The 69,998-nt window shown below is 39.3% G+C and overlaps 7 protein-coding genes across 7 annotated transcripts in view; 3 read left to right on the forward strand and 4 right to left on the reverse strand.

The window, feature by feature from the left end:
- Nucleotides 1–17,769: 17,769 nt before the first annotated feature.
- zc3h15 (zinc finger CCCH-type containing 15) lies at nt 17,770–26,675 on the forward strand. The gene is made up of 11 exons (XM_022748167.1): nt 17,770–17,969; nt 20,048–20,149; nt 20,511–20,613; nt 20,753–20,905; nt 21,377–21,468; nt 21,919–22,101; nt 22,907–22,987; nt 23,201–23,266; nt 23,442–23,549; nt 24,882–25,017; nt 25,546–26,675. The coding sequence occupies exons 1-11, from the start codon at nt 17,895–17,897 to the stop codon at nt 25,746–25,748; spliced, it is 1,302 nt and encodes a 433-aa protein (XP_022603888.1). The 5' UTR covers nt 17,770–17,894; the 3' UTR covers nt 25,749–26,675.
- A 1,255-nt stretch (nt 26,676–27,930) lies between these two features.
- Nucleotides 27,931–35,443, reverse strand: rbm45 (RNA binding motif protein 45). Its single transcript, XM_022748186.1, has 11 exons — nt 35,120–35,443; nt 34,303–34,425; nt 34,018–34,144; nt 33,682–33,807; nt 32,463–32,633; nt 31,929–32,058; nt 31,070–31,163; nt 30,273–30,430; nt 29,871–29,946; nt 29,458–29,582; nt 27,931–28,589 (listed from the first exon to the last, which is right to left on the reverse strand). Exons 1-10 carry the CDS (start codon nt 35,393–35,395, stop codon nt 29,466–29,468), a joined length of 1,398 nt encoding a protein of 465 aa, XP_022603907.1. The 5' UTR covers nt 35,396–35,443; the 3' UTR covers nt 27,931–28,589; nt 29,458–29,465.
- Nucleotides 35,444–38,295: 2,852 nt separating this feature from the next.
- On the forward strand, nt 38,296–42,457 carry LOC111223891 (cytochrome c). Its single transcript, XM_022748189.1, has 3 exons — nt 38,296–38,403; nt 40,071–40,245; nt 41,047–42,457. Exons 2-3 carry the CDS (start codon nt 40,077–40,079, stop codon nt 41,190–41,192), a joined length of 315 nt encoding a protein of 104 aa, XP_022603910.1. The 5' UTR covers nt 38,296–38,403; nt 40,071–40,076; the 3' UTR covers nt 41,193–42,457.
- A 4,759-nt stretch (nt 42,458–47,216) lies between these two features.
- LOC111223868 (gap junction alpha-5 protein-like) lies at nt 47,217–54,936 on the reverse strand. Its single transcript, XM_022748163.1, has 7 exons — nt 54,587–54,936; nt 51,302–51,441; nt 50,701–50,865; nt 49,772–50,071; nt 49,436–49,501; nt 49,195–49,343; nt 47,217–49,005 (listed from the first exon to the last, which is right to left on the reverse strand). The coding sequence occupies exons 2-7, from the start codon at nt 51,368–51,370 to the stop codon at nt 48,510–48,512; spliced, it is 1,245 nt and encodes a 414-aa protein (XP_022603884.1). The 5' UTR covers nt 51,371–51,441; nt 54,587–54,936; the 3' UTR covers nt 47,217–48,509.
- A 3,937-nt stretch (nt 54,937–58,873) lies between these two features.
- Nucleotides 58,874–62,144, reverse strand: LOC111223901 (runt-related transcription factor 3-like). The gene is made up of 6 exons (XM_022748199.1): nt 62,081–62,144; nt 60,408–60,598; nt 60,061–60,220; nt 59,677–59,781; nt 59,504–59,569; nt 58,874–59,232 (listed from the first exon to the last, which is right to left on the reverse strand). Exons 1-6 carry the CDS (start codon nt 62,142–62,144, stop codon nt 58,874–58,876), a joined length of 945 nt encoding a protein of 314 aa, XP_022603920.1.
- On the forward strand, nt 60,993–67,670 carry supt3h (SPT3 homolog, SAGA and STAGA complex component). Its single transcript, XM_022748198.1, has 12 exons — nt 60,993–61,048; nt 61,930–62,034; nt 63,990–64,074; nt 64,611–64,697; nt 64,820–64,916; nt 65,009–65,178; nt 65,274–65,349; nt 65,962–66,074; nt 66,175–66,279; nt 66,392–66,520; nt 66,940–67,029; nt 67,538–67,670. The coding sequence occupies exons 2-12, from the start codon at nt 61,943–61,945 to the stop codon at nt 67,577–67,579; spliced, it is 1,086 nt and encodes a 361-aa protein (XP_022603919.1). The 5' UTR covers nt 60,993–61,048; nt 61,930–61,942; the 3' UTR covers nt 67,580–67,670.
- A 25-nt stretch (nt 67,671–67,695) lies between these two features.
- cdc5l (cell division cycle 5 like) overlaps nt 67,696–69,998 on the reverse strand; it is a 7,797-nt gene continuing 5,494 nt past the window's right edge. Inside the window, exons 15-19 of the mRNA XM_022748197.1 lie at nt 69,817–69,924; nt 69,155–69,244; nt 68,929–69,060; nt 68,571–68,651; nt 67,696–68,133 (exon numbers count right to left, since the gene is read on the reverse strand). Of these exons, the coding sequence (XP_022603918.1) occupies nt 68,020–68,133; nt 68,571–68,651; nt 68,929–69,060; nt 69,155–69,244; nt 69,817–69,924 (525 nt within the window). The 3' untranslated portion in view covers nt 67,696–68,019. The remainder of the gene's footprint in view (nt 68,134–68,570; nt 68,652–68,928; nt 69,061–69,154; nt 69,245–69,816; nt 69,925–69,998) is intronic.

Consider the following 69,998-nt stretch of genomic DNA (forward strand, 5'->3'; position numbering starts at 1 on the left):
CGCCAAGATACGAATCACAACTTCTCGTCAGGACTTTCAGAATAAAACCAGAGCGGAAACAGGATGCAGATCGTGATTCCGATCTTGGATTGTGATTCTACCCAGATTCCCCACTGCTAATACAACCCAGGCTGAAAAGAAGTGATATATACCCTGCAGAGTACTCATTTTAAAAATCACAAGAAAACAACATCACACAACCAAAGTGGAAGCAGATTCTGGCTGATGTGTCACACACATTCAGTACATGTTTAACTATCCTGGACACATTGAGAAGAAAGAACACAGACCACCAGCTGTGGACTGAAGGATTTAAAATGTATTTGTGTATATGTCTCACTGCCTTACAAAAATGTCAAACATTATCTTATATAATGTGAGAGGTTATGTTCTCCTGCCCCCTCCTTTGTACCTTACTTCATTTAACTACATATCAGTCTGGCTGGACTCAGCGTCCTCTCTGAAAGCCCCTTTACACCACAAGAGCAAATGACATTACTTTTATTATCCTCGATATAAACCAGACATGTTAATTACACTCGTGGTTACAGACGAGGTCCAAAATTACAGCTCGTCGAGAGAATGGCAGTAAAGTTTGTCTTTGGCAGATAAATCAATCAGGGTCAGTGCAACACTGGCAGACTGTAAAAGATGTTTGTGTCTGAAAGCCTCTGTTATTATCAGTTTTTGGTCTTTATCAAACTTTGCTGATCACTGTGCAGTTTCTGTTCATAAACAAATTAATGTTGATACTCATCGTCTGTAAAATTTTATTTCACAAATCTGTCTCAGCAGCCTTCACAATCTGTACAAACAGCCAAACAAGTCCTATACCGTATCAGCAGAACGACATCCAGAACCACTTCAGATGTGACAAGGTTTAGACACAAAAACAACTTGGTTGGGTTTAAAGAAAGAGCATAGTTTAGGTTAAAATACACTGCATACTTAATTAAAGTTAGGGGAACAAGGTTAGTTAGGTTTTAAGCACTGAAATAAATGTGAATTGGAGCGAAACAGAAACTCAAACATCTCATGACAATCTTAAGAATCGTGTCACTCGTTAGATAAATGTATAGCACCTCTGCTGAAGCTTTGTTTTTCCCAAAACTGAAACCTCCAATACAATAATACACTGCAGAAAACCCTCACTAGGAAGATTAAATGCAGGTTTCAAGCAGCAGCAGCTCAGAGAAATAAATTGTTCACTGGTATAATGTAGATGCAAAGCAGCTGTTCTTAACCCAGAGTGCTCTGTTTGTACTGCCCAGCGAACACAGAAACTACAAGCTACTGTGTGTTTTGTGTAATTCTGCAGTTTACTTTACAGAGTACAATTAAGCGTTTTTTGACAGCTGTGGTACCTGGAGCGCAATGGGTTACAGCAACTGAAAATGGATTTGGCAGGCTTTACTTAGGCAATAGCAATCATTAAAAAAAATGCAGTGATTGGTCCAGTTATCGATCCTGCAGATCAGCTGTGGATATAAAGCACTGAGAGCCTGCCCAGTGCAACCCCTGTAGCTGACGGAGCTCCGCAGCTCTGACGGAGCAGCTAGAGGTGAAATACCTCAGTCAAGGGCAGTGTGATTATAGCTGTTGAGGGAGGTTTCAAAAGCGCAATCCAAAACAACTGGTTTTATGAAAGAAACATAAGCAAGAGGAGATAAAAAAACAACATAATGGATTTAATGTTCTGTCTGGCTTTGGCAGGACATTTTAACGTTTCTCTGCAGGAGTGGAGGAATAATCAGCTGCTCCAGGGACCCACAGTCACTTACATTTACTTTAAAAACATTGAAAAAAGAACACTTCTAGGATATAGTGTATACAAACGCAGTAGACACATGTAATATTATTTCACTCTGTGTCCAGGGTCATTCTTTCTAAGAGGAATGTTCCCCTGTCTGCACATATCGATACTGAAAGCTACAGAAAAAGCCACTGAACGCCAACCTTGAGATTCTGTAGAAAAAAACAAAAGCTGAGAACAGGATGAAACAGATTGAGAAAATTGATTTTATGTACTATTGCCCCCTCACTGAGAAATGTATGTCACTGTCAGAAACTCATCTGGTGAATGTGAATGACGCTCTGAAACTACAAAGCAACAGTCAATGGTCAATTAGTTAAGTGCAGTGTAGCAGCTCAGGAGCTGGGTGCCTTAACTAATATATTCAATGACTCTATAGGTGATTAATTATAATCAATAAAGACAATAAAAGGCATTTTATATCCAGTGATTTGTCATAGCTTTAATTTTGCTCTTAAAACAAATGAGAAATAACATAAAGATCCTATTTATCAACCACTAGGCCTATAAACACTACAATGCAACAGCAGACATGTCATACGAAGGTTTATTATTTAAACGATTATCTAGTTTCTTTAAATGTTTCTTTAAATTAGTGTTCAAACAATTAGTCAATTAATTGATTAGTTGATTCGTTTATTAGTTTATTAGTAATCCATTAACTTTAATTATACAGAGAAAAAATACTTAATATTCACTGATATATTTCCTACATTTCAAATTGTGAGGATTGACCGCTTTTCTTTATTTTTTATCACTGTAGATTCAAATTTAAATTCGGTTAATTAAAAAAAAAGAAAAGGTAATTTTATTTTTAAATAAATATTTTTTTAATTTAATTTAATTTTTTTAACATTTTTTTATATTACATAACATTTTTTTCATTAAAATTATCATTAGTTGCAACTTTTACTTATAGTATTACCATTTGTAAAAAAACTCATCACTCTTTTTACACATATCATTATACATTAATGTCTGAGGATGAGCCAGTTTTATTTTATAAACTGCTAGATGGTGTAATCTATGATCATACATAATTTATTTGTTCATCATACTGTATATTGTATTAATAATCTAAATATGCAAAGTAGCTACAACTAAAGCTAAAGTAAGTTCGTAAAGTAGGCTATGTAAGGTACTAAAAAAAAACATTTTTTAAAAAAGAACATGCCAACAATCATTTAATTTATGATTGGCTGACACATGTCCAATAAAATCACATAGCAAGACAAATCTCATCATAAGTTAAAAGGAAAAAATTGATTATGATTTCAACATAACCTTTTCCTCACATGTCCTGATATAGACAGTAGAAAAAACATTGTTATGTAAAATGTCTTATTGAAAATGTGTTCATCTCCTGGCTCCATGTTGTGCCGGATTAACCAAACTTCTGACAGTAATGTCTTTATTAGTTATTGATAAACTATCATCATAACATGATATTCACAAAATTCTGAGGCACATGTGACGTGTGGGTCCCCTCATGGCTCTTTGTGAACATAAACATCAGTGCCTGCACTGACTGAGGTTTGTTTAAAAGTGGATCCAGTGGAGTGAAGTCTTTTTTTCTTTTTTCTTTTTTCAATCAGTACAAGAAATTATAAAAAAAACATCTAACAGTAGATGTCCTGTGTCAACAATACAAAACGGGGAATACGGCTCTTTTGTTTTGTCCTTGTGGAGTTCCACTGAAGAAAAGCATTTCCAGTGTCTTCAGATATCAGCATCAAATTTTGACAATCTCTTTCTCTTGTATTGCACCTCTGATTACCCCTGACAAGCGTGGCTGTCACACTGAGGTACTCAGTGACTGTGATCACTCAGCAGTCATTAGCAGCTGCAGCAGTCACATGTTGGGCACTCATGGAAGTGACTGCTTCTCTCCTTGTGGCTGTTCAATTAGCAGCATTTGCATTTTGCTCACACCTGAAACATGCATTACGACATTTCAAAAATGCTTCTGTATTTACGTTGGTCTGTATATTCTTATTCCTGTAGAAACACATGCATTATGTCACGTCTTAGCAATTTACATACGTACCTTTACTAATGCAGTAAGTGTAAGAGCTATGCTTTTAGAGAGGGCTTTTAATTTAAAGCAATATTTCACAATAACAATTTATCGAATGGCAAGATGGCAATGGAAAGGTGAGGAACCTGCAGAGAATTATCACCTGAGTCTGCAGCTCCACTTGGCTTTACAGAGCTGAACTGACTTTTAGCTCATTGTTTAAATGCAACTGTTTTGGTTCACTCTCACTGCTCTCATACCGATGTTTTCGGTTGCAGCAGGCAACTGTTGTCATTGAAAACACTACCTGCTCAGCACCAACCAGCACACAGACACAGTCAAAGACTAGCAGATGAACATAGTGAAGCATTTAGCAGCTAAACAGCCAGAGATTTCCCTAAGGAGCTAAAAGAGGTTGAATATCGATCTTACATTCATCAGGTGGCCAGAAACTGACTCTGAAATTTACAATGATGTTGACCAATGATGCTACAACTGCAGGATGTGTAAAGAAGCAGCTGTTTGTGCTTAAGTTTACCATATCAACTTAAAAGGTGATATTATGTCAATGCTTTGTTCACAACTTATTTTGCCTCTGCCCCCAAGTGGCCAAAAAAACAAAACAAAAAAAGTTACTGCAGGCTTAATAATTCTTAGCCACAATAAATGTAAAATGTAAAATGTAAAATACAGCCTTTCACCTTGATTTTCTTCTTTTAGCCATCATACGTACTGTGAAGTGTTCTTAACTACTGAATATGTCACATAAATAGTTCTAAAAGAGTTATACAATTTTTCTGCATTGTTCAGAAAATAATAGGTTATTAAGAGGTCCAGTGTCAGAACAGAGAATTTTGTGCACAAATGTATTTAATAATATTAATGTTTATTAATGAGGTAAAAGCAATAACTAATTGTGCTATTGATTTCAGGTTAAATCACCCAGCTTATAGGTACAGATCAGTACTAATAGTAACTTTTAATAACGGTTTGAAATATATGACTTACACACTCCTCTGGTCCACTGCATACAAATAACAGCCAAACAGACTAAGAATATCAAACACAAAAGAGAATGAAAACAATTCTCACAACCAACCACAAGGGCTCACATTTACCAGACTTCTGAGAATGACACTACAGAAGTGTTTGAAAACACATTTATCAAGTGATTGATCACATGGTCATATGAAGGAATAGCCAATCAGACATAAGGATTGACGTTTGCATCTGTCATATTGTATATGCTAAAAAATCCTTACAGTTTATTCAGTGGTATGTTATTCTGCAAGAACATACAGAATGATCACTGTCTTGAATTTATGTGAAATCTCTGAGATATTAACACAGGACATGAATGACAACCTAATATATTTCTGATATATTAATATCTGAGGATGAAATAATGGGAAATTGGCTGAAATGGAAACAAAATTCTGCTGATGGGAGACAAGATATGTCAAAGAAAGTATATAATTAAGACAACTTAGTACCTCATACACACACGTGTGGACAGCGAAAAAGCTTTGGCTGTGATTATAAATGCCAAAAATTGGTATAACATCCTAACAAATGCTCAAATGCAAATAGTAAAATTACTCTATATCTCTATTATTATTGTTTTGTAATTATTATAACTATACAAATACATAGAAATATGCTTGATTCTGTTTCTGAAGCCCATTCCAGTCATCTTGATCAAGTCTTCACCTCTTTACCAAAAGAGGTTTGAGAGATAGTTTTTAAGAATAGGAGTAAAAGTGAAGGGCTTTTCTTTTTAACTTTCACCTAAGTTCCAACATTTTTTAATTCAACAGTTTGATAAATATGGACCCTGACCTTCAGCACACCACTCTCCAATTATTCACAAACCACTCAGAGTCAACAGGTGTCTGAAGAACCAGTAAATGCAAAATCCAAAGTTCATCCAAAGCCATGCAGGCTGTGTCCCTGTTCATTTTGTCAGCAATAACATGTCACAGTAGACTTGCATAAGCTCTGCAACATCAACAGCTACACAAAAAGCAGTTAAATACACAACACACATCCACGGCGGGACGTTTAATTATCAGTAACGACACGAGAGAAACAAACAGAGATAGACTCACTTTATCTGAAGCTGAAGCTCGTCTTGTTTTCCGGTTAATATCCATGTTGTCAATTAATGTCCGACTTGTTGACAAACTTGTTGACAAAAGTCTTCATCTCCACCTTCCATTGATGCTAGCTAACTACGCACGCTAACAGATACTAGCAACACTGGGAAACTAGCTAACCGTCCCGTTTTCTTCTTCCTCCTGTCTTCCGGTTCCGACTGTTTGATACAGTTTGTAATCCATTTCTATCAACTTCACCTGATTGTCTGTTTGTTTTTTGGCAGCGCAATATCACTTTTCACCACACGCACTGATTAACACGTACCTGACGTCACAATCCAGATGGGCGCTGTTTCCCAACAAACAACGTCTTCTAACCGTCGGTTGTCATAACATTATGAACACGCGACTGTACCGACAGCGGCGTATCTTCGTCGCCCTGGTTACTACGGTCAGGGCCTGGCTAGGTTTGGGCACTAACACTACTTGGTTAGGTTTAAGGAATAGATAATGATTTGGGTTAAAATAAGTATTTCCTCAACATTGGACGATATTTGTTGTCATGGTTACAATAATAACAAAGAGGGTTTACTTTGTTGAATGCTCATGGGTAATAGAAACAACATAAACTGCACCTTTCCCTTTGCTCCTATCATAATTACTAAGCCTAACGACGAAACGCAACTGTGGGTCATAATAACCTGCTACACAAACGACCGGCTCGTTTTTCACAGGAGGACAGTCTCATGCTGAGTAGAAATTTGGAATTTGAAAATTTGGTAACGCTGAAATTATTCTATTTTGTAATCATAAGAAAATAAAACATGAAAATTAATACAAGCCTCTATGGCAGCGGTCCACTAGATTTTTAGTATTTTATATTCAATTTAATGGGTTCTTGTTGTATTGCTGTTGGCATCAGGTGTACAGTGGTGGAGTGTAACAAGTTCATTTACTCAAGTATTGTACTTAAGTACATTTTTGAGGTACTTGTACTAGCTACTTTCTAATTCTACTTTACTACATTTCACAGGAAAATATTCTCCACTAATGTTTATTTGAAACCTATAACTACTAGTTACTTTGGACATTTATAACAAAATATGTGAAATAAAAATATATTGTATTATTAAACTGTCAAACAGTATAATAAGTAGTTAGAATTTGCTCTACCTTGATCAGTTACACCAATGCTGTTTATACCGCATCACCAGTAACAAACCAGTATACTGTACACAAAAAATAACAAACAATATTTATTAAAACAAAAGTATTAAGTTGTATAACATGGAAATGTTAAAATGAAAGTAAACAAAATAGTACTTAAGTAGAATACTTATGTAAATTTACATAAAAGGTCATTAAGCATTAAAGTCAAAGTTGAGTGACAAGTTTTTTTTAGTGTTGTCATGTCATGTTCTGCTCATAGGCTGTGCCAAATAAAATATTGAACTAAACTGATTTATTATTATTTATGTTTTTATATGTATTTATACATAAATTCATTTGCAAGAGATGAGTTTTGGAAGTCAGTGAGATGATGTATGAGGATGCAGGAGTCCTCTCTGAGAGGACAGTGGTAGCAACTTAAATAGCGGCTGTAAGCATTGTCTCATAGTATTATAAATTGCTGTGAAGTGTTGTGGCCTCTGATAAGCCTTCAAATCCACGGATCTGTTGCTCACAGTGAACTTTCTAGACTGTGCATCAACTGAACGACATGCCTCTACGTGTTGTTTTTAAAAACATGACTGTTCAGTTTGAACGCCAGCTACTAAGCCAACATTGTTTTGGCCTTGTGAACATGATATCTCAGTAACACCTTGACGGAACTTCTTCAAATTAGGCACAAATGTCCATTTGGACTCACGGATGAAATGTTTAGATTTTGGGGAACAAAGATCAAAGGTCACAGACATAGTGACCTCACAAAACGCAGTTTAGGCCTTGTGAACGCGATATGTCCTCAGTGCCTTGAGGGAATTTCTTTAAATTTGGTACAAACGTTCACTTGGACTCAAGGGCAAACTGATTAGATTTTGGTGGTCAAAGGTCAAAGGTCAAGGTCATGGTGACCTCAGAAAACACTTTTTAACCATTACTCAAGGCTTCACACTAATGGTTAATATTTTATATGATTCTGGATGAACAGGAATGTAACCTGAAAGTAGACTGAGTGGCGGAAGAATATAATCACAAGGCAATAATTCCAGTTTTGAATTTTTTTTAATGCATGTTTGGTTTGGATTGGTTTTCCGCAGATCCATTTTGATATATCTGATTACACGCATATCGGTGTGCTGCAATTACAGTAGATGGATGTTCAGCAGGTTTATCAGTCAGCCTTTAATTTTCATCCCAGCAGGGAACCTGGACAGAAAACATCTTTTATCACCTGTTTTAATGCAACATGTGACCTTACACTAAAAAACAAGCTTGTCATCCAATAGAATAAAAGTGGCCTGGACACACACACACACACACACACACACACACACACACACACACATGAATGCTCATACAGATGCAAACAGTGAACATGAACACACAGAAAGAAATTGATACATGCGCCCCACATCCATTATACACACACAATCAATGAAGAAATAAGAAATACACATTCTCACACACACACAAGACGGACACACACACACACACACACACACACACACGCACACACAGCATTTTATTGGGGGTTTGATCGCCTCTCGATGTCAAATCAGTGCATTCGTTATTAACAGCCTTTTTCTTCTCTTCAGTCCTGTTTTCTCTCTCCTCTTTTTCCTCTTTTTTTCCTCCCTTCTTCACCTCCACTCTCTCTCCCTCTCTCTCCTCTCTTTTCCTCTCCTCTCCTCCCTCCCTCCCACTCCTCTGTCAGAGAGCAGATCTGCCTGAATAATTTCTTCCCCCTGGACCAGCTCTGCTCTTTAATTCATGAGCCAGAGTGCGAGAGTGTGTGTATGTGTGTGTGTGTGTGTGTGAGTGTGTTTCTGTGTGTGTGTGAGTGTGTGTGTTTCTGTGTGTGTGTGAGTGTGTGTGTGTGTGTATGTGTATGTGAGGGAGCCGGATTGTGTCAGAGAACATGTGTGTGTGTATTTGTGTGTCAGCAAGTGAGAGAACAAAAAAGAGAGCTAGTGACAGAAAGTGTGACACCGTCTGTGTGTGTGTCTGTGTGTGTCTGTGTGCGTGTGTGTGTTTTTTTTGAAAATCCAGAAAATGTAATTGTGGTGTTTTGAGGCCTCTGTATGCTCATTTGTGTGTGTATATCTGCATGTGCGTGTGCACGTGCATGGCGACAGTATGTGTACCAACATGCATGCAAGCATCTGTGCTCGTGTGTGTGTGTGTGTGTGTGTGTGTGTGTGTGTGTGTGTGTGCGTGTGTGTGTGTGATCGTCTTCAACCACAGAAAGTCTATTTTTAACTTCAGGATGAAACTGGCTCAGAGTCATTTAGAACTGACTCCTCTGAATGAATCACTTGCTTCCATTCAACATTAAGCTTCTTCCACTTCTGCTCAGATGAATCATTTACTTCTTCGCCACTCTCAAAATTAATCTTTTAGCGCTTTACGAACGCTTCCAAATTAATTATTTGGTTTATTTCAGTTGTTCTAAACTGAGCCATTTAGCTGATTGCAGATCTTAACTGAAACGCTCAGTTCATTAAAGCAGAGTTCATTTCAACTCTAATCAGAATAGTTTGAATGGAGCTGCATGCCGTTCACACAGGACGTGACTGGACTTCACAAAGGGATGATTCCCTTTATTTATTCAAAGTTCCAAGCAACAGTTTATGTGTGTAAATTATCTTCCATGTTGCTTTAATAAAAACAAAAGAACATTAAAACACAGGCATGCCTGCGGGGCTCCGACAAGCTGTGAATGACAGCAGGTGAAATGTTCATCTGTATTCTTTTATTGGCAATAACACGAGCCTCAGTCATGGATCTGAAACTGATTTACAGGTTTCATTTCAAGCCGCAATAAATTTGTCTTTACTGTCTGAAATTCGTCTGTTAATATTTCAGAAACACAGTTTATTAAGTCCTTAAATCGTAACAATTTGTCGAGCAAACGTGACACGACTCTTAACTCTAATAGTACTGAGCTTTACTGCCAGCAATCATCTGCTGGTAGGCGTAAAATATATATTTATATATCTTCTTCTTTTTTTTTCTTTTTTTTTTTTTACAAGTGTTGGATGTCTAATTTTGGAACGAAAGTCTTCATTTTTTATTTAAGAGAAGGACTACTAACTATCTTTGGCAGTTTACAATCTGTGAACACTCTTCCTTTATAATCTGGACTAAGAATTGAATCAAACAATTGGAAACTCGTGCAGTATTTACTCTATGTTCATCTCATTACTGGAGCCCTTTATGGAAACTTCCTTTTCCCAAATGCGTCTGAGAAGGAGTTGCTGAGTAGTTTTTGCTGCATGATTCCTAACAGTGTCTTTTGGTATCAATAATGAAGGAGGGCTGCATTCAACAGTGAGACAACATATACATTTTTAATGTGAAGACATTTAGTTATCTGTCAAACATAATCTAATCTAGAAGAGGTTCGTACAGTCCTGACGAGAGGCTGAAATGAGGCAATACCCCGTTGATAAAAATGAATCTTGTGTTAATTACTCACATGTGCAACATTTTGCATAATTTTTCATTTGTGAGTCTGACCTGACTTTTTTTTTCTTTTTTTTTTTTTTTTGCCCTAACTAATCTCCCAAGACGATCCATTCAGTAGCTGTTCTGGTGATCTCGATTATACCACATGGTCTTCCTCAGCAGATGCAGTTTGCCGAGCTGTCATCGAATCGTAGATGTTCAAATTTCTATTTTTTTCCTGAGCACCTCATGAACTCCTAAATTCAATCTTGACCTTGTAAACAGCAGCTGAGAAAACAGTCTCACCACATGCTCAGTTTAGTAGCTCTGGAGCTTTCAGTCATATCAGATGATCTTCAAAAGTTGTCTTTCCTGCAGGCCAACTTACAAAAAACCTGGACAGCTGCATGGCACACTCGTCTCCATTTTCATGGTATTTTTTCTGTCATTGTTTTTCTGGCTCTAGCACAGGCAGGTAATGTCACCGTTTTTAATCCTACAAAGCTCTGATTGGCTTGGCTCTTTTTCTTTTTCTTTTTTTGAACCGGTGAAACGGCTTCTGTCCAAAACATGACTGGCGACTGGCGTAGGTTTGAGCCAAGAGGGTGCGGTTTCCTCTCCATTTCAATTCAGCACACAAACCTACACATCACTTATGCCAGCTTCAATCAACAGCTTCTGACAGGGAACAAAATGTTGCGTGTACCAAGGGCATTATAAAGAAAACTAATAAATACATGTTTCATCACGGAGTTTGACATGGCTGAAACCAAATGTAAAATGTATTTTATTGTCAAAAGATGAAATTAAAGTTTACCACAATATCTTCTTCACTACCTGTTGTTGTTTAATCATCAGCTGATTGAGATTCAGCTTTGTATGCTATGCAGAAGCAAGAGATTTGCAGACTATTATTTGAATTGAAATTTAAGATATAAACACTGACTCCAGTTGCCACTCACCTCCTTGTACAGGCGCTGTTCATCTCCCACCTTGACAGCTGTAACTCCCTTCTGGCATGGCTGCCAGCGTGGACAGCCTCTGCAAATGGTCCAAAATGCAGCAGCACATCTGGTCCTCAACCAGCCAAACACAGCTCATGTCACCCCACTCATCACCGTAGCTCCCTGTCGCTGCTCGCATTACAGTAAGTTCAGGTCATTAAAAACCACCTACAGAGGCACTACAAGTACAGCACCAGGTTTATGGGCCTTCGCCTTCACTACGATCTGCAAGGGGACGCAAAGCTAGCCTCACTGTCACAGGAAATCTCAATCCGAACCCGTAGTTCAGCTTCAAAAATCATTTGAAGACCTGCCTCCCCTGAGAATATACCATGCCCTGTCTCTTTCCCTCTATCTTTTGATCCTATTCTTGCACTTTCTCCCAAAAATATATGTCATTTGCAAAGCACTTGTATGCTATTCAATGCATCTGTAGGCCTGTGGCACTTGTGTCAGGAGTGTTGAGGCGCTAATCCTTTAAGACTTATCCTTGATCAATTGTCACTTGATTGCACCCTTATTTGTCACTTTGCATAAAAGCCAAATGAATAAATGTAAATATGACTCAGATGTCTGGAGCCAAGCTTTGATTTCAACATTATTTTNAGACTTATCCTTGATCAATTGTCACTTGATTGCACCCTTATTTGTCACTTTGCATAAAAGCCAAATGAATAAATGTAAATATGATGTCTGGAGCCAAGCTTTGATTTCAACATTATTAATGTCAAATTCAGCTTTTTGAAGCTTTTTATCTAAGGTCTCGGTAGAATAGCCTATTCAACCTAGAAGTGGCTGTTGAAGTTGAGGTTTCAAAGATCATTCTTAGAAGTTGAGAGAACAATCCCAGCACAAGGTCCATTTCGTTGCTGTTCATATCACATGATCTTAGTTTTCCCAGTTGGAGATGTAGGTGTACAAATTTCCATTTTCTGCCGAACTTCTCATCCATGTTGACTCCACATGCTAATGAAGACCATGTGGTATGATCGAAAGCCCAAAGCAGCAACTAAATGGATCTTGCGGCAAGATTGTTTTCTGTTCTATTATGACCTTCCCCATTAATGTTCCCATTGTTTCCAGTTATCAGACGGTAAAACCACCACCCTCCATTCCTCCCTGAATGACTCAGTGCAGTTCAATTCCATCTTTATTGTCCCCTGGGAAGAATATGGTTTGCAGATGGAGTTAACAATAAAATGATGAAATAGAAATACAAAAAAATAAAAAGTAAAACGTGCAGTAGGAATGCAATAAAGTACATAGGCGCAGGTAAAATCACAAAAACCAACCAACAGTTTTATGCCACAAAGACGAACATGAGTGGATAAAACCCTGCAGGGAGTCAATAGCTGAATATACCTCAATAAAAGAACTCAGTCATCAGTGCTGTCAGTGATTCCACCAAAATGAATGGTGGTAGCACTTATGACTGACAGTAATAAGGTTTACAAACAGCTCTATTCAATTGTGAGAAGGAGTCTAGACAGTTTTTCTGCAGTGAGTGAATAATGGGACAGCTAGTTAAGGAAAAAAAACTCCTGAAAACCGTTTAACATTGGCTGAGAATAGACAATGGAAAATACTTTACTACTATACTAAAATTTCTCGGCCCATTTTGTTTGTTTTTCTGTGGATGACTGTGGATATTATGAGATATTAACAGCGCAGCTACAGAGGTAGGCTATATAATATTAAAAAAAATAACGTTTAAATAGAAGGGCTACAAATGCAGCACCAATTTCTTTCAGTTATCTAAAACATCAACAGTAGGCTAAACATCCTGTTTTAGTGTCAGTCCCTCAGGATTATCGAGCAAAGCACTCTTAGACTCTTCATTTTGCACAGACTTTCAACTGTCACACAGGGAGAAAGAAATCCACCAAGAGAGGGAGGAATACACAACAATCTCTCCACCGACAGTGGCCTCAAGGGACCACAGTACAATGCATCCAGCAGACGAGCTGTGTTATCAGTAAAAGGATACGATTCTCCCCTTTTCTCTGCTGAAAAAAAAAAAAAAAAGTGTTCCCTTGCTGTCAGTATCACTACTTGTCTCGTTATTGCTCATTACCTGAACACAAAACTTAAAGCTAAATACAAGTTCACACCTTCTGTTGGGGTCGTGGGAAATGCAGGAAATCTTCTAAAGTACGTGTCGACACGAAGGCAGGTTGAGGGGAATGTGTGGGATTCACCAAAAAGAGAAGAAATTACAACAACTTCAGCACAAAATAACTCCTGGATTGCAAGGACTATCACAGGCTGATGAGATCTCAGTGGTGTGCAGGGGGAAAAGCGGGTAAGGTGACGGGAGGTCTAGGTGTTTATGCAGCAGTTTTTCCATCTACAGTGAAGTTTTATTTTCTTTCTTTAGGAGCAGGTAGTTACCTGGGTGGGCCTGGTTGGAGGCAATCTTTTCTGCCCTTTTCTTTTCCCCTGGTGTCGTGCAGCTCCTTGATGGGTAGCAGCTGACAGCCGATGACCCGCTCAGCAGTCAGCGGCGCAGACAAGGTGCCACAGTTTGTCCTTGGAAGCAGGAGGAGGCCGAGCCGGACTGACAAAAGGACACTTTCAATTATTGCCTCGGAAAAAAAAATTGGACTGGGATAGGTTGTGTGGTGTCAAGTTTTCTCAGATGTCACAGGAAGAAGAACAACTGTTGTGCTCTGCTAATTAGGCAGATGTTTTCTTTCCATCTGCAGGCATCAGTGGATTCAAGTGCATTCATGTGTGTGTGTGTGTGTGTGTGTATATGTGTGTGTGTAGGCTACATGACATGCATGCCCTCTGCAGAAGAGATCGATGTTTGTATGAATATGAAGAAGGCGGTTATAGGGAAAAATGGTCTTGCAGCAGATATAGTGATTTATTAGACCGCTCTCACGCACACAAAGACTCTCACAGAAGGAGAGAAAGACAGAGTGGGAGCAAGCGAAGGAGAGAGACAGTGAGAAAGTTCGCTCGAGGCAATATTACCCACCTCTGTTGTCTTAAAATCTAGCCCTCAGCCATGTAGTCAGGAGCTGTGTCAATATAGGTTATTATATACACACACACAAACACCATGGAAGGGCGCCATGCATGACAAACGTCTTCTATATAAATATCTACACATCACATGAAATGAAATAAAGTCAGAGGATGTGAGCAGGCGTACAGACAGCTGAGAGGATGCTAACACATGGTCTGATAACACGTTTGCAGCCAAGGATGCTGTCACTAGAGTAGATTCATTGTCTCACTCTGGGACTCATTAAAGCACACTACTGGTATGGTCATTATGTGGGCACCCAAACTGAGTAAGTGTTGTCCCCTACCCTTGAAAACCAAGGCTCATTAAAACACACGAGAGCAAATGAGAGCTCCAAAGGAGCAGGCGTGTGTGACCCATTTTGGCTCGTGACTATGGCGTACAGTAGTTTGCTGTGCGACACACACACACACACACACACACACACACACACACACACACACACACACAACAGGCACACACACACAGAGCAACACACACAACACACACACACATCTTTAATAGTGAACTGGCTGCCACTCTGAGACAGGGTGTGGATGAAGGCCACACATGTCAAATGTGCCAAATGAAATCACATTAGTAACTTAAGTGAAATCTAATTAAATCAAGTTGAATCAGCAGCTGAAGCGGTAAAACCCCTGCTGGTTGGCTCTCTGCCCCACAGCCATGACACGATCTCACGCTTCTGGTTACAAAAGGGAGTTTTCTTCTTAGTAGGAGTTCAAACACAAAGGACTGCAGCAGCCCTGTTGTTGCTGTTGTTGCTCTTCTTCTTTTTCTGCTTTCCCTTAATTCCCCCCCAAAGCACTTGGAGCTCACAGACCGTACAACCTACACAGCCAAGGTTTCCAGATAGGTCTGAAATTTCATCCGGTACTCAGGCAATAAAAGTCATGCCAGGGGTGTCTTAATTGACCACCAGCTTATACAATCAAACTATTAAACAGAGGCAATAAAACGGTCTTATGTCCATTGGCCAGATGCTGGCTCTGTAATAACCTTTGTTAAGCTTATAGGACAATTATTTGTAAACCATGTATTGCAGAAACACAGTTCTTTGTTCTCATAATTTCCTGTAACATGATGAATCAAATATACACTGCAACTTCAGCTTCTGCCGCACAGCATTTTGCAGCATATTGAATTTTCTGAACTGTGTGTTTGTGTAAACCCCTCCTAAGGCATTGATCCAATCATCTCCAACGTTGGCATTTAGCATCTCTGGACTCCCATGATTCAAGTCACGATTTTTTGACATGCTTATCTTGTTCATTTGGTTGCTGCAGGTCAATCAGTTGGAGGGTATGGCATGAATCTGACAACATGAACTGTAACTGGTTAGCACACAGTGCAATCTTAATGAAACTTGACATAGTTATAGCCTAATTTCATCACCTTACCTCTGCAGACATCATTTCAAGGAATTTTGCATGTGGGTGGTTCTGTAATCATCACAGACTCTATAACATAGTGAGAAAATTAGTCCATCATCAAGACTTTTCCAGTATATACCAGGGTATTCATTTCCATTCAGCTGCTCGAGGCGAGCCACTCGCTTCAACAGACTACATTTCTTATTCTTGCTCTCATTCTGACATCAGCCCCATGCTCTCTAAGGATATATGCTGGAATTTTGGTTGTACTTGACCATTAAACTCGTCAGAGCATTTCTCAAGAATCTGTTACTCTCACCTTCACTGAGTGATACTACAACACTGACACCTGGTGGTTCAATACTGAAACTGCTATAAAATTACACTGAACCCCGAGTAAACCCCCCCATTACTCCCCTTTGCTGTGAAGTTGCCACAATTGTTATAAATAAAAATACAGTGGCTCATTCTCTAATATTTAAGATCCTTACCTGGTATATCAATCAATATGCACAATTCTTCTTTCACCATCCTGCAGGTATTCCTATAATGAACATACTAGATTTTAAAACTAGTATATTGCTTTTATTTACATAATCTCTATGATCTCTTGTGTTCTGTGTGACAGTATTTGCTTACTTATACTGTCTGTGTTGTCTAAATTAGCACTGTTTTACATCAGCTCTCTCCTGAATTGCACCCAGTTGAATAGTTTTTCTTTTTTGTAATAACAAAATTGTAAAATAAATAAATGAATAAATAAAATTCAAATATGAATTCTCGACGGCTTCATCTGTAACAAGATCCCTGTTCAAGTAAACAGTAAAATCTCTTCACTGGTTCCCAATGAAGACATTTTACTGTTTACTTAAAAGCACTTCATGGTTTCGCTAACAGTTATATTGCTGAGTTATTGCTCCCTTTCAAGCTGAAGCACAGTCTCATGTCCTCAGGCAGGGCTCTTCTGGCTGCTTCTAAGTCCCACCTCAAAACTGAAGGTGTCTGGGCTTTTGGAGTCAAGGCTCCTCAGCTCTGAAACTTCCTGCCTGAAGATTTGAGATTTGTGGAATCAATAATCACTTCTTTAAAAAAAAAAGGCCTTTCAGTATATCTGTAGTTTTTATTCCTTTTGAATATTTTACACAATTGTAGGCCTATTTTGTGTTATATAATAAAAATAATAATAATACATTTTATTTAAAGGCGCCTTTCTTGGCACTCAAGGACACCGTACAGAGTTACACAAATTGAGATTAAAAACACATTAAGAAGAAGCAAAAATAAAAGTGACAGAGCAATTGGCATCAGATGGAAAAGGCAGTTTTAAACAGATGTGTTTTGAGTTGTGATTTGAAATGGGGGAATGAATCGATATTTCTGAGTTGGGGTGGTGGTAGATTCCAGAGACGGGGAGCAGAGCGGCTGAATGCTCTACTCCCCATGGTGGTGAGACGGGCTGAGGGGACAGACAGGTGTGTGGAAGAAGAGGATCTGAGGGAGCGGGAGGGAGTGGGAACATATATAATTTCAAATGTCTAATTTTACTGCTTAATTTCTAGTTCTTGATGTTGCAATCCTGTTGAAAACCATGTAAAGCACATTGTAATTACTTTAATTTTATTACAAAACAAAGTACGGCCTACTTCAAGTTTAATAGCTTCATTTGATTTTTGTTTGTTTAGTTTATTTTTTAGCAGGTTTTATTTGGCCGGATAGCGTCGTTTTAAAAAAAAACAAAACAAACTACGGTACCCATCATGCCTCTCGGGTGCGTGATGACGCCACAGAACATCAACAACTCACATGTGGCGTACGTGCGCCGTTGCTGTGCCGTGCTAGCAACAACTGGGTAATGTGGAGCTGACGTCCCAGCTGAAATACCACGTTAAAATAAATATCACACAGCTACCTACACGCGTTTTGTACACAGCTTAACCTGAGCCAACATGCCTCCGAAGAAACCCGCCCAGCCTGCGGGAAATAAAAAAACTCAAGAGAAGAAAAAGGAAAAGATAATTGAGGTAAAAAAAAATTACACGAGTTAGCATAGCGGTGTTTAGCGTTAGCTGACCAGCTAGCGTACCACACTCGCTCAGTGTTAAACGAAGCTAACACAAGTGCTGACAAGTGAACCTTAAAGTTACACTGATCTCTGGGCAGTTGTCAGTGTTTCCTAATTGTTCGATACTCGTTCTGATTAATTTAATTGCCTCCTAACAAAATCGCTAATCTATATAACCCAAAGTTAAGCGAGCTAGCCAGCTGTCAGAAGGCCAAGCTGCTAACAGCTAACAGGGCCGTGCCGCCGGAAAAAGTGTTCTTATTTCGTCTGTTAAGGTTTATCTATGTCCATAAAGTCCGCGGCAGAAATTAGAAGCCTTAACGTGACATCTTTATTGTGTTTTATAAGAGCAGCTTGGTTGGTGTTGTATAAGAAAGGGAATTAAAGGGCGGTGCTGTGGGCCTGTTTCTCACCGGCCTGTAGGACAGATGAGGGTACAGATTTCAGCCAGTTTCGGCGCCGAGTTGAAACAGGTGTAAAAGTTATTAGTTTTTATACTTAATTTCCTTTGTTTTTAAACGTGAGAGTACTGCAAGTACCTGACTATACTAATCACTGTCACTGCCACATCTTCCTGTCAGTGTAACCCTACCTGCTTGTCAGCGTCGTTCATGCACAGGAATAGATGATTTCACTGCATTTTCTCAGTATGTCAGATCGTTTGTTACTACAAATCTTTGCGGAAAATGATCTATCACCTGTCTAATTTCACAACAGAGATACCTACTAATCAAGTCCACTAGTGTGATAACACTTCATATGCCATATGTGGTCTGATGCTTAAAACATGAGGCTGTAAATCCCATTAAAAGAATTGTGTTGTATGTGTTTCCAGAGCCTGACATATCTCATTCCCCTGTGACCTCCACAGTTGGCCAAAAAGTACTAAAAACACATGTGATTGTGATCTGTGGCTGAATACAGTTCCTAAACACACACTAGTTACTTTTGCTTTGAGTAATGTTTGCTAGTAAACTACAACAATGCCCAGCAGTTTTGGGCAATGACTCAGCCTGTTTTAACAATTAAGCCATTTACACCTTCAGTAGAAACCAATGGGCTTGGAGCTGAGTGGCACAGATAAGATAGGCAAGTCAGAGGGGACTGAAAGACGGACTAACACGTTGTCAGATTAAATATCAAACATATCCATATATACTTTTAACAACCACGTTAATCTGAAAATTTAAATTAAGTACATTTTATTACATTGCGCACAGGCAAGTTTAATTAAGTGTATGTTAATTTTGCTGAATTAAAAACAGATTTAGAAGTGATTCTTACCGATTTGCCAGTGGTTGCTACCACCTTAGAGTTGTCATGTTATAGCAATGTGACATAATGAATGTTGCCTTCTGCTTATTTTCTTTCATTGTGCCCAGAGAAATAGATAATAGAGAGCTTTGTGCGGCTCTAATCAAATTCTGGTTTGTCTGAAATCACTTAATATCCACATGTAGGTGATAATATGACCAAGGAAAACAGCTGCATCAATCTAAATTTAAGAACCTTTGACACTGTGTGAGAACAGCAACATTGCATGTTCATTGCAAGTCACACTGTGTGACATGAGTCTGTCTGATCTCAATTTTGAGGCATTTGAGATTGTGCGATAAATGTGAGTCACAGTGCGGCAATTTAAGAAAAACATGCAGAAAAAAACAGGCAGCTTTTTGATTTGTTTTTCAACTGTTTTCAAAAATGGCGTTTACAGTGCTGCATCACTCCATGGTTGGTTTATAGACCAGGTTGATTAGAAACCAACCAGCAGCAATTGCATTGTGGGTTTTGATACTCTGAATCAGATGATGGACATGTCTCACAATTCAGTGTACAAGCACTGTTTTGGATTACCAGCCAAAGATTTCACTACGCTGCTTGTGAACTTTCCTCTGTGGCAGGCCAGAATTATAGTGTATGAATAAAGGAAAACACATGCTGGAGCTTGTTTTCATGATGTTGGCGCTGTTTGCTTGGGTGATATTATTGGAGGTTAATTATGAAACTGATGATGAATTGACCTGTTGTTTTTTCTAGGACAAGACATTTGGCCTTAAGAACAAGAAAGGGGCCAAACAGCAGAAGTTCATCAAGAATGTTACTCAGCAAGTGAAATATGGACAACAAAGTGCAAGACAGGTTAGATTAGACAATTCCTTCTTCTTACTATGTTTCTTTCTCCATCCCTTCATACTATCTCTTGCGTGAACTATCTCCAAATCTCACACACACACTTACTGTGTCACACTGTACTCATCCTCTCCTCTCATTTTACCAAATAATTTTAAATGTCTGCTGTTAAAAACATTTGTAAGAGAGTGCATTCATTTTGTACAATGAATCATCAAACAACTGACCACTAATTTAAATCTTTGTGAGCTAACTTGGTGTGTGTGTGTGTGTGTGTGTGTGTGTGTGTGTGTGTGTGTGTGTGTGTGTGTGTGTGTGTGTGTGTGTGTGTGTGTGTGTGTGTGTGTGTGTGTGTGTGTGTGTTGCCCAGGCTGAGGCAGACAAGACTGCTAAGAAATCTGACAAGAAGAAAGAGTTGGACGAACTCAACGAGCTGTTCAAACCTGTAGTCGCTGCCCAGAAAGTCAGCAAAGGTAACGAACATGAATGAACATTAACTTAGCTTATCTTACATTTTAATTGTTGCTCATCTTTTAAAACTGCCAAATATTTACTGATTGTTCTTGTGTGTTCAGTACAGTTGAACAATAAATTCTTCTCTCTTTTCTGCAGGTGTCGACCCAAAGTCCGTGCTGTGTGCATTCTTTAAGCAGGGCCAGTGCACTAAAGGTGACAAGTGCAAGTTCAGCCATGATTTGTCAATGGAGAGGAAATGTGAGAAGAGAAGCGTCTACGTGGATGAAAGAGACGAAGACCTGGAGAAAGGTTAGTGTACAGTGTGGGTGACTTGTATATATAGTAATATTGTATATAATGTCATAGCATCGAGCAATGCTGCATTTTGATCTTCCCTTTTTCTAATGTTTACTATAATAGTCCCTACATGGCTGAAATAAATTAATAAGTAGGCCCCCTGGTTTTGGAAATTGCTTGGCATTTAATATTACAATAAGCAGTGAGCAATAAGATTTTTTTTTAGATGGTTGTATCTGCACCAAGCAGCACAACCTAAGTGTTAAATATATAAATGTCACAGGAGGAAACCGTAAACATGACCGCATTACAAGTGACAAAAATGCTGACATCTTTGTTACACAAAATAAGATAAAAAATGTCACTGTTATGCTTTTCTCAGTAACAACATGGCTTGATAACATGTTGAAATACATTGTTTAACACTGAACAACTTACCTCTATTGCTTATGTTTAACGTGAGACCTGTTGTGTTCTGTTTAGACACAATGGAGAACTGGGATGAGAAGAAGCTGGAGGAGGTCGTCAATAAAAAACACGGAGAAGCTGAGAAGAAAAAAGCCAAAACACAAATTGTAAGTGTAATTTTTTTTCAAAAGTCCTGGATGCAGAGAAATTAAAAGAGCCCTGTTACTGACACATAGAGGGGAATGATTAGAGAGACGAATACAGGGAGTTCAGACAGTTCGGAGGTGATGAAAGGGATGGAGATGAGGAAGAGAAAACCAAATCTAAAGGGGAAAAACAAGGACTACCTTGAGCAATAGTGTATGTACTGCGATTTGATCATAATTATATCAGGCCAAGCCAAAAACACTGTTCAAAGCCATTTCAGATTGCAGGAACTGCAAGGAAGTCCTGTTAGTGGTGGATTCAATGAAGCAGTGATCTCATGGCTGTTTGTCCTCAACCATATCGACCCACTTCACCTTCACTTGAAATGAATCTATCTAAATGCAGTAACAACACAAGATGCTTTCTGTTTTCCCTTCCCTGTAACATTATCTACTTTGTGTCATTTTCAGGTGTGCAAGTACTTCTTGGAGGCCATAGAGAATAATAAGTACGGCTGGTTCTGGGTGTGTCCAGGGGGGGGCGATACTTGCATGTACCGGCACGCCCTGCCGCCCGGCTTCGTACTCAAGAAAGACAAGAAGAAGGAGGAGAAAGAGGAGGAAATTTCGTTGGAGGAACTGATAGAAAACGAGGTAAGGACGGATGGAGGGATGTAAAGTCTGCTCCTGGCAAAAAAAACTATAATCCAACTCTGAGATGTATTTGGAGGCTCTAGGTGAATCAGAGCAACACAGAGGGCTTGTTATAGATAAAGCTTTGCACTTGTGTCCTGCATCTCAATAAGCATGGTTGCTGCCATCATGGAGGTCCATGCGGAGAGTTAGGTGTGCACAAATGACAGCCTCTACTCCAAAGCAACAACTGTAGGTTAATAGTGAGCTCAGTTGATGTGAACAAACTGTCCTTCAGTTTGTCAGCTAGTTAAGCAGGTATTAGGGCTGTAAGGACGTTTTCATATAAATACACAACTACTAACCACAGAAATGTTTGAAATCGGATGTATTAACAAGACAGTGGAGATCAGCGTAGCCTTCTGTTGGATGCTGCCTAACAAGCTGGAATTAGTAGCAGTAAGTGAGTAAACTTTAATTCCATTGCACCTTTAAAAGCAGTTACAAAGGGCTTTACATATACACATTAAAACGTGCTATAGTAAAATACAGTTAGAGAGATCATTTGAAGGAGGACAGCTGGGCTTCATAAAACAGAATTAGATAAGTTGTAAAAGTTGTAAAATACCCGTCTGTACAAACCAAATTAAGAAAGTGAAGAAACATAACCAGTTGTCTTCAGATAATGTCAGCAAAAAGTTGAGGACGTCCAACATGGCTACCACCCGGGGTCGTTAAACGCTCTCTAAATACTAAGTGTGCCTGATTTTACCCTGGAAGATGTCTTTACTGTCCACATCCTGATGTCCGTCTCTCCCCCCCGCAGCGTGCAGCTCTGGGTGTCAACGTGACTCGGATCACCCTGGAGACTTTCCTGGCTTGGAAGAAGAGGAAAAGGCAGGAGAAGGTTGGAACATGTTTAAACATCTTATTAACATAGTTTGACACGTTTGTCACTGCAGCATCATGGATGTTTAATTTTAAGTCCCTTACATTTCCCCGTGGAAGTTATGTCGTCTGATGATTCAGGGCTAAATCAGAAAACGTGAGAATCTTACATGGACACAAGTACCCCCCCCCCCCCCCAAAAAAAAAGTAACTGGCTGCTGTTGATTGACAGGTGGACAAAGCGAGGGAGGAGTTGGAGAAGAAGAAGGCCGACTTCAAGGCTGGAAAGTCGCTAGTAGTAAGTCTGGCTCCAGCTGGTGTGGGTGGTGTTGGTCACACAGTATTCTGGATAACTGTTTGTGTTTCTGTTTATAGCTGTGGTCACTTTATGAGTCTACATGTTGTGTCCCGTTACTGCTGAAGCAAACATCTCTGCAGTAATACAGGATTTAATTAAATATCTGTATGCGTAGGTGAGCGGCCGCGAGGTGTTCGAGTTCCGTCCAGAGCTGGTCGACGACGACGACGCTGAAGCCGACGACACTCGATACGAGAGCGAAGAAGAGGAAGACGACGAAGTGGTAATTATTAAATAATCCACAATTCTCTAATCTGTCTGTGGCCAGCAGCCGCAGAGGCCGCTCCTCCTCCTGCATCCGATGCTTATTAAGTTTGTCTTTGTTTGACTTCATATTCTGTGAAGTCTAACACAGTGTGCGTTGTTGGTGTGAAATATTAATAACATATCAGTGTTGTCGGCGCTCGGTCAGTCAGTGTTTCCAAGTTATTTCGGTTACGCTGTGAGGTGGGTGTGAACAGGCAGGTCCTCAAATATAAGTTTTGAATATTTAAATTTAGAACATAGTAATTAGAATAAAATGGATGGGATTGTTGAAAATATGCAAATTAATCCCTTCTTTTCTGAATCAGTGAAATTTGATTAAAAACTTTTTTTTTTTTCATTTTAGAAAAATGAAATTAAAAAAAACTCCCCCATTTTTCCCACTTATTTCTCTGGTTTTGTCTCTCCCCTGTGTCTCTATCTCGCTCACTGACTCGAGTCACTGTGATTGGCTGAGTAGTGTCACATGACCACTGCCGTAAAAGCCAGAAAAGCTGTGCTGGTTAAAATATAGACTCTTTAAAATTTAATTTTTAGGCAATAGCGTCTTGGTCTGGATCGAGCTATTAGTGACCTCAGCTCTATACAAAACCTACCACTCAGAGAAATGTCTATGTGCTTGAGATCATGGCTGCTGCTAGAGTGGACCATAAAAAGTGCATCCTGTTAATTTTGGGCAAAGTGAAAATGACAGCTTCTAAAACAGATGATGTAACTCCATTTCCAGGTTCAGTATATGAATTTACAGGTAACAAAAGTCGCTGCAGGTGTAGGTGAGGTTTATGTAACCCAGACACAGTTTCCACATCTCAAAGGTGAGACTGAGCAGGTATAATTCAGCGTCTTACAGGTGATAGGAAGGTGGTTTGGTGCTGTCCCCAGACTCAGTGTTCCTGTAGTTAAATGGTGTAATTCCTGCTGAACTGCAGCTGTCGTCTTTTCACACGTCAAATCATTTGCCTGTTAATTACTTGCACCTGTTGCACACTTGTTAGCTCCTCAGTAGATTTGGGCTATAAATGAATCCATAACAAGTTTAATGAACAAGAAAACATTTTCTTAATTAAACACAGTTTGGTTTTTTTGTCCCTTGATTAATTTCCTGGTTCCTTTTATTTCTGGTACTAAAATATTGTGTAAAAACTTTGTCCAATCAAAAACAGTCTGGCTTTTGGCAACTTTACTGGCATTAAGTTCCAGAAAGTGATAAAGTTCTTCTAGGCATTTTTATGTGTTGGATTTCTTGTGTCGCACTCCTGTCTAAACCTGCTGTTCATGGTTTTCATTTCAGATTGATACCACAGAGGTCCAGGACATAGATTTATCTCGTTTTGTTCCACAAGAGGTCGACAACACAGGCATTACCGTAGCATCCATGGACCGTTTCACCTCGAGGAATAAGAGTGAACCGACAGAAGAAGACAACGGTAAGAAAAAGCCACTAATTCGACTAGAATTAACGCCTTGCGGTTGTATCCCTCCGCCACTCAGACTAGATTCAGGTTACATCCCTGTTTATCCAGAATCATATAAAATATTAAACATTTGAGTGAAATTTTTTCTCATAATTGATGTGTGAAGTCTTGAGTAATGGTTAGAAAGTATTTTGTGAGGTCACCATGTCTTTGACCTTTAGCCACCAAAATTTAATCAGTTCATCCTTGAGTCCAAGTGGACATTTGTGTCAAATTTGAAGAAGTTCTGTAAAGGTGTTGCTGAGACAACGTGTCCACAAGAATGGGACGGACAGACTGACGGCCCTGGCTGTCGCCGGTGCGGAGGCATAACAATGTGACTTCCGCTAGTTGCCATGACAATGCTGGTTACAACTATACACAACCCTTGAATACATTTTGTTTAAATCATAACTGAGGATGACCTTAATGTAAAAAATCTGTCTATCTTTTCTTTCCTGCTTCCTCCTCCTCCTCCTCCCCCCCTCGTGCTCTCTACAGAGGAACAGCTGAACGGAGCTTGCGGCGGCGCTGAGGCCAATGGGCTTTCAGGAGCAGAGGGGGGAGGGGAGGACGGAGGAGGGGAGGATGAAGAGGAGGAGGAGGTGGAGGAAGAAGAGGTTCCAGTGGACGAGAACCTGTTCACGGGTGAAGATCTGGAGGAACTCGACGAGGAGCTCAACACACTGACGCTGGAAGAATGAGAGGGAGCGCGCGAGGTGGAGGTTAGGACGGACTAAGTGACAAAGGGATGGACCGATGGATGCATGGAGCTTAACAACAAAGAGACCGGATGTTTAAATGATTTTAAATTTCAGAGACTCCAGTAATAAAGCCTGATTATATCATGACATCACTGCCTGTCTCTGCCCCCTCTGTTTTCTGTATCGCCCCTCTCACATCCCACCGCATCCCAGACGTTCTGTCCATCGGGTGTCCAAATTTCCACAGCAGGGCCAATAAGGGTCAACCAGGGCCAACTCCACATGAATGTCGCTTGTCACAATTTCTAATACGAGAGAATTCGGCTGCTGCTGTTGTGCACTTTTTGTTGCTCAACGCTGGCTTACGTTGAAACTGAAATTACTTTAGATAAAAATTAGGCTTCGAGTGCTTCTCTACCTGATCACTATTAAATATCGAACAGGGTGATTTGCTGAATGAGACATTACAAGGGCGTAAAAATCAAAGCACTGCTGGAAACGGCTTCAGTAAACTTAATAACATTATCGATGGATGTTTAAAAAAAGCTTTTGTAAACTGAATTTATACAAAGTGGGAAATGAACAGGATTGATTCTGTGGTAAGAAATCTGTTCAGAGCTTCGCCTGCTCTCGTACCAAAATAAAAGCTGTAGATTGAGGTTGTCAGCACTTTCATTATTCTAGTAATTTGTTTTCCCTCAACAGATCCATTATTTCATTTAGGTGAACTTAAAACTGTTGAAAAAATTTGTGTAACTTTGTCGAAGGAAAAGTCCAGACCTAGCTTCTGAAATGTCAGGGGTGTTTGAGACCTGATTAGTGCTGTAATTCAGCCCCAGCAGGGAAACCAAATGATCCCATTGCCAGCCCAGTATTGTAAATAATGTTCTCATGAGTTGCCTCCTGAAGAAATAAAAGATTACTGTACATCCAGTGTGTGTCTCTTCTTGGATGACGCCAAGTCCCCACATCATTTCATATCAGTTGATATTGTACTTAAGTTCAAACTTTAACAATAAACACAAATCTTTATGTAATCAAATTACTAACAAGAAACTGACACACTGAACTTTTCTTGGTTCATCTTTGGTGCCAGTGATGTTGAAATTCAGATATAATTACAAGGTATTTCTAAATCTCAAGATCAAAATTCTTTAAGGCTTTTAATTATGACATTGGGCTTAAAGGACAGGTTCGCATTTTCTCAGGTCAGTCTTAAGAAAAAGAAAATACTCACGTTTTGCTTGCTGTAATCATTCCTCCTTTTCTTACTGGCCACTAAGAGAATCCTTCCTTTTTCTTTTTTTTTTTTCCATTTGAGATCGGGAAATGTTCAATCCTCTTTCTGTGCAAAAACATATTCCAAAACAGTTTGAAATAATCAAATCAAGTGGAGATCTATATATCTATTATGTATCTATAATTACCGTCTTTTTGTATGAAATTCCCTCTTGTGTTTCTTTGCTGAGCTGCGGTGTAAAGATGGGAACACAAAGAGGGTATTTTATACTAAAAAGTCTGTACTCGATTTGTCTAACTCAGACTGTTGAAGCCGTATCATCATATAATCCTAAGCTGAATTTCAGACTGCAAAGAACGATTCTCCTAATGGCCAATATGAACAGGTGGCACAATTACCGCAAGAAAAACCTTGACTTCGACTGTTCATGCTGACAACTGATATTTATATTGTAAGACAAATCTGAAAAAAAATGTCCTTTAATACTCAGTAGAGTGATTCATATATACATACACAGTGCGTTCAGAAAGTATTCAGACCCCTTTGCTTTTTTTATATTTTGTTATGATGCAGCCTATTGCTGAAATTGTTTAAATTGTTTATCAATCTACACTCACATCCTTAAACTGACCCAGATGTGCATGTAATTGAAGCCTTATCTTGATACGGTCATGATTTACTCATGTTACAACATAAAACTGGATATTTTTTTTAGTACGTTTTACTACTATTCTGAAAAATAAATTATATTTAGCACAGGTATGTGGCAAAAACTTTGACAAGAGATCAAAACAGGAAAATGAAATCAAAATGTTTTAATCATCAGTGAACGTCCAGGCCGGACAGTGCACCTCCTACTTGCAACATGGAAGACTATATCTGTAGTTTTGACATTTCACATTCGACAGGCAGCTCCAAAAGAAGAGATGAGAGATCAAATGGTGTTGTGAACTGCTTTTTATTTTGACTGAGACAAAAAAAAATTACATTTAGTCTAATAAACACAGTTGAACTGCTTAACATGAAATCACATGGCACACCATTAGAGAAAAAAGGAAGGACTAGATCTGAACTACAAAACTGTCTAGATCCAGCTTTACAAATCCTGTTGATGTTTATCTTACTAACAGATTGCAGCCTCCTGCCCTCAGTTTTTCAAGAAAATGTTGCCTGAACTACAATGTAACTCTGAGATGTTTAAACTTGAAATAAAGTGTTTCTTCAGCAGCCTGTTGATAAATTATGGTGTGCTACTGCTGCGGTTGTACAGTTAGTCCAGCTGATAGAAGCCAAAAACGGCGTCAAGGTTGAAACTATGTACTTTAAAAAAAACAAAACATAAAAGCATCACACTGAACACAAACTACACACACTGTATATGATGCTGCTGCTGCTGCTGCTGTTCACACACTGTGTTTGATTAAGACTCCCATTTTAGCAGTGGATGCTACTGTGCACTTGTTGTATCACTGAGTCACAGCAAGGTCACTGACCGGCAGTAAGGTCAGACAGGTGTCAAAGGTCGTGTCAGAGGTCGGGAGAAGGTCTTGATGTCGGTCGGTCTGTCAGGTCAGGTGTCATTGTGTCATGACAACAGTCGCCTAGGGAACAAGAAGCTGCAGTGTTATTCACAGGAAGAAAAACAACTCAACTGTCATCAATAACTTGTTGACAGGTGTGACTTCCACATGTGTGTGGAAGGCATGACTGAAGGGGCTCACACACATTTTGCAAATAAATCTTCTCTCATCTTCACCGGGAGATCAATATATTTTAGAATATGTCTAAGGACAAAATATTTCATGAAATACATCCTAACATCCTTTAAAGGAAGCAGAATACTGGTTTTATACATGAGTATAATAATGTCGCACCACTGTTTCACTGTTGGGGGAAAGCTCTGCTAACATGCTAACAACCTTTCTTTGTCCCTGAACAGACCCTGAAATGGAGAATTTAAAAAAAAAAAAGGGAGCCAGGAGTCTGCATGTTCAACCAAAGAGAAAGAAGTTTTAAAGTAATGTGGGAAGGTGAAGGTAAACCTGCAGACACCCGGTCCTCCACCGTTTCTTTCATTATATATTTTAAATATACAATGAAATCACCAGAAAATACACAGTAGTATGTTGTATGTTACAGCTGTAGTAACTGCATCCTTCAACTAGTTGCACGAGGAATTCAATTTTAGGTTAGTTTTTCCTTAACTTTAACTGGCTTAGACCGGCCCTCCATTTTGTACTTTACTCTTCATTTCGATCACCACACAGCTGATGTGAACTGCTCTGTGTGTGTGTGTGTGTGAGTGTGTGTGTGTGTGTGCTGCTTGCACAAACCATGTAACAGACCTTACTCAGAATCCATTTGAAGTCTATGTATAAAATACATTGTTACCAAAATACAAAACTCTTTGGTACCAAATGTCCAGTTATTCATACTGGTGGTCCCAGCAGCAGAAAATCTGGCACTTACCGGTCATTTCAATAGGTACGAGGACGTTTGTGAGATTCCTCTCTGGGAGGATCTGCCAGCATCACCTTCATCTTCACTCCGTTGACGACCCGACCATGGAGCGCTGCCATGGCCTCATCTGCGCACTGAGAGGTGAACATGCAGAGAGAAGATTTATTTAGGGAGACAATCTTGATTTGGTTTGTTTTTTTTTTAAAAACATACTCTGCTTCTGTTTGTCAGGATATCACTCAGCTTTTCCTCTGTCTACCTCTACTCATCCCTCCATCTTTCACAGCCCATTTACTCCTCCCTATAAACTGTATTCATCCAACCGTTCTACTTAACCTCCTGCTGCTAATCATACATTAAATACTACATATTTTTCTCTCTGGTTTGTTTTCAGCTTCACCTCCATCACTTCAGAGTCTCACCTGTTTGTCTGCATACTTCATATATCCAACTTTCCTCCCTGGAACCAAATGCACCTCGATAAGTGAACCAAAGCGACTACAGAGAGAGACAGAGGGAGACACAGTGGGAGGAAAAAACATTTAATTGTAAAGCAGGAACGTTTGTTAATGCTTATTGTCTGGAGCATCATTTTAATAGCACATTACACTGTTATTTAAGAGCACTTAGCTTGATGCCCTCATCCGGGGCAATTTGAAGTGACTGAGCTTAAGTTGTGATCGATTGAACCTTTCACCTTCTGGTTAATGGACCATTATTTTTACCATTTGGCCATTTTGTGACATAAATATACAAAACCCATCAGCACATTTTAAAAATGCTATAATTAAGTGAAATTATGAGCCAGTCCATCATTCACTTACCAGAAAACGTCCTCCAGCACATCCGGGGGCAGCGGGGAGGGGCTGAACACGACGAACAAGCGCTCCTTGGTTTTGCTGTCAGGTGGAGCGAGCTTCTTCAGCGGGGGCAGGTTGACGTCTGTCTGAACCCGGGACATTGGAGAGACGGGAGAGAAACCCTGGAGGATACAAACAAAATAGTCAGGCTTCATGATAGAACTTTAATACAGTATTTTAATTTTTTTTACACATAACTGTGTAAAACATATCAGCTCCAAGGTTACGCATGTTAAGACTTGTGTAATTACCAACTTTTATTTCATTAATTATTTAATCTGTAAAATGCCAGAAGTGGCAGAGGAGGCCTGGAGGAATAATTACCCAGAACAGTTATTAACTTTGAGATGTTATTTACCGGGTGAGTTGTTTTCTAAAACTTAGATTTTGTCTCTAAAGTGACAAGAAAAACAATAAAAATATAGAATAACTTCACTTCCAGTTATTAATATACAGCATGTGTGTAAATAAGTATTTTTAAAAGGAAAAAAACTATTCCTATCTGTACAACCTGTGTTGTAGGAATCTAAAATATGCAGAAACCATCTTTTTGACTCCTACAGTACAGGTTCAATAAATGTCTAAAATACAAGAGCAGTGTGCAGAAATGTCCTGTTCTTCAATAAAAGGTCTTTAAAGGACGTTGTGAGTGTTCATGTCATGCAAACAGACCATGTGACCATTGCAAAACATAACTCAAGATGACAAGCAGGTTGATCTGACACAAGTTTTTAAATCAGGCAGTGATTTAATGCACTCACCGGAGGTTTCATCACTTGGCTGGTGGAGGGTCCGTTCCACACTGCAGACATCATCTGGGTTGCAACAAACTGCATAGCCATGCGACCTACAGGACTACACACAAACACACACAGGCTGTTTTTCATTGGTTCATACCAATCACAGTGACCAGATGGAGACACAGATATTATTTCTACTATCAAATACAGGTTAGCCTTGTATAGTACTGTAAGAACGTTGACCAGACATGTTAGAAAGAAAATACAGTACTGGATAGATACTGCGTGTCCTTACTTTGTCTCCATAAAATTATTTTATGGTCATTTTCAACCTTTTGTGATGCTTTTACTGAACGTTTATATTGTATACTAACAAACAAGAACAATTTTTGCCAGTAAGACTGCACATACGACTGGTCACTGATATTTGACTCTAACCTCCATCCAGACCTGCTTGTTCCCCTGACTGCTTTTTAAACAACACGGGTTGTTTGATTCTTTGTTAACATGGGGTTTTCCTCTGCGTTTTAACTGTGTAGTGCCAACAACTTTTACTGCTTCTGTTTAGTATATAAAGAGCTCTTGCTCCTTTTCCTCTTCACCAGCTTCTCAGAAATGACTCCGCAGTCACTGCAGCCCACAGGGGACAAGTCACATTCACCCATGAATATTTGACAACAAACAGAACGTGACCATGAAGAAGTGCAACTAATGTCACTGTTAATTATCAGTGGCATTTTGGTCCTAATTTTTTAATTGATGGATTTAATTAATTAAAGAGCAATTCTGCTTCACGCCTCTATTAATGTTTGTCCCTTATGCAGAAATGCTGTAAGTGTATGCTGTCACTTATATTCAGTATAAATGCATGTGTGTGTACCTGCTGCGGTCATCTCCATCGTCAACAAAATTTACTACCAGTCTGTTGCCAGGTGGATATTCGAAGCCATTAAGCTTCTCCTTGGCATAAACTGCTGATCCCAGGTTACTGTAACGAATCAGCGCATGACCTGAGGGCACATGACACACAGGAAACAAAACACAGCCAACACTTTTGGTTTAGAGTCATCAAAATTAACAGAGGGAGCACATCAACATTCACAGGTTACATGAATTACAAACTACAGTAAACCAATTTTAGATTTATGACTTGAGCTTATATAAAACCAAGAAAATAACTTTTTAAATACTGTTTTTTGTTCCAAAAAGTGTTTGACCAGTCAGAAAAATATATAGTAGGGGTTATTTCAACCTGGGAACAACTATCTGTGATAAATTATTGCCTGTTTCCCACGGTATTATTTAGGGAACTGAACAACTTAGCTCAAAACTTTGGACACATACTTCTCATCTCTTACACTGTATTATAGTGTCCAGATGAATGAAGCCCATACTTGGGAGTTTATTCACTAACCTTTGCTCATTCCATAAGCATCTCTCTGAAGCTCGCAGTACTCCATACCAGGAATGATGTCAAACAGAGCAAAAATCTGCTCCTGGGTAAGAGCAGCCCGTGTTGACATCATGAGGCACCGCGTGAAGTCATTGGAGCGATAGTCCATGACCTGGTAGTTCCCAGGGTCAGCTGTAGAGGGAAGAGGGACACCAGGGTTTGGATGTCAATTCCAGAAATTTAGTAGTCGATACCAATATCAGTGAAATTCCACGATTCTCGATACCTATTTCGATACAACAATAAATTCCATGTACTTTCTCTTTCACTCGAATACGAATAAAAAAAACAAAAAACAAAGACAAGTGGCATGTAGACTTCAAGAATTTAAAATAAACAATACTGTGCTAAAATATAAACCATCTAACTTTTTATTGCAAAGCTTTTCAGCTATAGTGCCCTGAGACAAAAAAAATGTGGAAATAATAGATATAATAAAATGAAACAACTACTGAAATAGCAAAAAAGAACAGTGGCATGTATCCTTCAAGTATTAAAGTAAACAATACTATGCTGGGGGCGTGACAAGCACTCATGCAACTACTTCCCTCAATAGGATGTCAACCTTATGTTACTTCCTAAGAGGGTGACTATCAATCTCGTCACGTGTCGGTACTTTTCGGTACCTTCGATATCATGAAAAAACGGGTACCGTCCCTTTTTTTGCCACGTGGTAAGTATCGGTACTGGTGACAACCCTACACCAGGGTCAATAATAGGACAGAGACCACTGAAAGTAAGGGCTTCTCAGATGTATTCATATCAGTGGCCTGCTAGGAGAGAACTGAAAAATACTAATTCCCCTGGTAAGACTTCGATTCCCCTCATTCACATCTCCAATTGAACTATTTTCTCTTCACCATTTACAGATTAATGTTTACTTTATTACCACACAACACAAATACCTACAACTGCAGCCATAACTGTAACACTGATTTGAAAGAGGAATTTCAAATACAAAAGGAACAACTGCAAGCACATCAGAAGGCCAACAAGTAGTAATGTAACAAAAAAAATGTCTTCCCAATTGCCATCTGACTGCATCCCATAACACAGGAATCAGTGGTGTGTCTCAGGTGCGATGGACTTAAATGCTGGTCAATAATTTCAAAAAGAGGAAATTTAAATGCAAATATAGCAGAAGATAAAAACTCAATTAGGATGTTTAACAACTGCTTACCCATTGGGAAGGCGTACTGGTTCATGGAGTCACCACCACCCATGTAATCACCTCTTGGGGCTCCTGCGCTGTAATCTTCTGTCACTGTAGCCTTAGTGCGAGGTTCAGCCAGGATGGCCCTGTAGGCTAGCAACACCAACATCATCATCATCATCATCATCATCATCATCAACGTTACAGTGCCAAGTAACAAAGTGTCCACAGTCCTTCACAAAGTGTTAACAAATGTGAGGAACAGTCATGTCTAAACACTAAAAATGTGCATCTCCCAGTATGTTTTCCAGCTGCTACTTCTATAGCAAATAATAAACCCATTAGAGAATATGACAGTCTTACTTTTGTCACAGTTCTCTATAGCGATGGCAGCTTGCGAGGGTTTGTAGTATCTCACGTAGCCCAAACCTTTACTTTCCCCAGTGAATTTATTCTTGATGATCACACAATACTCAATATCACCATATTCCTGAAAGACAGACAGAGGCAATAGACAGAGATTTTAAAAACTGGTAATTCGACATCTCATAAAAAGATAACAACAAACAGAGATTATAGCCAATTTGCAGATCTATTTACATATCACAGAAAAAGTATGTGCACAAGCTGAGAAGTAGGTGTAGTTACTTTGAATGTGTCTTTGAGGTCCTCCTCTGAGAAGGTTTTGGGGATCATGACGAAGATCCTGGTCAGCTCTTCATCTTCAACATCTCTGTGCCTTGTTGAAGACCGTGACTGGGCAATAAACACCTGCCAACCAAGCAGAAGGTGAAATGGTTACAAATAATTGGTCATTACTAAGCCTAACAAGACATTTAAAATTTTAGTGACATCTATAAATGATAGATTTTCAAGTATTTTTTGCAATTAAATTATCTAGGAGAAGGGGAACTTGTTTTGAGTTCATGTGTTATGGTTTTGACATGTGTGCTGCCATCACAATACAATGGAGGTTAGTCGTTCGTCAAGATATTCCACATTCCTTGCTATTTTTTTCTCAGGGACAATTTTTTTTTTAGGTCAGTGAATTATCCTGAATAACTGGGGCACTGTTTCTATAAAGATGAGTTGTTTCGTGGCAGTTTTCTCTGATGTGGGCTCCACAATCACAATTCCCCTCGCCTTAAATGCACTGAGGTGGTAGCAGAGGTGTCATACACTTATATTTAAAAACCTCAGCAAATCGCACTTGAACTATCGGCATGTCTAGACGCTATTAGGAGGAAGTAGTCAGAAAATATGGATTTTGTAATACGGGTGAACTGACCCCTTTAATACAGGTCTCTCTTTCCTGCGTTGCTAACGTGAGAACCTGCTGTGTAGCATGCTAGCAGGCCGCACGTATATTATGATTCAACTGTTTCGACTGAAAGTTCACAGCATTAACAGCATACTGAACTGATACTATCAACCACCCCAACTGCCCGGTGTAAGTGACCGTTACCTTGCAAGGTTTTGTCCCTTCCATCAGCACTTTGCCGTGCATCTCCTCCATAGCTAGGCAGGCCTGCGAAGACTTAGCGAACTTCACGTAGCAGATCCCTTTGGACTCTTTTGTCTGTTTGTCTTTAACAACCCAAACCCCCTGAATATCCCCAAACGCGGAGAAACCTTCCCGAAGCTCATCTTCAGTTATGGACCGACTTGTGACCACGAAAAGCCGGCTATTTGGAGGGTCGTCGAGGTTTTCGGTCGCTTGTTTATTGGGATACTCCTCCATTTTTGCTTCCCGCTGGATATAATGCTACCAGTAGCCGTTGGTGCTGCCTTCACGTTCTCCTCGGGAACTTCCTGATTCAACTTGGTGCGTTGGCAATCAGAAAATCAAAAACAGTCATACCTAAGTTTTGATATTGGTGTTGGCCATGAAATAACCCACATAATTTACATGATGTGGAAGAGGTTTGCTTCGATGCAAAAATTTCACAAACTTTTGAGGGGGAATTTACTTGTGTTTATTTTACTTCTTGGTCTGTGCATGAAGTATAATTCTTGTATGCTGTTCACACTTTGCGTGTGTTATTGTCCCACTGAATGAAAACGTGCAATTCAATTCAGTTTGTTCCATTATCCACATTGTCTAATAAAAAATTAAAAAAGGAAGTCGAGAGCCGTAAACAGAAACAGTTTGTCTCTCCAAATAAAGGTTGCGCGTTTTGAACAAACGTGCTGGCTGCAGCGGTCAATTTAAGGAGAGCTAAGCTAAATAAATAAACAAACTGTCTAAAAAATGAACACAATTCAGCAGCGTTTAGGCAGCATCGGCTAATGATGAACGAGCTCACAGATGTCAACATACATTTACACTTAGCACAAATAGGACAATGAGATTAGGCAATACCCCCTAAACTGGCATTTGATTTTATCAGTATTAGTGGCAGTCATGTTCTCATTTGCATTGTAACGAATTAATGTCATGTTCTTCACATACCTGTTTTAACTTTTGTAGCCTATTCACTAAAATGAAAAAAAAAAACCTGTTATCTTGGCAAATAGTATTAAGTGAAAGGTGTAAATCATTTCCCACAGTTATGAAGGTATCAGTAGAGCTGACAATGAACGTTTACTGCCATCTACTGTATGGGAGAACTCTCGGCACTCCTCTGTTGTAGGTTACAAAAGGATGCTGCAGAGAGCTTTTATAACTCATGTTTTGAAACAAAAATATTTCAACTCAATGTCTGAATAGTGGGTTTCCCAGGCCTATTGAATGCTATTTTACAGTAGGTTACGAGAAAATAACAATCGTGTCTGTCTGTGTCAACAATAATATATATCATGAATCAATAAAATAATTGTATTATTTAGATGAAGTTTATTCAGTCACTGACCCACGTAACACATACATGAAACTATCAGCTGATGATATGGTGTCAGAGGCTCGTGACTTGTTTGTTGTGAGGGTGTCAGGAATGATCTGTATGTGTGTGTGTGTTAGTGTGTACTACTATCTTTCTGAGGACCAGTTTGATTTAAAGCCTCACTTTTGGACACACTGTCAAAGGGCTGTTTAAAGTTAAGACTTTATTTGAGAGTTCAGCTTACAGTTAGGTGTGAGGGGCTAGGGAATTTACAATGTCAACGAGTGTACTCACGAAGATAGAAGTACAACTGTGTGTGTCTGTGTGTGTGTGTGTGTGTGTGTGTGTGTGTGTGTGTGTGTGTGTGCTTGTGTGTCAAACAGGCATTGAATGACCCTCTTGAGGACAAACGTTCAGATTATAATAGAAAGTCTATATCGCCGTCGTGGTACAGTTATTACTTCTTTGAGTACTTTAAATAAACTTATTTTCATCCATGTAAATTTTATTAGACAGAGATATGGAGTCCTGAAGACAAGTCCTACCAGGTCACCTTTGTGGTTGTGACTCTTAAACATGAACTGTCTTCCTTTAGGACACCATAGTCACCTTTAAAAAAAAAAAACAGCTCAACACCTGCTTGTTTGTTTCATATCCTTTAATTAAGTAAAATCATATAACAATGTAAAAAAAAAACCACAACAAGTAAGAGTTTTGGAATCAAAATCCAAGTATTATCAGCAAAATGTACATAAATATCAAAGTTAATACTCATTCCGCAATAAGATTTTCCCTGTAACTGATGACAGCATTAGATTGTAAATACAGCAGCTAGTTTTAACTACTCTATATAGAGCTAGGTAGTTTAGTAGAGTGGCTTCCAACCTTATGATTGGTTCCCTTCAAAGGGTCATAAAAAACTGAGGTGACTGAGATGGTATTAATGGAGTAAAAAAGAAGAAAGACATTGTTTCACAATAATATACTCATTTTTCAAGCTTGTCTCTAATCCTTGCTTTTTTCTTTAAAAAAAAACAAAAAAAACAAACAATTTTTATATCTTTGGACCTCAAAATGGTTTAATCTTGAACAATTTTCAGTCTGAAAAGTTCAACTGTAATTAGTGTGATAAATGTAGTGGAATGAAAAGTGCATTACTTCCCTCTGAAATGTTGTGATGTATAAGTGTAAAGTAACCTAAAATGAAAATAATACCTCAAGTAACTCAAAACTATAACGACCGCTGCTTGAAAGCACCAACCATTTGTACCTACAACTACAAAGAGCCCAAAATATGGGGATATTTTGAGTTTCTCTATATTCCCCAATTCTATGACCTGAAATATAATTGACAAACTAAATGTTGTGTATAGTAATGATAAATACTTCAGTTGGTCCATAATAACAGTTACGAAATGTACATTTTTATGTATTTACGTATTTCCTTATAAGGCCACATCAGCAGGTGCATTTGCCTTTGGCCTCCACAATGGAAGCTATGGAATGCGACAAGATGTGAACTAGTACCAAGACACTTTTCGCTTCCTTCTCTGGACCCTTGGCTCCTCTCCTACGGGACTAGTAACGAACATTATGTTTAGTATTTTGAATATGATTGTTTGTTGCCAAACTATCAGTGTGTACCTCAGGCTTATATTCTCAAAAGCTAATCGATATCCTCATAGAATTGAAAAGATAAAATCGGTTGAGGAAACGTCTCTGTCGAAAAGGGACTCGGACGGATTGAAGGGACCACGTCAGGATTCGGAAGAAATCGCCAGGCACGTGATTGGATGATGACGTCAAAAGCCGGTGCCGCTAAAGCTAAGTGACCTTCTTTACGACCGCCATAAACCGCTCACCGGCCGAGAGGAGCAGCTTATACCTTCACCGGAGGGATTTTAACCCGACACATTTTAATCAAAAGGTAAAATTTAAATCTTCCTAATGAGGTGTTGTTGCAAAGAGAGACTGGTTTCGCGATGTTAATATCCTAAATGATGCTGAAATACAACAGTGCTAAAAAGGATGACCGATAACGGTCGCTAACGTTAGCGCCCATGTTAGTGAATAGCTCGGTTTCTCTCTGTGCGTTGAGAAAAGTTTAATGAGCCTGATCTGTTAGTCAAGAGCAATGCAGTGCTTCTATGTTGAATCATTTCCCTTAAGACTCTTATTTAAGCTTGTCAGACGTCCCCAGAGTCCTCACGGGTGCGGTGAAGTTAATACAGCAGCGTTGAGTGCGATATTCAGATCCCGACATTGAAGCATCCTTGACAGCCTCAGTGGGTGACACATCACACACACACACAGCAGGCTTGTCAGGCCTAGCTAGTTCTTAGTCAGTGATCCCAGTCAAATAGAAACTCGATTTGTGAATACCACGTTTAGTAGCTGTATGTACATGAAAGCAGCAGTTTGTGGTGGAGAGTGCTGAGTGTCCTTGATGCTCCACTAGAAGGTAGCCCGCCATGTTAGACAGAGGCTGCCTGGGCTGTGGTGTCTAGGATAACTTTACCTTCCATTTTTTTCTAACGTTAGCTATCTTCTGCAGTCCTTTTCATCATGTTAGATGGCTGCTAGCTACTTAAATTTAAAACAAATTAAACATCGTTTTGTAGATACTTTCTGTATTTTATAAATGACTGTTGTAAGTGGCTTTTGGATGCAAGATGCAGGACCGAGCAATAAGTGTCACACCTGCAACTCTTGTGTTGCTGCGGTCGGTGCACACTGAAGTCATATCTGGACGTCCAAACCAGTGGTGTTGCGTCAAAATTTGTACCCCTTTAAATTGTTTCCCTAGCGACATTTAAACCCTATTTTAAGACACAAAACATACGAAGTAACTGCTTAACAGCGTAGCAATAGATAGACGGAACACAAGCTAATTTAGCAGAAGTTAATTAGCTGTCTATTCAGTTATAGTTAGTTTTTTGAGGATATAAGAAGCAAGGAAACGCATTATGCCGTAACACCGGTGTTGTATCACGTATCACTAACATACCTTTAGCTGGCTCGTTTAAACTCTTATTGGCAGGAGCGACACTTAAGAGCTTATCCGTCTATTAAAACTATCATTTATTCGACAAACCTGGCAGCTTTTCTAGTGCATTAACCCGAGCTAAGGGTGACCGTGATCGAAAGAAGGAGATGCTAATAAGAGTGATATAACGGGGGCTAATGGAGGCTAGGCTAACGTGCTTTAAGGGTCATCCGTTTCTTTTTTTCCTTGGCCAATTTCCTTGAAACGACCTCGGCAGGCTGCCAGTGCACGGGGGAATGTCATGACTCGTTTAAAGGCTAAGCAAAGAAAGCGGTGCTACAGGTACAGATAAAGTTGTCACCTTAAACGACCTTCACAATATGGCGCCTGTCACAGTAGATGAATGAGCTTCTTGCCACATCCAAGGTCTATGAATAGAAGAAGTTCTATGAATTGAAGATGTGTATTTATAGATGTAAATTAACAGATGTATGTTTATCCTTTTGACCTTTTTGAATTCTGCAATTTGTTCCCATTTAATAACTGAATTTCTGTCTTTTTCCTTTTTCTTTCCATTTGTTCTGTTTACCCTCCCTGTGTTTTTCCAGTTGACTATGGGAGACGTTGGCAAAGGAAAGAAGGTTTTCGTCCAGAAGTGTGCTCAGTGCCACACAGTAGAGGAGGGGGGCAAGCACAAGGTGGGCCCCAACCTCTGGGGTCTGTTTGGACGCAAGACTGGGCAGGCAGCGGGCTACTCTTACACAGATGCCAACAAGAGTAAAGGTTAGTTCACTGGTGGTTAAACAGAACTTTTAATAACCTCTGCCCTGAATATAGATCAAGTCAAGAGGAGGGCATCATTGCTTGAAGCTGACGTCAAGATATTTTACATTTTTCAGTGTAGTAATGATGCATAACTACAAACTGTGGAACATTGCTGCTAGACTGAAGCAATCGATCGGTAAATATTTCGATAATTGAATGATCGTTTTAGGCTTCAAGGCAAAATGTCAAATGTGCTACAGAACTTTTGTGCAATCATTCATTGATGTTGCCAGTAAATGAAATGATGAATATTACTTACTTACTCACTTATTATAGCTGATTACTGCCACTATCAATTAATCTGTTTGCCTTTTTTTATGAAATTCTAATATTTCTCAATTAAAAAAAAAAAAAAAAAAAAAAGTCAAGGTGGCATCTTCAAATAGTTTTTTTCCCTGAATCAACAGTTCAAAAACTCAAAGATTATCCTTTTATATTGATTATAAAATGAAAGCAAATCCTCACATTTGAGAAGCTGAACCCAGCAGATGTTTACCATTGATTTATGACCTTAATAATTAATTAATTCTCAACATTGTTGTTTAACTTTTTGTTCTTAGATTGATTGACTAATTGTTTCAGCACTAATTAAATTAACAGTTTAGTTACATACATACCTAACAAGATTGTCTGTTGGGTGAACTTTGACCACTGATATCTGGTCACTTATCCTTCTAGTGTGAAGGTCAGACCCCTCTTAGTTGTCTTTTAATAATCCATCTATCAAGCTTTCATCACTGATCATCTGTCTTTCCTCAGGCATCGTGTGGGGTGACGACACCTTGATGGAGTACCTGGAGAACCCCAAGAAGTACATTCCTGGAACCAAAATGATCTTTGCTGGCATCAAGAAGAAGGGAGAGCGCCAGGACCTCATTGCATACCTCAAATCTGCAACATCATGAGCTAGTGATTTAAAATCAGAATATTTAATGTCATTTTATTATGTTTTTTTTTTGTTAAATTTTAGGCTTGCACATGCTACATATGGCTTTATGTTTAGTCATTTGTACAGAAGGTTAATCTATGTTGTCTAGGGTTAGTAAAGTGGCACTTCATGTGAGCCAGTGAGTTCACAGCAAGTGTTACTTCCTCTTCAAGGACAGGGTGCGATCAATTGTTCAAGTGGCCAAACGTAAAACTAGTCTGTTTTTGTTCTTTTCTTTTTTTTTTGTGAATCTGTATTTTAACTCTAATGAGGAAAAAAAAAACTAATCACATAATTTAAAATTGCTGGCCATGATAGGTTGTCTGACCTGTAACTCATTCTGTTCTCCATGACAACACGTGTTTGGTACTTCCTGCTAGCAGAGCCATCGGCCATCGACCTCATTGTTAAAACTATAACACAAAAGTCATCTATTATCAGTTAGAGTGATATGGGGTGGAAAATCTTAGGATGTTATGGTGGTTATTTGGTGCTGACACTCAATCTACTCCCAGTTTTCATGCTAAGTGGAGTTTCTGACCTTTTAGAAGGAGTGACACTGAGCATTTTCTACATTCTCTCTTGTCTATCCTTAAATATTGCCCATTAGAAACTACTACTTGCCATGAATGCTCTCTAGATTATACAGACTGAACATTTTAATACCTCTTGTTGTGTTCTAGGACTCCTGACAGAGCCTGATTCTCTAGGTTACTGAAGCAACCCCTCTGAGCTCCTGTTTTTACTCCCTGCCTGTCATCAGCCTTGGCATGTTTTTAAAAAAAAAAAGAACAAAAACAGTGCAAAGGATGACACACTGAATTTGCCTCGTTACAGCTAAGAATTGTGGGGTGTAATTATATATTAATGCCTTCAAAACCACTACCAACATGCTGAGATCCCTACAGGTTGAAATCAGCTGGCATACAATCACCGTGCCGAACAATGTTGTGGAGCTACTGTATCATTTAGAAATTACTATGAAAGGTAACATCTGGATTAAAGGAAGATTTTGTTATTTACCTGGTTTCACAGGCCTGAAGGAATATTTTAACGTTTTAACTTATTTTACTGTAATCTGACTGAATCTGTAAAGTATTTTGATGGGGTTGCTTGCTGTCAGTGTATACACAGCAATATCCTGTATGCACTTAAACAATATTACAATGTGGTAGCTATTTTGTGTGGCTGTGGACAGGATGGTTGGAGGATCAATTAAAAGAAAACGTCCAGAAATGTAAACATGACTGGTTGTCTCATTTATTTTTTTTCAGTAAAATTCATAATCTGACATAAGTACTTGTGTTTATTAATTTATTTTGAGCTTTCACCTCATGAAGCATAAGCTGAAAAGAATATCAGTAACACATTTAGTTTCATTTTAATTGTTGGATGTTTATTGTGTTGGTGAAGAATAAGTAAAAATATGAAGAGTAATTAACATTTTATTTCAACATTAAAAAAGCCAATTCTACAAAAATCTCTGCAGCTGTGCAGATTTACAACAGATTCATTGAGGGAGGAAAAAACGTTGAATAATCTTAGCAAATCTTTAGCAAAACCACTAACTTAAGTCCATCGTAAAATGACAAGCGGACCATTTGTCCCTTATTGTCTTCTCTTGATCAAACCAACTTCAGACTGGCTGCTCCTGATTCTGTTTAAACAGGACAAAACACTTTGAAGTCTTCATTGTTTCCTGTTTAAAAAGCTTTCAGTTGATTAGATCTGGACTAACACCCATAAAAGTGAGATTTTCTGCCCCTTGGTCCTGTGTAAATACAGAGTTGATTTCATCACTCCTGATTGAGTTGGACTTAGGTCAAACTCTTGAGAGCCACACCTGGTCATACATTCACTATGTTATATAATCCTCCGCTGCTCCATGTTCTGTCTTTCTAGGAACTGAGGCAGCTGTGGGCAACTCAGGCCCCTCATGTTGTCACGTTTCCCCTAGGTCAAAGCTCAGCTGACAGCAGAGACATGTCTGGATCTGTCTGGATCTGTCTTCAAACAACCTCCCTGGCTACGCAAGGCAGAGTTAATTTAATTATTTGTGCTGTTAGGCTGTAAACGCATGAAATTATATGAGGATTTAGTTTGCGGAAAACAATAATTAAGATAAACAGCTGTTGAGGGTTATTCAGTTCCGCCTAATTCTAATTTCATATGCCTAGAGTTACTGTACATGATTTTCTCATTAGGAAACAAATATAAATTTAGTTTATTAGGTGGGATTGCTGCAAATATAATCCGACTATATGTTCATCTCAAAAATTCTTTATTGTAGGACATTGTTGGATGTGTTTAGTTTTTTGATATATTTCATTCTTTTTAAAATATTTTCTGACATTTTCTCCCATTATGATAAATGGATGGAATGCTAAAAATCTCCAGTTTTCCACAACTTTTCATGCATTTTTCAACCCCTTATACTCATTCACACTTTCAGGTAGAAACTCCATTCAAAAGACAAAAATATTCAGGAACTTTCCTTCATTTTTGGTTATGTTGAACTTTGAAATCCCAGTCATAGTTTTTACACAGTGTCAGCTGAAGTTGCACGAGCGTTTCTGGACCTTTCCAGAATTTTACATTAGTGTGTATGTGGTTGGAATGTTCACAGCTAGAGTGAGTGACATCACACAGAGGGAGTGACATCACACAGGGTGGGGAGAAGCTGTTCCTTACAGTGTCAAATTTCACTGTACACATATTATTATCACATATCAATATGTCAAATGTCAAACCAGAATGACCTTGCTGTATGCTAATGTCAAGGGGGCATACAACTCACAACCCTCTCTCTACTGGGCAGGTCTGACCACAACCTGGTGTATGAATTAGTGTATGAAAGAATGGACAAAAATATGGGGGTTTAGTGACACCTAGTGGCCAATGTTACACAGAAGATGAGTTTTGTAACACTAACATTTTTGTAATGAAAGTCAACAAACCACAGTTCTCACAACAGGAAATAGGATCCAGAGGCAAGTTCACAGGTAGAAACACAAAGGCAATGGTTAACAGGTGGCAACAGGCAGCAGGTAGTAAAGGAAATAATGGCAGCAATGCGCTTCTGAGGATGTACACAACCTGGAGAACAGGAGGGTTATCCAAGGACACCGACTTTTATGTGGATGATTAAGATGAAGGAGAGTAGAGAAGTTATAAAGTTAGTAGACCAAATACCTCTTCAGGTACTTGTCACTATTGTGGGGAAGGACAAAAGCACAGATTATATGATGTTGTAAGTGCACTGATTACAAAACTAAAACAATAAAAGTAAAATTGCATATCCAATAAGACTTGTTCATGTTGAGAGAGTGACTCATTTGAGTTTGACTGCAACTTTTTATATCACATGCTCACATGTGTATTCACCGGAAAATCAACCGATATAAAAGCTTGTATGGAAGTTTGTGTGGCCCAGATTTGAAATGGCAAGCACTGACGTCATATGGAATTTGTGGTGACATTTATAGAGCATAACAAGATACACACATACACACACACACACACACACACACACACACACACACACATGCACTCACAGAGTCAGCTGTAAATGAGGGTCTCCCTTTTGAGGTATAAATATAGCAGACATGTGACCCAAAAACAGGATTATGAATGACAAACAGGTGTGTGTGTTCATGGTGGTGGTGGGGGGTATACACACTTGTCTTTCTATACTTGTGAGGACCCTCAATGACAATCCATTGCCTTGCCTTTAACCTTAACCACCATCACAACAAAGTGCTTAAAGCCAACGCTTCCCCTAACACCAAGAACCAATCCTTAGAACCACGTCCTGGCCTGTAAACCTTAAATCAGGACTTAATAATAATAATAACAATAACAATGATTATCATAATAATAATAAACTTTACAGAGTTACAAGGTGTCTTACATAAGAAAATCCAGAAATCAGGCCACTATAAGTCAATAAATGAATAATAAAATTGAGATAAAAAGGAGTGAAATAATGACTTAGAAAAGATAAAACATATGAAACCAAAGTAAGACAAATGATAATATTAGTAAAAAGGTCTTAAAAAGATGTTTTAATATGTGAAAAGGGATTTTCAATATGTTCTGATTCTATTTTAGTCCATTTTTATCTAGTCTTAATGCCTTTTCTGACATATTTACAGCACTTTGAATTACTGTTGTTGAATTGATATACAAATAAACTTACTTTGCCTTACCTTGCCTTCACACGTCCTTTGAACTAGTGAGAACCACGCAAAATGTCCTCACAATGCAGAAATGTCTTCACTATGATGGTTTACAACTGAAATTGGTCCTCAAAAACACAGCAATACAAGACACCCCCATGTTGTCAATACATAGGTTTACTCTTGACTACATTACTTCTGGCAAAGCAAAAGTAACTTCATTCCATACATCATCAATATTACTCCAGATTTTAAACATGAATGTGTGAGCTTAAATGGCAACATGGGCTACACTTGAAAAACTTATATTTCACATGTATTTAATTAGTATAGTTCTCTAACACTTCAGCATTGGTGAACATTCACCCAGCAGCAGAACAGCACTTTAATTCACTTTTCATCCATAATTCTATACTGAATGAAGTTCCTCCTCACATCAAAGAAAGCAGCATTAAGTTCTGCATTATGTGTTATTATTAAACACATCATGCCTTATGGTGTTTTGTCGTGTGGTCACTTTAGTGCAGTTATATATTTGGCCACAAGAGGGAGCTGCTGTTTTAAGCTTTTCCAAGTCTGCTCTCCCCGAAGATTTACACTTCAGTTGCGTTTTCCTTTTCCATGTCTATTTCTATTGCCATTTTAAATTTAAAATTCACCACATTCCATGCCACATTTAACATTTTATTCTAATATCCATTTGTTGTTCAATATCCAATTACAATTTTTTGTTTCTTTTTTTTCTGTTTCACATTTAAATATGGAATCCTTTCAGCCATGCGACAGGAAGGTGGTCTAAACATGGCTGAGCAGTAGATGGAAAAGAGGGAAAGAAAACAGAAAACCTCCAGTGTTGCAGTTCCCAAACATTCCTGATATATTCAGATGACCTTACTGGGAATTCTTCCATCAGCCCCTCTTTCAAGCTGGCCATTTGCCATGGGAACCCAGCAAGTTTTTTTTTTTTAATCCCAGAATGCCCCTCTGTTAAACTGTTTAGCATTTGTCCGCAGCCATCTGTTTAACTGTGCTGATGTCTGTCTGTCCCTCTCTGAAGTCCTCGCTTGAAAGAAACAATTTGTCAGAAGTGAAAATATGAGGTGATACCAACGGCGTAGGTTTGCATATGGACAGTAAGGACATGTCCCTACCAATATTTTGGGGGTACAAAATTGTCCCTACTAGAAATAGAGAGAACTTGTTCACACTATGTTTGCAAAGAAGTCATATTATTAGTCATTCCAACGTGCCTTCCAAGAGGCTATGTCTCCTAGACAACCGATTTAGGCCTTTCTATACTATGACGTTTTTGCAACTTACTTACTATATGAATTTTTTTATGACTGACTATACTATTAATTTTTATGCCTTACTATACTATGACTTTTTATGCCTTACTATACCACGACTTTTTATGCCTTACTATACTATGACTTTTTTATGCCTTACTATACCACGACTTTTTATGCCTTACTATACTATGAAGTTTTAATGACTTACTATACTATGACTTTTTTATGCCTTACTATACTATGACTTTTTATGCCTTACTATACTGTGACTTTTTCATGCCTTGCTATACTATGAAGTTTTAATGACTTACTATATTATGACATTTTTATGCCTTATTATACTACTATTGTTTTACCTTACTACACTGTTCATTTTTTATGCCTCACAATACTATGACTTTTTTATGCCTTACTATGCATCTAAGATTGTTGATCGGAAGGATAGACACGTTATGTCTATCATATTAACAACATTGCATTTCCTCTTTAATAAGCTGCTCTTATGTTACAGCATTGTAGAGACACAATAACAAATTTTGTCTGGTTGTATTTGCAAAGCATTATAACCATACACAGCGTTCACATTATTCACGTGGAATAATAAATATTAGACTACAATATAGGAAATATCCAACAATTTAAAATTGTCATTGATAGCAGTAATCACCTTACTTGGAAATGTGTAATTTGTTGTGCTGTTGTCTAACCATTACATTTAAACAAAACAAAACACATATATTTCGGACTGTAGAGATGAGAGTCCAGATCTATTCTTAGTAGAGAAATTACCATAATGCAATGCAGTACAAAGTAGAAAGAAATTTGAACATATCTTATAAAGAGTGAAAAAGAAAAAAAACACAAAAAAACAAAAACATGTTGGAGTGAAGATGCAATCGGCATTTGCTTCATATTCATGTCCACTGATCCAAAGGTACTTGTGTAGTTTAAACTCAAACAAGCCTCAAACAGATTAGACTCTTGGATACACAGTAAAAACAACGCAATAACAATCACAGCTTAACAAAATGACATCACTTTGGTTTCTGTTACTTCATTGGAATATGTTAAAGAAAGTCACCGCTGTCTGGCGACAGTCCAACTTCAACAACAGCCAGTAAACTGATGTATTAGGCTCACTCCACAGGTAAAACTTTGGTTGTTTGAGGGGTCAAAAAGTTCCCAACACACCCAGTGTTGTGACTTCCACAGATGTAAAGCTTCATCACTATTTTCCTAGATCCAAGGGCTGTAAATCAGTCAGATCAGTCAGATAACAGTTTGCTTAACATCGTCAGCCTGTGAACAGCAAATACTTTTAACATTCAATAGGTTTCACTTGAATTAACTCAAATTCAAGATATCTCTAGTGTTGTTTTGACAAGTCATATAGATAGATATCATTCTCTATATCTTCTCTAATCGAAACTATGACAAGTCAACACTGCATTGAAGACTTTTGACTTCAGACCTTAGATAGGCAAATTTCTAATTGTAGATCTCTCTAATTAGATTCTCCGTACAACTCAAAGCTTAATTCATACAAATCAAAATGTAAGAGATAGAGTATCTTGAGTGAGCTTTTTTGATTATCATCATAAATGCATTGTGCATATCTTTATTGTAAGTTCAAAGACTAAAAACTCTGTTCAAGTTGGTGGAAACAATCTTCATGTGTGGTTCGTCAAGTCTTTGTAGATTCCAATCAGTCTCAAGGTTTATGTGTATTGTATGTACAGTATAGTGTATGTATGTAGATGTGTGCAGGTGTAAAAGGGTCAAATGTATCTGATGTGTGAGTAGTTGAATCTGTCTGTTTTCCGTCTAAACGGAGAGGTCATCTGCTCTCGTTCGGCTGCTCGTTCCGCTGGTTTTGCTGAATCTTCGTTTGTCCTTCTGACAGAGCCCACCATTCTGGCAAAGCAGCAGCCCGTCTGGTCCACCATTTTCAGTCTGAGGGGGGCAGCTGATGTCCCTGCTCCCAGGGCTGTAGCAGTTAGTATCAGTCCTCATATATCCACCATCTTGGATCTGATTTTTACTCGCCCTCTGCCACCCATGTGAGTAGCAGCTCATCTGGAGGAGGGTCTCCTCCTCTACTGCGGCGGCTATTTTGTTCTTCTCAGTGAACATGTTCTCTGAGTTTTGTTGGTTAGCCAGGCGATGGGTCGGGAAGGGCAGGGGCAGGAAGTGCGAGGAGCCAATCATACACTGGGTGAAGTCTGGAAGTGGGGTTGATGGCGGTGGAGGAGACAGAGACAGCTGTCGGCCCAAAGAGGCTTTAGCAGGAGTGACGGCCTTCTTTCTGAGGAGGAATTTTCTGCAGAGGATTGTGGGAAATTAGATTTTAGATGGTGTAAGATCTTTGTTAACATCCAATCACACAAATCCCCATTTTTCAATCCATATGAATACCTTAATAACTCAAACCCACAACACCACAAGATTATAGTCTTTTAAACCCAAACCTGTCCCACAAAATGTGTGTAAGAATACACAGAGCTCCTACCTGCAGCAGTGTTTCCAGGCCAGGTGATACAGCTCAATCACACTGAGGACCAGAGAGACGGCCGACACAGCCAACATGAACACTATGAAGACATTCTTCTCCGTCGGTCTGGAGACGTAACAGTTCACCGGATGTGGACATGGCCAGGCCTGAGAGAGAGAGAGAGCGAGAGAGAATGACTGTAGGCTTGAATATGTTTTATAAGATTAACTCAGAATCATTCAGATTTGTGTTTTTTTACCTTGCAGACATACAGCGGATGGAGAAAGATTCCATACAGGAAGTACTGGAGACACAGAAACACCACCTGTATGGAGGGACAATCACAGTCAGCTGCTTTCATGCAGTATGCTCTATTGTCATTTATAATTATAGTACACAGTGGAGCAAAGAGGAAGACAATGAATAACCCTGCATTGATGATCTTTTTGGACTATGTGGGGGCAGAAGACTTTCATAACAAGCTGACATTATCATTCATTTGGACGTGTGTTTTTTGTCACCTAATGAATTGAAGTCCAATATTCACTCCATTTTTATCTCTGTATTTCGTCAGAGGTGTAAAAGTAGTATTTACCTCCATGATGGTTCGTAACACTATACTCAGCACGTATGTCTGCAGCAGCGCTCCCTTCAGACGAACTCGACCTGTTGATGCCCCCTCGCTTTTGTCCTTTTCTTCCTCCTTCTCTCCTTGTTTCTCTCCTCCTCCTCCTCCTCCTCCTCCTCCTTCGCCTCCTCCTGGATCCTCCTCTCTCCCACCTCCATCTCCCCCCTCTTCCTCTCTGTTCCTCCTCTTCTCCTCCCTGCGAACGGTGTGCATGGCGTGGCCCATGTAGATCAGGCTGGGAGTGGACACAAACACGATCTGGAGCACCTGGGAGGAGACGAGGGAACAACCCAACAGTCTTGCATGATGTTGGATATTAACAACAATCCTCATATAGTTCACATTATCCATTTTTTCCCCGGTATCCATCAGGTTTATAGTTAAAAATATTCCTAATCCATCACGGTGAAGGTGCTTGCAAGAATTTGGAAAATTGTGTTTCGAATGGTGCATTCAAGGACATGCCAACATCGCTGTTAGTTGGTCATTGTTGAGGATATCATAAAGTCTTGTTTTGATCAGAAAAAATTAAAGGTAAATTTCACACGTTAAAACTTGAAAATGAACACAAACACAATAGAATGGTTAATACCGAGGACTTCTTAGCTGCAAATTAAAGTCTATGCAGGTTCACACTCACCTGAAATGAATGGAAATCAATGGCTGCAAGGAGGGCAGTAAATTAATCTTAAAACTTGTGATTGATGTCCGTCAGAATTAAACATGTTGCACAACTCTTCTACAACAACTCTTTCTACTCTGATGACATCCAAGACAACATTGTTGAATGAAGAATGGTAGAGCTACTCTTTTAATTTTGATAAACTGCCATTGAAGTTTTAAGTCAGATCATTTCAGCACAGTGTCTTCAGTCATTCTGCTGTATGGTGTATTACCCAGTATCGTATATGCGCTATAGGGAATGCTCGGTCATAACAGACGTTCTCGCAGCCGGGCTGTTCAGTGTCACAGTTAAAATCTTCCTGTTCATCTCCCCAGGACGACTCGGCCGCCGTCCCGAGTACCAGGATCCGGAAGATAAACAGGATGGTCAGCCACACCTGTTGAGCAGAAACCACAGGAACCTAAATCAACCCCTCAGATCAAAGACTGTGGGATGGAAACAAGTCAAATTATCAACTTAATGCAGGAAGTTTTGAATAGGACTTCAGTTTGTGTGTGTCTGTGTAAGACAGTATGTCTCTACTTTGTTTTATACTCTGAGCCATGTTTTTCTAAAGACGTATACAGTTGATTTTGGTCATTATTTTAGTTTAGTTTGAAGACGTATAAAAATTCTCAGCGCTAATGTAAAGTTTATATCATATTATTATAACAGGACCCAGACAGCAGCAGCTGGTTTACCCAAAATAAACAGGATGATTTGGAAATATATGAATGTTTAATTTATAGTGACTGTTTATATGTCTGTTTACCTCATTGTGTGTGTGTGTGTGTGTGTGTGTGTGTGTGTGTGTGTGTGTGTGTGTGTGTTACCTTGCCAACAGAGGTAGAATGCTCCTGCACTTCCTCCAGGAAGTTTCCCAGCAGGCTCCAGTCTGCCATGACTCAGCACAGACTTTTCAGCTCGCCAGCCGATAAACTGTCAGCAGTCACTCTGCAGGTACAAGATTCACCTGAGGAGCAGAGAGCACACAGGTTTCAGACTCCTCAAAAGACACAGACAGCGCCCTTTAAAATGTTTTAATATATCCACTGGATTTTCTATTTGTGTATGAAAAAAACCCATGCGTAAATGCTGGAAAAGTAGAAAAGAAAAGGTGCAATATCTGAACTTTTTACACTTGACTGAGGTGGAAAAGTGAAGTGCAATGGAAATAGACTTGAATAAATCATGAAGTATATGCAGTATGATTTATAAGGGTGTTTCCTGAAAGCTTCATAACTGTCTTCCTGTTGTGCCATCTTTCTGTGCGGTGGTTTATGTAATTTGCTGCCAGACAGGAGTCATAGCTGCCCCCAACTCCTCATATCTGCAGAACTGTAGTGGATGGAAACATTTTTCTGGCAATTAATTTTGGTTGTTGCTGTAACCTGACTGCTTTGTGTGTGATGGTGGTTAGTGTGTGTCTGTGTGTCTATGTGTGTGTGTGTGTGTGTGTCTGTGTTCGTCTACTATCAGTAACCCTCTCTCCTCCCCGGCTTTGACCCCATTAATAAAAATGTCTGTGCCCATGTCTTAGTTTAGTTTCAGTCTCAGTTCCCACACTCCTCCTCTGTCCGTCTCTGGGGAAGGAAAAACTAGACATTTACTGTAAACACTGCTACCACCTACTACACACACACACACACACACACACACACACACACACACACACACACACACACACACACACACTCACTCACACACACACACTGGGCTAGCATTCCTACTTAGAAAAAACAATATAGTTACTATTTTTCTCTTCTTAGATCAAATAGTGGAGTTAAATAAAGTGGATCAAGAATAATTCAGATTGAAATAATTCAGCTCAGTAAAGAAAAGTCCTAAATTTGACACTGATTTTGTATTTCCAGTTTTTACTCTTTTGGTGCAGGTTGCACTTGCAGGGAGCGTTTTGAACAGCTTTGCTTATTTGTTGCTTCAGGGAAACTTCATCATGCAAAATGTAATATTGGCCTGTGTCATCAAGTGTTTATAAGGTGAAGGGATTTGTTTAAACTGTGGAGTTATGAAGTTAGAAGGGATATTTTAGGAGTAGCAATCAGTTTTTCCCATAAACAGTGTTAGGTGACTCACAGTAGGAGAACTCCTACGGCTTTGATCAGCTGGAGTCTTTCCTGGTTCAACCATTAGTGCAAAAAAAAAAAAAAAAAAGGAAGAAAAAAAAGATCTGGTTCTCAGATAAATGTAAAAGCCTGTGCGCATATGATGTTAACCACCACTCCCATTGTGCTTTTTGACAAGAAACATCCAATCAGAGAGCTTGAAATTCATGCTACGTGAGTGGAAGCTAAAGATAAGAAAGCAGGTACAATCGCTAAGGACAAATCTCAAACTGCAGTTAGTTATTGTTCGTAACTTTGGACTTTTTTACTGTACATCGACAACTTTGAACTAAACCTAAAGATCCTCGTCAGACAGACTAAAACACTATGATAAGCAAAACACAATTTCAGTGGAGGGTGAGCACTTTTCAGCAGAATTATTCACACTCCCGTCATTTGATTCAACATATTAATTCGATGTCTTTTCCATATGCATGCTATTTAAAGAGTGTATTTTTGTATTTTGTATTTTTAACATTTTTACTGGCATTCAGATTTTAGAGTCTGTTTCAGATGTTGTACAAACTGTCCTACGGTCAGATGAAGCACAAAGATGAACTTAAAATCTGCCTGCAGGAAAAAAAGCCATAAAACCACAGTTTCAGAGAGATTAAGAGTTTAAAGTCAGATCCCAGATTTTTTTTTTTAAATGCCCCTTAAATGCCCCTCCCATCCTGTTTTTGTGAAACACAAAGGCTTTGAACAAACCGTGTGTGAGTTTGTGTGAGCGAATATGTCTATGTGTATTTATGTCTTTCACAAGTGCTCCCAGCATCATTAATAACAATATTACTTCCTTGTATAGACTTTCTCTTGACCTCTGTGTGCATGTGTGTGTGTGTGTGTGTATGCGCGTGTGTGTATTTGTGTGTGTGTGTCTTATCAAGACAGGATGCAGAACAATACTGAGTGCTGGTGAATGGGCATACACATGCACGCACACACGCACGCACGCACACACTCACACAGACACAGACACACACACGCACGCACGCACGCACACACTCACACAGACACACACACACACACACACACACACACACACACACACACACACACACACATACACACACACACAAAAGGAAGGCTCTCTTTCCTCTGTTGGTTTAAAATAATAAATGATGTATTTGACAGCACTCGGATATGAGGATTTTTTAAATCCGATAATAAACTTTATTTATGACTTGCACTATTAATATTTTGCAATTCAGAGTATTAATGTGTCGACATGATAAAACTTTGAGACATGGGAGTTACTTTAGAAACAAAACCAACAGATAAATCAAGACTAAAACAGGTCAATACCAAATTTCCAATTAAAATTTTTTGTTTAATTTCATGATTTACTGCTGATTTACTTTCTGCTCTTAAAACACTTTCATAAACACAAACATTCGTTTGTTTTTCTTACACTAAATCCTGAAACATTCACCCCGGGGTGACTGTGGAAACTCAAGGTCATGATGCATTTTGGGAAAAAACCTCGACATAAGTTTGAAGACCTTTTCATTTGTTGGAGCTGAGCCTTCAGGAAACTTTTTAGATCTTGTGTAAATCCATCTGTCTACTTGTCCATCACCGTCATGAAGGAAATGAATCTGGTTTTTAGTGAAATATCAGATATTGGAGGCGCACTTGGGCTGTTAAACCTGCAATGCTTTTCTTTGTATTATTATTTTTTCATTTTTGGGGATAAAAAAAATTGGAATTTTCTAGACCTAACGCTGTATATCATTCAGTATTGAAAGATGCACAGGAGAAGTTTCATAAATGTGAGTCTCAGTGGAGAGTGTACTGTCCCACAGAGATATAAACAAAAACATCCTTTTCTGCCATGACAAGGATAAAATTAATGAGGAAACACAGAATGGGTGAAATGCTTGAAATTTGTGATAGTGCACACGCAGGTAAATATCTTAACGTTAAAGCATAGAAGTCTGAAGACGTCAGTAGACTCCAGAGACACCTGATGGATGCGTGCACACACTTTACCTGTTTTAGGATACAGAGATGCAGATGTTTGCACAGCTGGAGTGAGGCCCTGAGAAAATCTTGACAAAGTCGTTTAAAGTGGCTGCTGTCGTATTCCTCGGCAGCTGTTTTTGTTGAAGTGCTGCTGAGCAAGGCGCTTCCTCCTCTCCCCTCCTCAGCAGTTAGCAGCGGCAGATGTTGTAAGTGTGTTGCAAAGGTCCAGATGTCTTCCAGCTGTTGAGGCTGTGTTAGTGTTTTCTTCTAGAGTCGCCGGTTTGTGTGTTGATGTCCAACTGATCTGAGGTTGAGACAGCTTCAGGTTCTCAGCAGAGAGTCAGACAGATGAGAAGGTGGGTTCATTCAGGCAGAACTGACAGAGAGACAGTCTGAAGAGAAACGTCTGAGAAACTGTGGTTTGTATGAGCCTCCTCTCTCTCTCTCTCTCTCTCTCTCTCTCTCTCTCTCTCTCTCTGTCTCTCTCTCCATCATCTACATCTCCAGAGGAAATGGGCCTGGTGCCTTGCTGCCTGCTATTCAACCCTTATGTATGTGCATGTGTGTGTGTGTGTGTGTTTGTGGTGTCTGGCATCTGAAGGAAGTCAGATATTGTATTAGGACACAATGGCTGCAGGTCCCAATCCTGCATTCCTTCAGGTCCATTCTTCTCGACATGACTCTCTTTGTGTCACTCGCCCTCTGTATTCAGCAGCTTAACTCCCGAGACTGAGAACAAATTTAGAATATAAACCAACAAACATCTGTTTACACCTTCCATATTCACTGAGCAGCTTGAACCCACCGTGTGACAGAAAATAGCCGCTCGCCTCCATCAAATTCAGCCTAAATTCAAGCAAATTTCCAAACAATTCTGAGGCCAAATTTTCTAAAATACTCTTTTCTTTAACTAGTGTTTGATGGGAAAATTCTCAAAAGCACAAAAATTTCAAAAAGGCACATTAACTCTTAATAAATTGAAGCTTTCATTCTTGCTTGTTGAAGATGAAAAAAGTCTGACCCGGCAACGTATTTGCTCATTTAAATTAGTCGCATGTTCACACACAGTAAGTGTCAGTGTATGTGTGTGTGATGCTGCAGTGTTAACTACCTGATATAAAACCATGAAGAAGGAGAAGGTCCAGCATCATAGCATGTTAAAGTGTTTCCAACTGTTCCAACAAACACAGTTGTAAGTGTTGGTGGGTGGGAAGCCAGTGAGGGATCATGTCCTTGTTGCTGCGCTAGTGTAAGGTGAGATTTAATTTTGTAAAGATTTATTTATGTAGATGACCTAATTTTTTTTTTTAGGTTTATTGAGATGATTGGAATAATTGGAGTAACTACAGTGCAGGGACACTGTTTATATAACCATAAAGGAAATGTAATATATGACATATGTGTCCCTATATAAACAGTGATGTTTCCATATATGTCAACTATATTCCTCTGAATATATGAAGATATACGTTTATAACATATATGAAATACCCATAGTAAAATTTGTATATGTAGATATATTAAAAATATCTAGAGAACACAAATGTTTTCTATGTAAAAACTATGTGTTAACATATTTGATTTATTTATGCAAGTTTATTAAGACAACTTACGTGTTAAATGATCTATATGTTTATATATGTTTTAATTATTAATTTCTCATTAATTTTAAACATGTCTAACTTCACATTCTGGGAAAGTGGTCTCAGACTTTTGGACCCTACTGTTTATAGTATCAACATATACTGACAAGTGGTGGGATGGAAATATATTTATGTAACATATGTCTACAACATAAGCATACATACATAAATGTATATATTTGTACAGGCTGGATATTTATGTCAATATATGAAATTTTTCCAATTTCTAATAGGGTTCATATATAATGTTTTACATATATGTACATATAAAATAAAAATGTATATTTCATATATGGAAATTCAATATATATACATGTATTACATTTGTGTATGGGTATTGTATTCTGTTCCTTAATTTAGATTTGAGACAGCATCATCCTCTCTGTGTGATGGTTAAGATTGGCGGAGTGATATGATGTGAGGCAGTGAGGCTGTGTGCGACGACGGTTGTGGGAGTTCAGTTGTCCTACTGTGGGAGTGGACATTGAAGTGTTCAAGTTAGCCGGATGAGGCTGTCCCTGTGTAGCTGCTAAACCTACGACTCAAATGTGGATGGATTCACTAAGATCTAAGTTTATCGTTATATTGTAATAATATATATTGTATTTGTAGCAACTTCTGTTTCTCCTACTGTTTTTATATGTCTCTCTTTCCATTTTCCTTTTGTTTTTTCAGACTTTAAGTTCAGTGCAAGTCATTCCAACTTTAATCAGAATCAATTGAACTCAAATAATTTTAAATTTAAGATCAATTAAGTGGCATGTTTTTGCCTAAAAGTAATGAAACAGAATTGCCAGAGTAACAGGGTGTAACATGATTCAAAGCCCTTTAGTATCAACAGTTCATGACTGCAGGATGACAGAGGGGTTAAGTATTTTTTGACAGAATTATAATCGAGGCGTCTTTATCCAGTCTGGAAAATTTATAGAGGCTGTGTCTTTTCTTCCAGAGACCTTGTGATGGTGTCAAGTGCACACTGGTTTCCTGCAGGCCATTATCAGTGTGCGCTGTAGTGAGGACTGCAGGAGTTCCCCTCCATTCATCTGAGACAGTGGTCACGCCATGTGATGCTTAAAAGCATGGTGGCGAACAGCACGACCGAAACAGAAGCTCTTTAGTGTCTGCCAAATATAAGACAATCTTCAGTTTGTAACCTGATTGAAACAAGTGTCTCTAACTCTGAATTAACACGGTGAAACAGTGAAGTGATGCCATGTAGTAAAATTCAGGACCCGTGCCTCGTACCACGTAATTTCACACATTTAATTGATGTGAATATAATGAGCCTCCTCTGGGTTAAAGAGGGGACAGATAACTTCTTTTTGTTGATTTGATAAAAGCCTTTCCATTTCAAACACATGACTTTTTCATCAAAGCTGAGCCTTCAAACCGCAATTTAGGCTTCTCACAAAGTCTGCGTGACACTACAGGATTGATAAACAAGGCTTTGTCTTGTTCCGAACCGCTTCAGGTGATTAGAACCAAACTCACAACCATCACAGTGAAACTTTGTATGTGTGTGTGTGTGTGTGTGTGTGTGTGTGTGTGTGTGTGTGTGTGTGTGTGTGTGTGTGTGTGTGTGTTTGGTTGACTTTGATTTACTCGTTACTTGTCACACACTGAGCCAGCTGAACATTTGTCACACTTAAAACTCAAACCTGAGATCCTAAAACAAAAGCTTGAGCGAGTCTTTCATATTGTTTAGAAAATTAATTCTGTTTTCTGATTTGATTCTGATTCGTGACGTATCATTGAGCCGAATTCTTCTTGACGTACGGGAAAAGAAACCAGGAAAAAAAAAGGGGAGAATTTCCTCTTCTCTGTTTTCACAGCGCTTGCTCATTGTGGGAACTGAACTGTTGGGTTTCTCTTTATAATATTGTGAGGTCTTAACCTTATCCTGTGAAGGGCCTTGAGATAATGTATGTTGTGACTCGGCGCTATAAAAATAATATTGAATTGAAGGTAAGAAAACACATAAAACAAAGAGATTATGCTGGTAAAATTAATAAAACCATTCATTAGAAGGTAAAAATGTATTTATCTTCCTAATGAATCTAAACTTCATGGTATAGTATAAAATAATAATGTTGGTTTTTAGTTCAATTTCAGCTGCAGTGATTCATTTTCACAGAAGCTGCTCCTCAACACAGATAAAAAAAAAGCCTCAAGTTATGGGAGATAAATGTAATTTTTTAAAACAAGTTTATAGGATGTTATCTCAGTTTATAGATTATTAAACTGTCACAGTTCACAAGTAACTAAAAGATAGTCTAAGCCTCAGGGAATCAGTCTCACATAAAACCAGACCTGCAGAGTGAGAATATAAAAGTTTAACTCAATTGCATTTTGTTGCTTGTGAAGTTAATCATGACATTTGACCAAGACTTTTGGTCTTTTATTTTTATCTGTCAACGAATTTACTTCCATTTCATGAGCTTATTTATCTATATACAGAATTATAAAATAATAATCAAAAACAATAAATAAACATTTTCATAACCATTCAATTAATAAGAAAAGCATAATCACTGCAGCACACAGAAGTAACAGTTGTTGACAAGCAGAAGTCAGAAGTTTAAAGATGTATTTGAACAGGTGGATGGGAGGATGAAACTTGTTAAATTATTAAATAATTTGAGGATGATGTTTAACGCGACACATCTAATCATCAGTAAGGTCTCCAGACAGGCTCCTCACCTCTTATAGAAAGACACGCCCCTTCAATATAATTGGTCAGTGACGTGACAATGTTTCTATCCTCCCCTGCGGTTTGGAGCGGTTGGTTGGGTCCGTAATAGAAGCTGCCAGGCTGGAACGGACCACTGTGGCTCAGCGGAGGGGGAGGAGGAGGAAGAGGAGGAGGAGGAGAAGACAGGTAGGAGCTGTAAGGAGAAGCCTGGGTGGTGTAAGGGAGGGTGGGCAGGTGGTGCATTCTGGGAGTTGGAGTGAAGGAGGAGGTCAGAGAGGTCACGTGGCCCAAGAACGATGGTTCATTGGTCCACAGAGAGGAGGTGAAGGATCTAGAGTCTGGAGGGGAAGAAATGATTTCTGCGTCAGGAGCTTTCGACCGTATGTCATCATGTTCTTCATCAGGAGGAGGAGTTTTTCTTTTTTTTTAAATTTCAGTTTAAATGTAAATTTATTGTTCCTATTATCACTTTTCAACATTGTCCTGTTCTACTCAGCATAAACACTGATGTGGTTGGTTGAGCAGGAAAACATATGCATTCAACAACCAACACAACTTTCTCACATGTTTACTTTCTGATTTAAAAGATAAATATTTTAACTAACACACCTGATGATGTGGCGCTTCTGCTGGACGGCCTGAACACTCCTGACTTCACCTCCTTCTGCCTTTGTCCTGAGAGAGAGAGAGAGAGAGAGAGAGAGAGAGTGAAGAAGAAGACAATGAGTCTGACTGAAAGCCTGGAATAAACCATCACATCATCACCACTGCTGTGCACTAACGTCGAGGCAGTCGCGGCCCATCCACAGTGATCTTGATGGCCCTGTGTAGGGTGGCGATCTGAGGGGGCGAGGTCAGCACATTGATAGAGACGGTGAAACTCTTGCCTGAAATAAAAAACACAAGTACATGTAGAGTAAAATTATAGAGGCTTTAAAAGCAATTTAAGGTCAAATGTGTTATTTTGGGCTTCAGAAATACACAGATAGTCCATGATTGATAGACTGACAAGTATTCCTGTCTTCTTTTAATTTATCCTTCTAACTTTAAGATGGTTGTCTGAGGTACAAGGCAAAACCATGTATCATCCAAACTGTATGGAAACCAATAGAGGAGGAGAAGGTGTTACTGTCCTTTCTTTACATCATATCAGTACAGTATCTGACCTCTCCCGCTGCGGCCTATGAAGCGGAGGTCGTTGAATTGGGCGCAACCTTGCTTCATGGTTGCTGTGGCGTTGCGCAGCTCAGCGCTGCTGTTGTCGTCGTTGCCAGCCATCACTGTGACAACCACACCATCTGGCACGTCGTCACCCAGGGCAACCACCTGAAGGATGGAGAAACTTTAGTGTTAGTCCCTAGCATGATTTGTGCAGTGCATGGAAGGATAAAGTCAGGGTGAAATGTCCCTAATTTTTATTTTTGATAGATAGATAGATAGATAGATAGATAGATAGATAGATAGATAGATAGATAGATAGATAGATAGATAGATATATTGATTGATTGATTACAGTGAAGGTTCTCGGCAGGGTCTTGTTACACCTCCAGTGCTGGGGCAGGCTGCTGCAGAGGAAGTTTGGGCTGTCAGTCTGTACCAGGCCTCTGGGGGGCGCTGTGCTGCACTGGTGGAGGCTCCGCACCTCCTGTTCTTCCAGTTGGAGGTTCGTGGGCGATGGTGTTGGCCGACGCTTCACTACAGAATCTGACAGGGAAAAAACATGGGGAAAGATCGTAAATATATATAAATATACATATATACATGTATATATGTAGACCTTTATTAAGATAACAAAACAAAAATCTAAAATATGAAATCAAGCTAGTTAGCTAATTAATCTAGCACTGATCTGGCGGCTAAACAATTCAAAACGAGTAAAACAGATGTATTAAAGTGATTACTTATACAGAAGATGCTGTCTACCGTCATTCTACCTTTATTCCTCTTTTACTCGACATTTTTCCGCAGAATAAAACGTGAAATATTTTAATGACAACGGGTGACACGCTTTTTTTGGACCACGAACGCTAGACAACTACAAGTACCACAAACCGCTGTGCGTCCGAGATACACATACGTCATCAAATCGCGCCGAAAATCGAACAAAACGAAAAAGTATCAGTATCAGTGGCAACGTCTTTCTGAACGACTTTGGTGAGAGTTTTGACTAATTTTAGCGCTTTGTCCGTGTCTTCGGCTCTACTCCTCTTCCTCCTCCACCTTCAAATTCACCTCCTCCTCCACCTCCTGCTCCTCCTTCTCCTTCTCCTCCTTTCTCTTTTCTGTTTTCTGCATTGTGTTTTATTCACCGCAGTCTTTGAATAGGAGGGAACTGCTCTGTATTATCATTCACATTTTACTACCGGAGCGGAAGTTACTGCGGTCACTACACCTGTGTGTGTGTGTGTGTGTGTGTGTGTGTGTGTGTGTGTGTGTGTGTGTGTGTGTTTGCCTGCCTCAAATCTGTTCTGCTATCTTGTTATTTTAGGCTCAGCTCATTATCTCAGTTTCTCTAAATATCTTTTGTTGACGCTGACCACCATCAGTGCGCACATGAAATTGTTTTTGTTTTGATTTCACATCTTAAGACTTTGAAAGTTTCATTCTTCATTTTATTTTGTTTTACTTTGCTTCTCAGTTATGAGCATGAGAACTGAATATCTTTCGGTTTTGCTCTGACGGTTGGAAACATTTTTTCTTACATTTTCTAAATCAAATGATGAATCACTTTACTCAGGAAATAATTAGCAGATTGATCAATAATGATGATAATAATGCAGCCCAATATTTTTTTTTAATGATACTGCACCTTTGTTGACAGGTTAGTTTGTAGTGCAGCCTTTTTATTATCAGGTTTGTTGCTACAAGAAAAGTGTCTCTAGAGATCAAATATTGATCTTATCGACATACAACACATGCTGTCTGGTAATGCAGATTATATACATGTGGTGTGATGGTGAGGGAAAATAAGTCTTCAGTTTTTTTTATTCCTGGTTTAATGCAGCTCTGTGTCTTTGTTTTGTTCATGCCATCAGGTTGGGAGTGGTTATGAGCAGTCCCATGGCCGGCTCCACCGCCTCCAGCTCTAAAGACCGTCCGGCTTCCAGGACCAGCTTCATCCCAGAACTACAGAGCATGATGTAAGGCACACACACACACACACACACACACACAAACGAAACTCACCCCAGTACAGCGTGGGGCCGCCGCTGCTGCTGCTGCTGCTGCTGAACAGACTGTTTGAAGCCATAGAAACCTGTTTAACAAATGACACAATAACCAGACCGGGAAGTATTTTGGCTAATTATACTTTGCAAACACCAAACTGCCTCCAGGACATAAAACATCTTAATACATTCTGTAATACACTAAAATCATAATAAAAATAATAGTAAAAAGGTTGTTTACTTGGCAAAATATAAGCTTAAGTACAGATGATGTTTTTGTTTTAATGTGAAACATAATAAAAGTGAAAACATTGCACTACTGTTTCATTGTTAAGGGATGAAATAGAAATAGCAGAATCTGAAGTATGTGAAAGAAATATTACAGTAGCATCATCACTAAGTAATAATGCAACATGTTTGGCTCCAGAAATTGGGGACAAATTGATAATTGATTAATAAATAGAGCTGGACAAAAAAAAAAAAAACCTTGTTCATGTTCCTAGAAATACTTCATCAGCAGGCAGAAGGTCTTTTATCACAATAAAGGCAAATAACATAAAGTCAAGTTGAAATTAAGGGGCACATTTTTCCAAATCTGTCTTCGTAATAGAGCTAAAACAATTTATCTATTAATCAATTAGTCATTAGACAGAAAATTAATTTGCATCATTTATGACCTTTTTTTTTAACCTTGTTCCAGTAACTGAATATCTTTGGGTTTTCGGTAACAGTTTTCACCACTGTCTCACGTTTTCTAAACCGAATGACAAGTCAGTTTAGTCGGGACATAAGTGGCAGATTATTCAATAATGAAAATAATAACGCAGCCCTACTTTGTAGCAGAACAAAAATGAATAATATCATATAGTTTAATAAAAGAATAAAGTACATTTCCTGAAATCTGTTCTTGAAACATTTTTATCAAAAGAAAAACTGATTAAAAATGAATCTCCTGCGAGTATGAAGAGACAATGAGAACAGGAGGAAAAGGACAAAGACATTGTAAGTATTGCATTATATTGTGAGTGAAATGTGTCTGCATAGAAAAAAAATTTAATTGTTTTTCTGTCACAAATGAGATAATTTTTCTAAAGACGCGACCTCCCATCAGTGTGTGTGTGTGTGTGTTTTGTGGTACTCACCTCGTGCTGTGTGTGGGCTGCAGAGAGATGTTGTTGGTGGTCAGAGAGGCTGAAACCCAACTAAACCCCAAAACCTAAAACCAACGCTCAGCCTGAGACCAACCTGCCCACAATCCCAAACCAAAGCCAGGCTCACCTGTGTGACTGACAGCTGCAGACAGCCAATCAGCTGCTCCCAATAAGGGGGGGGCACAACGAAACGACAAAGCGCGGGGGGGGGGGGTCAGGTGTTCGTATGTGTCGGAGAGAAAGAATAGATGGAGAGACAGAGGGGACGAGAAGAAATGAGAAAAGGAAAGAGCTTCAGGATGTGGCTTTAGGTTCTGCTGCCGTCGTGGAAGTGGCTTGTCTGGATGCAAATTGAGGTTTGACCAAATTGTGGTCAAAGTGTGTGCGGACCTCAGTGTGTGTGTATGAGACGGACAGAGACAGACATTTGGGAGCTCTGTTTTTATTCGTTTAATGTTTTGCCTCATGAGTTTTCTTACTTAGAGATGCAGATTACTGGTGAGACAGACTTTATGTTCATGAATTTAACCTGAGCGCTACAAATGTAAAATTAACCAAATCTTATATGATACCTAAGTTTTGGTATGATACCAAAATGATACTTTTTTTTTATTTTCCTTAGAAAACCATGTTTTTAATTTAACAAAAGAAACAAATTTCACAAATAAATATTGTGCAAAGACGAGCAGCCGTATAATAGAATATAAAGTTGTGAGCAGTTAGCGTCAAAATCAGCTTGTTTCTACTTTACTCTCTGTCTTTATGTGTTTTTTCCAGGTTCGCTCTGGGAGACGCTCGCAGGCCTCTGCACGAGACGGCGGCTCTGGTGGAGGACATTGTACACACACAGCTCATTACTATGGTAACATACTCTTGTACACAGACGTAATGGTGATGATGAGCGGTTCGGGAATGTATAAATTCTTTTTACAATTCCTATTTTCAATTTCTATTAAAACATGAAATTAAGGAAATGCTTTAATACTTTTCCTCTGACGTCTCTGGTCCTCTATAGTTCTGTTTGTGAATTACCCACACACTTTGAAAGATTTTTGTGATTATATTTATGGCAAAATTAGAACTAGATATGTAAGATATATATTGTATTTACATGACACAGTAGATGGATAACTTTGTCTGCCTTGTCTCATCGCTTCAATGTCGTATCAACTGAAAAAAGAAAGTCCAGACCTTTAACAGGATTTTCTTGTTTCTTGTCATTGTGATAAAGTTGATTTCAAAATCTTGAGTCAAAAGCATGAAAGCAGTTAAACGTCTGTGTGTCTCCGAGCGGCCACATTATCCTCTTATTCCTGAACCTTTGAATGACACACACATTAATGTAACTAACGCTCCGTGATGCTAATTCGTCTGTCATGTGATTGGTTTATTTATCAGCTGCATCAGGCCTGCGAGGGCGCCGCTCTTCGTGGTTCAAGGGTCATTTCTGCCGAGGACATCCTGTTCCTGATGAGGAGGGACAAGGTGCGCAAAACTCACAGGAAAAAAATGTGTTGAAAAATGTATTAAATTGAGTATTTGAGTTGTAGCTTTGAAATGAATGAAATCCCCCTCTCTCTTTCTGTCTGCCTCCGTGTCCATTTCAGAGGAAGGTGGCGAGGTTATTGAAGTATCTCCAGTTTAGAGATTATAAATCGAAGCTACTCAAAACTCTAGAGGACGAAGAGACGCCACAAGAAACGGGTACAACCGCTCTCACACGTCCTGTACGACCCGTGATCACTTTTACCTGGAGAAACAGTTGGGTCGGTTTTATTTATCCCCTGTGTTTGCAGACAGGTGGGGTGCTCAAGGTGCTCCGGGTACCGTGGGCGGCGTTGCCGGCGGTAACCAGCGAAGGCAGCGATTGGCTCACGACTTCCTGGCGTGGATGGATCAGACTGGAGAACTCCTGTCATTAGCCGAGCGACAAGAAGTAGATCCCGTCAAACAGGAGAGGTTGGAGGTCAGACGCTGATTTGACTGTAGAATTTATTTATTTATTTTTTACAGAAAATGTTGATTATTTAGTGTGTGTGTCGTTTGTCTTTGTATCTTCAGCGTTTAGAGCGTCAGACTCGAAATATGGACCAGGCTCAGTACTCCGAGTTCTGTGAGAGTCGGCAGCTCAGCTTCGGTAAGATTTTAATCAAATAATTTAGTCTAATAAACTGTTTTAATGAAGCTGGTAAAACCAAAGACATTAAGTTTGTATGGCTCCTTCAGGACTGATGTGTGTCGTTCCAAACCCTGTAATTCCTATATACTTTATACTAAATGTCGAACCTCTTTCGAGCTGAATTTAATCATCGATTTAATCTGTTGATTATTAATTAATTGATTGTTTAGTTTATAAAATGTCAGAAAATTGTGGGAAATACCCGTCAGTTTCCCAGATCAGTCAGTTTCCAGTAATAAATGAATAGGAGCGAAGACTAATTGATTAATCCACTATTTGCTTCAGCACTAAACCCAGTGAACTTTATGTGGTGTAAAATGTCACATTTAAAGATGAAAGTACACAGAATAATATTGTACTTTATGGCTCTGCTGGACATTTATGATTCTTTATTTCACTTGAAACATCTAAGACCCTCTGAAGTCCCATGACCCAGTCCTTAGGGTAGCATTTTAAAAATAATACCAAAACTACACGGAGCTATGAATGTGTAATGTGTGTAAAGCGCTTCGACTAGAAAAGTTCTACATAAATGCAGAATGTTGTGTCTGTGTGTAAACGCGGTTCCAGCTAAGAAAGCCTCAAAGTTTCGGGACTGGCTGGACTGCAGCACTTTGGAGCTGAAACCCAACAGCATCGCCATGGAGATCCTGTCATACCTGGCCTATGAGACTGTTGCCCAGGTAACGTGTTCACTCATGACGTCTTACGTTATCGTGTCAAGTCTCTCTCGTGTCAAACTCTTTGACGTCTCCTTTTTCTTTGTCGCTTTTCCTTCTCCAGATTGTGGATTTGTCTCTGTTGGTAAAACAGGAAATGATGGCCAAGACCAATCCCATCAGTCATGTGATCTCTGCCAGTTACATCCACTACAACACACACACTGAGGTACACACACACACTCCTGTACCATGTAATTTTCAATCACTTATACCAGGGTTTTGGAGCCTGCGGTTACGTCTCGAGTAATATCCGTCCTCCATCTTTCTCTTTCCGTCAGGTAAAGAAGGATCCAGACTCACCTGAGGCCACTCCCCCCTCCACACCGGGCTCTTCCCACTCATCAAAGCCCCTCCCACAGGGTAACGGCAGTCTAGATGGCCGAGCGAGACAGAGGAAGCGCAAAAAGGTGTGTGCGCTCTGTGCAACACTGGTTGTTTTTAGACAATTATAATAGTGACCAGTCTTCCCTGTTCCTACATGAAAACATGAAAGATTAAGATTACTTTAAAATGACTCCTGTCAAAAGCTCCGCCGTCGTTATAGCCTCAGAATATGACACGTTTTACATTCGGTCATTTAAAATATTTTCATTCTAATGTCAGGACGATGGGACACCCAATGTTCTGCCCCTGTATGATAATCAAAATGCCTCCTTCACACAACCAGGAATATATTTCTGCTGGAGAGATATTAAATCCCCACCATGTGTCCTTTGCTTTAAACTTCTTTAAAAAAGCAGACGACTTCTCAACTTGTGCACAGAGGCAAAGGCGGCTACGGTGGCGTCCCGTCTCGTGTGAATGAATACAGTGTCGTGTGTTTCAGAGCTGTCCGGCTGCAGTGGAACCTCCCAGTGGAGCCATCCAGCCCTGTCACATCAGAGAGGCTATTAGAAGATACAACTACAGACACACGGTATGTACACACAGCCTTTAACAGTACACTGATCAGGATAGCACCTATATAGCATATTATATCTTTTTCTTACAGTATAGTCTCTAAATACAACACTCAGATGCCATATGTTTGCTAACTTTGCTAAAGTGTTACTGTAATTATTCCTCCTCTCCATGCTGACTTTGAAGTCATCCTGAGGGAGTCACATAACAGTCCTCACGCTGTCCAAAGTTTAGCTGAATATGAACATGGTATCTTCCAAAGTTTAAGTCTTTAAGTATGAAATTTCTTCTTTGTGTTTCCTTTGTTGAGTTGCCGGTACAAAGAGGTAGCCACGTCAACTTCAACCGAACAGTAGTGTATTTTTGCACAGACCTTGGACTGTGGATTTTGTTACGGTGCAGTCAGTACAGTGTAGGGACACTAACTCTTCCAATAACACACTGTAAACCTGAAGAAAAGAATCTGAACTACTCTTTTGAAACAACGTATGTGACAGTGTGAATCCCTTCTCTCTTTCTCTCAGAGTGCGTACTGGAGGAGTGGGATGGCCTTCCTCGCCTGCTGAGCGTTATTACGTTATCACACACATTCTTGCACACATCTGTAAATGTATTTTTTTTTTGTTGCTGCAATAAAGAGTTTATACTTAGCTTTGTTAAAGAATATCAGATTGCACTTGTGTAACATCTACTCCACGGAAATACTTACTGCAAGGTCATTGTTGAAAAGAAACTTTATTGGTCACTAATACAGAAACACAAGGGACTACTGAGCATGCTCAAAACTCAGCGTGTGACATCATAGCAACATGAGCACATGGAGGCGGGGCTTATCTCTGGAATTGCCGCAACAATTGAATAATTGAAAAATGATAGAAGGGTTTAGTACGTCAACTTGGAAACCTTTGTGTTCCTCAGAGCTGCTGTTCGCTTGATATCTGTGTCTCCATGAGGAGGATTTGAGTGTGTGTAGCGTGTGTGTGTGTGTGATTAGCGTGTGTGTCGCTCAGTATTTCTGAGCGCTGTTGATCAGCGACTCCCTCTCCATCAGCAACTCTCCATATCTCTGCTGAAGCTCTCGCTCTCGCTCCATCTGCCTCTCCACGTCCTCCCGCAGACCCTGAGCAGAGATGGCGATAATTAGATTGTGTATGAGATCAGACACGTCTTAATCTTGTGACGGTTTGAACGATATTTGATCTTCCACACATGTAACTCTACCAAGCTACAGATCAATAGCAGCAGAAAATAGATGACTGGATTAACCTGTTAAAAATAAAACTTTAAAAAGTACATGTGAATAACAGGCAATAACAGGCTGGAGAAAACACATAACACCTTCGTAAATTACATTTAAGACTTTAAGACCTGCAGATATCACATTTGAGAAGTTAGAACCAACAGGTGTAATGAATAATCATTAACTGACTTCAGCACTAGAATACTGTAAACCTTTTCTGTTCAATACATTAACGTGATCAGAGTGAAGGATGCTGGGAATGACACCAAGCGACGATTCGCTCGCTCAGTATCGTGCGAGTATCTTGAATGTGTTACCTCTTGTCTCCTGGGAATGGCCGTATCTTCCTGTTTCTTCAGCTGAGTGAAGGTCTGGAGCTCTGTGGCTGCCTGCTCCACCTGGTGGACAACACGAAGCATAACATCAGTGTTGTTACAGTGCAACAGTCGCCGCAGTAATTCACAGCCTGCAGGGGAACTGGCTACAAACAAGTCAAACACTGATTATCCATCATCCGTTTTTCCACATTAAACTGCTGCATCTTTCAGCAAATTCTTCAGGAATAAGAAACTGAGACAAACTTCACCATCTTCTGACAAAAAATATGGATATGAACTAAATTTATACTGAGACTGAAGAATGAATAAGGAAGCGAGTCCCTGCAGTGTTCAGCACCTGTTCCCAGAGTTCATTGTGCTGCTTCAGGAGCCCCAGCGCTCTGGACTGAAACCCTCCCAGCAGGATTTTGAGCTTCTTCTCCAGCTTGGCCGCTCTCCTGGCCTCCGCTGTCATGTGACCACGGTTCACCTGCAGGGAGACATGTACACAGACCTCAGAGCTGTTCAGTGATTGATTTCAGGATGAGTTTGAACAGGTGTTATGCATCTCTGTGGGTTCTCACGTCTAGTTTTTTCTCCAGGCTTTCGATACGATCTTTCTTTGATGCCAGGTTAGCTCGGGTGTATCTGTTCTGACCAGGTAGATATAACACCTACAGAAAGAGAGAGAGAGACAGATGAATAAACAGCTACGGACCAAGGGTTGGTTTCATGTGAACAGGAAAGTGGTTAAAGGCAGTCCATCTTTAAAGAGTTAAAGATTCTCTCTGGCTGAATCCAAGTGTCCACCTTCAGGACGTGCAGACTGTCGTGTGTACAGTGACATCATCTCGTCAAGTCTGTGAGGGACCACTGACCCTCTAGGGAAAAGTATTTTTCTGAATGGTTCTTAATGGCACTGATATTGGCAATGTGTGCAGGTCAGCTGCTTCTCACAGCAGATCTGGAATGTGCAGTAAAATTATCCTTTTACATGAGCGGCCAAACACAATATAACGTCAACCTACGGATTATTACAAAGCCAGCTCATTCAGCATGTTCATTTTCTGTAAGTGCAAGAAGAAACTTTACTACATCAATAAATGAAAAATAAAAAGCAAATGTCTTCTAACTGCGGATTTGAACAGACCTGAGCAGTCACACACTTCAGTGGAACGAACCTGTAAAATCGGACCGTTTGGATTCAGCCTTTTGTCATTGTACTGAGGGACAGAGGGATCCTTACCTGTCCGTAGCATTCCTCCCACACCTGGCTGTAGGCCTCCATGCTGAGGTCACCGTGGCCCATTCCCGTCTTCACCACCTCCATTTCCGCTGCCAGCATTGCTTTAGCCTGTTTATTAACGAGCCACAGAGGTGCACGACTGGTTATATTGCTATCAAAAACCTTCCATTGTCACAGCGTCT

This window comes from Seriola dumerili, unplaced genomic scaffold, assembly GCF_002260705.1.
Source record: "Seriola dumerili isolate Sdu_G_001 unplaced genomic scaffold, Sdu_1.0 BDQW01000120.1, whole genome shotgun sequence".
NCBI lineage: Eukaryota > Metazoa > Chordata > Actinopteri > Carangiformes > Carangidae > Seriola > Seriola dumerili.

What these genes read in the sequence shown, in the direction of transcription:
- zc3h15 (XM_022748167.1), top strand. Translation starts at nt 17,895, where the DNA reads ATGCCTCCGAAGAAACCCGCCCAGCCTGCGGGAAATAAAAAAACTCAA. An exon ending in TGCCCAGAAAGTCAGCAAAG is followed by an intron (nt 20,614 to 20,752) that starts GTAACGAACATG and finishes TCTTTTCTGCAG; the next exon opens with GTGTCGACCCAAAGTCCGTG. An exon ending in AGACGAAGACCTGGAGAAAG is followed by an intron (nt 20,906 to 21,376) that starts GTTAGTGTACAG and finishes TGTTCTGTTTAG; the next exon opens with ACACAATGGAGAACTGGGAT.
- supt3h (XM_022748198.1), top strand. Translation starts at nt 61,943, where the DNA reads ATGAGCAGTCCCATGGCCGGCTCCACCGCCTCCAGCTCTAAAGACCGT. An exon ending in CCTATGAGACTGTTGCCCAG is followed by an intron (nt 66,075 to 66,174) that starts GTAACGTGTTCA and finishes TTCCTTCTCCAG; the next exon opens with ATTGTGGATTTGTCTCTGTT. An exon ending in ACTACAACACACACACTGAG is followed by an intron (nt 66,280 to 66,391) that starts GTACACACACAC and finishes TCTTTCCGTCAG; the next exon opens with GTAAAGAAGGATCCAGACTC.
- rbm45 (XM_022748186.1), bottom strand. Translation starts at nt 35,395, where the DNA reads ATGGAGGAGTATCCCAATAAACAAGCGACCGAAAACCTCGACGACCCT. An exon ending in CCAGTACGCCTTCCCAATGG is followed by an intron (nt 32,634 to 33,681) that starts GTAAGCAGTTGT and finishes TTCCCTCTACAG; the next exon opens with CTGACCCTGGGAACTACCAG. An exon ending in TGAAGTATGCAGACAAACAG is followed by an intron (nt 29,583 to 29,870) that starts GTGAGACTCTGA and finishes TTCACCTCTCAG; the next exon opens with TGCGCAGATGAGGCCATGGC.
- LOC111223891 (XM_022748189.1), top strand. Translation starts at nt 40,077, where the DNA reads ATGGGAGACGTTGGCAAAGGAAAGAAGGTTTTCGTCCAGAAGTGTGCT. An exon ending in AGATGCCAACAAGAGTAAAG is followed by an intron (nt 40,246 to 41,046) that starts GTTAGTTCACTG and finishes GTCTTTCCTCAG; the next exon opens with GCATCGTGTGGGGTGACGAC.
- LOC111223901 (XM_022748199.1), bottom strand. Translation starts at nt 62,144, where the DNA reads ATGGCTTCAAACAGTCTGTTCAGCAGCAGCAGCAGCAGCAGCGGCGGC. An exon ending in CGGCCCCACGCTGTACTGGG is followed by an intron (nt 60,599 to 62,080) that starts GTGAGTTTCGTT and finishes TTTCCCTGTCAG; the next exon opens with ATTCTGTAGTGAAGCGTCGG. An exon ending in CATAGGCCGCAGCGGGAGAG is followed by an intron (nt 59,782 to 60,060) that starts GTCAGATACTGT and finishes TTTTTATTTCAG; the next exon opens with GCAAGAGTTTCACCGTCTCT.
- LOC111223868 (XM_022748163.1), bottom strand. Translation starts at nt 51,370, where the DNA reads ATGGCAGACTGGAGCCTGCTGGGAAACTTCCTGGAGGAAGTGCAGGAG. An exon ending in ATTCTACCTCTGTTGGCAAG is followed by an intron (nt 50,866 to 51,301) that starts GTAACACACACA and finishes TCTGCTCAACAG; the next exon opens with GTGTGGCTGACCATCCTGTT. An exon ending in TGTTACGAACCATCATGGAG is followed by an intron (nt 49,502 to 49,771) that starts GTAAATACTACT and finishes CCCTCCATACAG; the next exon opens with GTGGTGTTTCTGTGTCTCCA.